This window comes from Macaca nemestrina, chromosome 11, assembly GCF_043159975.1.
Source record: "Macaca nemestrina isolate mMacNem1 chromosome 11, mMacNem.hap1, whole genome shotgun sequence".
Taxonomy (NCBI): Eukaryota; Metazoa; Chordata; class Mammalia; order Primates; family Cercopithecidae; genus Macaca; species Macaca nemestrina.
In genome coordinates, this window is record NC_092135.1 from 1906452 (window position 1) to 1978540 (window position 72089).

The window sequence follows — 72089 nt, forward strand, 5'->3', positions numbered from 1 at the left end:
GGGGTTTACATGTATGTATGCACGTGCTTTAAGAAAATAGGACAGCTGCATCAATTCAAGCCCACTACGAAGAAAGAGAGCCCATTCTGCAAAGCTGTTTTGTGTCATCCAGTGCTAAATATTCCTTGTAGGGTTTGTTCCTCTTTTCCTCCCTGGTTTGCACTTGTACACTGAGGTAAGCTGACCCAGGGAGGGGACATTCCCCTGCACCCGGGGATTCCCTTGGCAGGGTCAGAGCATGAAGTGAACAGCACCTCAGGCATTTTTACTGCATTGTCAGTATTTGGGGGAAGTATCTACATTCTGCATTTCTTGAGCAAACTCACAGTTTTCAAGTAAGAATACTGGACATGGAAGTCCCAAGATGTGGTCCTTGCTCTGTTTACATATTAGTGACCATGATCCTACTTAGAGTAACAAAACTACCACCCTTCTTTGAATCAGGAACAAACTATTACTTGGAGGCACTGTCTTTCCAGCCAGGCAGCCTTGTGTAATGGAATGCGTTTGTTCCTGGGGTGTAGACAGACGTTGCACTTGAAGTTAGTCCCCTCACTACCTGCCTTTCAATCTTTCCAAGGGGCTGGCGTCTTCAGCCTGTTGTCCTCCATCTGTTACTTGGGAAGTGGTGCCTGTCTCATGAGGCTACTCTGAGGATTCTCTTGGCAATGTTGGGTGGTAGCTGGACTCTGATGCAAGTGCCTGTACTCTTTTCTACCACAGAACAGGCAGCTTGGAAACCAGGGTGTGAATACTGAAGCTCAGAGTCCCTCCAAACTGCAGAGGCTGACACCCAGGTAAAAATCTTTACCTCTGCCTGAATTTTTCAGGGCACCAACTCTTACCCATCACACCAGGAAGAACAAACGCATTTCATTTTTATCATCAGATTGAAAAGAAGACTTCTCAATCCAAGCTCTAGCTTTTTGCGGGAAGTCAGGGACCCCAATTGAAGACACCGGCTGAAGCTGAGGCAGAAGAACATAAATTGTGAAGATTTCATGGACATTTATTAGTTCCCCAAATTAATACTTTTATAATTTTTTATGCCTGTCTTTACTACAATCTCTGAACATAAATTGTGAAGATTTCATGGACACTTATTACTTCCCCCATCAATACTCATGAGTTCCTATACCTGTCTTTACTTTAATCTCTTAATCCCATCATCTTCATAAGCTGAGGATGAATGTCACCTCAGGACCCTGTGATGATTGCATTAACTGCACAAATTGTTTGTAGAGCATGAGTATTTGAACAATATGAAATCTGGGCACCTTAAGAACAGGATAACAGCGATTTTCAGGGAACAAAATAGATGACCTTAAAGTCTGGCTGCCTGTGGGCCAGGAGGAACAGAGCCATATTTCTCTTCTTTCAAAAGCAAATAGGAGAAATATCACTGAGTTCTTTTTCTCAGCAAGGAACATCTCTGAGAAAGAGAATGCGTTCCTAAGGGGAGGCCTCTGAAATGACTGCTTTGGGAATGTCTGTCTTTTAACGTTGCAGATAAGGGATGAAATAAGCCCCAGTCTCCTGTAGCGCTCCCAGGCCTATTAGGATGAGGAAATTCTTGCCTAATACATTTTGGTCAGACCAGTTGTCTGCTCTCAAACCCTATCTCCTGATAAGATGTTACCAATGACAATGAGTGCCCGAAACTTCATTAGCAATTTTAATTTTGCCCCGGTCCTGTGATCTTGCCCTGCCTCCATTTGCCTTGTGATATTTGATTACCTTGTGAAGCATGTGATCTCTGTGACCCACACCCTATTCATACACTCCCTCCCCTTTTGAAAATCACTAATAAAAACTTGCTGGTTTTGTGGCTTGGGGGGCATCACAGAACCTGCCGACATGTGATGTCTCCCTTGGACCCCCAGTTTTAAAATTTCTCTCTTTTGTACTCTTTCCCTTTATTTCTCAAATTGGCTGACACTTAGGGAAAAAGAATAATGTACGTGAAATATTGGGGACTGGTTTCCCCCAGTACTAACTCAGCAGGAAAGGATGCTGTGGTTGATTAGGATGTCTGCCCTGGTCAAGTGAGGGGTGAAATGGACACCTGTGCTACACTTAACCTATCTGAGAATGCTATGGTGATCGCCTCAAAAGTGAGCACATGTGTTAGCAATATTGGTGCTGTGTCTTCAGTTCCCAGCACAAGGCAAGGCATGGCCAATATATCATGCATGACTATGAAAGAATGAAACCATTTGGGATTTGATGAGTTTTGCTCTAATAAGATAGTAACAGGTGTCTGGCATGACAGCCTACACTTGCCAGTGGGGGTTATTCTCAGGGCCAAGAAAAGACTGAAAATCAGAGAGAAATTCTCTGGTGGAAGGAAAAAGTGATAGCAGTAATGTGAGTAAAATCCTTTGGGGTGACAGCTAATTAACATTAAATTAGGGTAGAGTGGGAAAATTAATTAATGTCCAAACTGTGTGGCAGGTATCCAGAGGTCTCTGGTTTATGAAGATTGATGGGAACACAAGTGTGGTTTGTCGAAACATGTGAACACAGGTCTATGGTCTACAGAAACAGATGTGGGTGCAAGTCTGTCATGCTACTATTGTCTGTGGAAACAGAAGAGGGCACAGGTTTACAGTCCATGGAAACAGATGTAGACACAGGTCTAAAACCTACACACACACAAAAAAAATTTAAGCACAAGTCTACAAAAATAGATATGGGCAAAGGTCTACAATTGATGAAAATGGGTGTGGGCACAAGTCTATGGTCTATGGAAACAGATGTGGGCACAGGTCCATAGTCTCTAAAACATACATGAGCATGGGTCTATGGTCTGTGGAATTAGATGTAGGCACAAGACTATGATTTCTGAAAAAGACATGGGCATGGGTCTATGATCTCTGAAACAGATTTCGGCATGGGTCTATAGTCTATGGGATCAGATGTAGGCACGAGACTATAATCTCTGAAACAGACTCGGGCATGGGTCTGTAGTCTATGGAATCAGATGTAGGCACGAGACTATAATCTCTGAAACAGACTTGGCCATGGGTCTATGGTCTCTGAAACAGACTTGGCCATGGGTCTATGGTCTCTGAAACAGACTTGGCCATGGGTCTATGGTCTCTAAACAGACTTGGACATGGGTCTATGGTCTGTGGAAACAGACTTGGGCATGGGTCTATGCTCTGTGGAAACAGACTTGGACATGGGTCTATGGTCTCTGAAACAGACTTGGGCATGGGTCTGTGGTCTCTAAATAGACTTGGACATGGGTCTGTGGAAACAGACTTGGACATGGGTCTATGGTCTGTGGAAACAGACTTGGGCATGGATCTATGCTCTGTGGAAACAGACTTGGTCATGGGTCTATGGTCTCTAAATAGACTTGGACATGGGTCTGTGGAAACAGACTTGGACATGGGTCTATGGTCTGTGGAAACAGACTTGGGCATGGATCTATGCTCTGTGGAAACAGACTTGGGCATGGGTCTATGGTCTCTAAATAGACTTGGACATGGGTCTGTGGAAACAGACTTGGACATAGGTCTATGGTCTGTGGAAACAGACTTGGGCATGGATCTATGCTCTGTGGAAACAGACTTGGACATGGGTCTATGGTCTCTAAACAGACTTGGACATGGGTCTATGGTCTGTGGAAACAGACTTGGGCATGGATCTATGCTCTGTGGAAACAGACTTGGACATGGGTCTATGGTCTCTGAAACAGACTTGGGCATGGGTCTATGGTCTGTGGAAACAGACTTGGGCATGGGTCTATGGTCTCTGAAACAGACATGGACAGAGGTCTATGGTCTGTGAATGCAGACATGGGCATGGATCAATGCTCTGTGGCATCAGACATAAGTGTGGGACTATGATTTCTAAAACAGACATGGGCATGGGTCTATAGTCTGTGGAAACAGATGTGGGCACAGGCCTATGATCTCTGAAACAGACGTGGGTGGTCATAGGTCTTTGACCTCTGAAAGAAATGTGGGAATGGGTTTATGGTCTGTGGAATCAGACACGGGCACAGGTCTATGGTCTCTGAAACAGATGTGGGCATGGGTCTATAGTCTCTGAAATAGACATGAGCACAGGTCTATGGTCTCTGAAACAGACATGGGCATAGGTCTATGGTCTCTGAAATAGACATGAGCACACATGTATGGTCTCAGAAACAGACGTGGGCACAGGTCTATAGTCTGTGGGAAAAGGTAAGAGTGAAGGTAAGAGAAGTGTAAGAATGGTTTACTAAGCTGGGCAGTGTTCAGAACTCTTCAGTACAGGGCACTGAAACTGGGTCAGGTGCCCCTACCATGCAGTAATAGCACCTTACTTGTGTCTCTGCATCACTGCCCATTAGAGTGCACTGGACCTCCTGGTTATCGGTCAGCCTCCCTGTCTGAACCGTAAGCCCCTGTAGGATAGAGTTTTCTTTTTCTTCATGTCTGTGTTCTCAGAACCAGCACAGAGTAGCAGGTTTGGGTGTTTAAGGAATACTCTGTTGATGAATGGGTGGATGGATGCTCTAGACATTGGAGAATTATGCCTTGTCCAGCTTCCTAGAGATGCAGGATGGCCTTCTCCATGGACATCAGGGCCTCAGGGAGATGCTAAGGAGACCCTTCCACTACAGAACCTTAATCAGGACTAGGGCTGGATGGGCGCCTGGCCGTCCAGTGGGCACTCAGGATGGAGATGGCCACTGGGGCCGTTGAAGGTAAGGTTATTGGACACTGAAAAATCCATTTAATTTCAACTCCCACTGGCACTCTGGGTGGGCCCAAGAGATACTGGCCCATATTGCTTCTAGCAAACCAAGGTAAGGGAGTAGCACAATCTGCAAGCACGTGGGAATAACAATAAAAAGAAAAGTTATCAAAATGAGAACCTGCCATATACAAGCAGATTTCATAATTAGAACACCTGAAATAAAGCTAGGACGGAGGAAGGAAAGCACACTTGTGACACCCCACCCACTGCGTGGTAGCCCTCACTCTGGCTATTGTCTGGCCCACTAGACCAACTGCCTCCACTTTTTCAGGACTGAGATCCTGATCTGGTCCCTCCTGGTCAGGACAGTAAGACCATGATGCAGAACAGGAAATGGTCTGAGTTTAAACCGCAGCTTGACCGTCAATGAATTGTGGAGGTGTGGTTGCGCATGAGCTTTCTGTGTATTGATTTCTCCACCTGTAGACTGTGAATGATATTATCTCATGACTCAGTGTAAGAATCAACAGAAGTAACATATACCAAATGCCTTGGATGCAGCAGGTTCTCAATACATGGTAGTTGTCTTTAATGCCACCATAATACTACCTCAACACCACTGAGCACAGCATGAGATTCCTATGAGCCTAGGCAACCTTGTCCATAAAAGAGGTCCCTAGACTCCCTCTCTACAATCACTACAGTGTCCCAAGGAGTAATTATAAGTGAAAACATGCATCATTGGCCTGTCAGGTGATACAGTAGCCTCCCCATCACTATCTAGGTTACCTTCGATAGACCCTGTGTTTATCTGAACTGATGAAGAGACTCACACACAAACAGCAGCTTGTGTGCCTGAATTTTATAATTAAATGATCACAATTTAGGACTGAAGGGATGTTTAGAGCTCAACTACTTTGTACTTCTTTTTTTTTTTTTTTTTTTTTTTGAGGCGGAGTCTCGCTCTGTCGCCCAGGCTGGAGTGCAGTGGCGCAATCTCGGCTCACTGCAAGCTCCGCCTCCCGGGTTCCCGCCATTCTCCTGCCTCAGCCTCCTGAGTAGCTGGGACTACAGGCGCCCGCTACCGCGCCCGGCTAATTTTTTGTATTTTTAGTAGAGACGGGGTTTCACTGTGGTCTCGATCTCCTGACCTTGTGATCCGCCCGCCTCGGCCTCCCAAAGTGCTGGGATTACAGGCTTGAGCCACCGCGCCCGGCCTACTTTGTACTTCTTTATGGATAGCACATCTGGCAAATAATAAGCACCAAACGGATTTATTGACTAGCTGGTAATGAGATCTGTAATTGTTAATAGACTGCATACACCTTTTATTTTATTTACAATTAGGCATTTTAAAACAAAGAATATAGAGATTAAGCCTTCCACTATAATTATCACTTCTAAAGAATGAGAAAACAATAAATAAAACATGTGAGATGCACAAAACATACTCCAAGAGGAACCCCATGCTTAGCCATAAAGCAAGTCTGAACATATTTAGAAAAACTGACATTGCACCAGCCACACAGTCAGACTACAGTGGAACAAAAATAAAAATCAATACCAAGAATATCTCCCCAAACCACACAGTTATTTAAAAATTAAACAACTTGTTCCTGAATGACTTTTAGGTAAACAAATTAAGGCAAAAATGAAAATCTCCTTTGAAATAAATAAAAACAGGCAGAACATATGAAAATCTCAGGGATGCAGCAAAAGCAATATTAAGAGAAAAATTTATAGTGCTAAATGCTTACTCAAAAAATTTAAAACACTTCAAATTAATGATCTAACATCACACCAATAACTAGAAAAATAAGGACAAACAAACCCAAAAGCTAACAGACGAAAAGAAATAACTAAAATCAGAATGGAACTGAATGAAATTGAGACCCCAAAAATCCATGCAAAAAAAAAAAAATCAAGGCCAGGCGCAGTGGCTCAAGCCTGTAATCTCAGCACTTTGGGAGTCCGAGGCGGGCGGATCACAAGGTCAGGAGATCGAGACCACAGTGAAACCCCGTCTCTACTAAAAAAAATACAAAAAATTAGCCGGGCGCGGTGGCGGGCGCCTGTAGTCCCAGCTACTCAGGAGGCTGAGGCAGGAGAATGGCGGGAACCCGGGAGGCGGAGCTTGCAGTGAGCCGAGATCGCGCCACTGCACTCCAGCCTGGGCAACAGTGTGAGACTCCGTCTCAAAAAAAAAAAAAAAAAAAAAAAAAAAAAAAATCAATGAAACCAAAAGTTGGTTCTCATAAAGGATTATCAATATTAATTGGTTGCTAGCTAGATTAATAAAGAAAAAAAGAGAGAAGGTCTGAGTAAACACAAACAGAAATGAGAAAAGTGATGTTATAACTGATCCCACAGAAACAGAAAGATCCTCAAAGACTACTATGAGCACATCTATGCACACAAACTAGAAAATGCGAGGAAAAGGATAAATTCCTGGAAGCACACAACCTCCTAGGATTGAATCAGGAAGAAATTGAAACTCTGAACCAACCCATATCAAGTTCCAAAGTTGAATCAGCAATAGAAAATCTACCAACCATAAAAAGCCTCAGACTAGATGAATTCACAGCCAAATTCTACTAGACATACAAAGAACTAATACCAATTCTACCAGACATACAAAGAAGAACTAATACCATTTCCACAAAATCGAGCAGATCCTAACTCATTCTACAAAGCCAGTATTACCATGATAGCAAAACCTGGAGGTGACACAACAAAAAAAAAGAAAACTTCAAGCCAAAATCTCTGATTAATATAGATGCAAAAATCCTCAATATAGTATTAGAAAGCCCAATCAAGCAGCATATCAATAAGTTAGTTCATGGCCAGGCATGGTGACTCATGCCTGTAATACCAGCACTTTGGGAGGCTGAGCCAGGTGGATCATTTGAGGTCAGGAGTTCAAGACCAGCCTGGCCAACATGGTGAAACCCATCTCTACTAAAAACACAAAAATTAGCTGGGCGGTAGTGGCGTGTGTCTGTAACCCCAGCTACTCCAGAGGCTGAGGCAGCAGAATCACTTGAGCCTGGACGGTGGAGGTTGTGGTGAGCCAAGATCATGCCACTGCACTCCAGTCTGGGCAATACAGTGAGACCCTGTCACAAAAAAGAAAAACATAGTTAATTCACCATGATCAAGTAAGCTTCGTCCTGGGATGCAAGGTCGGTTCAACATATGCAAATCAATAAAAATGACTAGGCCACATAGAATTAAAAGTAAAATACATATAATTTCAACTGGCATAGAAAAAAAAGCCTTCAATAAACCCAACATCTCCTTATGATAAAAACTCTCCCCAAACTAGGCACTGAAAGAACATACCTTAAAATAATAAAACTGATCTATGACGAGCCCACAGCCAACATTATACTGAACAGGCAAAAGCTTGAATCATTCCCCTAGAGAACTGGAGCAAGACAAGGATGCTCACTCTCACCACTCCTATTCAACGTAGTACTAGAAGTCCTGGACAGAGCAATTAGGCAAGAGAAAGAAATAAAGATCAGGTATATAGGAATAAATGAAGTCAAACTATCTCTCTTCACTGATGATACGATTTTATACCTAGAAAACCCTACAGATTCCACCAAAGTGTTCCTGGAACTGATAAATGACTTCAGTGAACTTTCAGGATATAAAATCAAGGTACAAAAATCAGTAGTATTTCTATACACCAATAATGTTTAAGCTGAGAGTCAAATTAAGAGTGTAATCCCATTCACAATTACCATACACAAAAAAAATAAAATACCTAGGAATCTAACCAAGGAGGTAAAGGATGTCTGCCAGGAGCACTACAAAACACTAATGGAAGAAATCATAGATGACAGAAACAAATGGAAAAACATTCCATACTCATGGATTGGAAGAATCAATGTCATTAAAATGATCATACTTCCCAAAGCAATCTACAGATCCCACAATATTGCTATCAAACTACCAATGTCATTTCTCACAGAATTCAATAAAACTATTCTAAAATTCATATGGAACCAAAGAAGAGCCTGAATAGTCAAAACAATCCTAAGCCAAAAGAATAAAGACAGAAGCATCACACTATCTGACTTCAAACTATACTATAAGGCTACAGTAACCAAAAGAGCATGGTAATGGTAAAACAAGCAAACAAACAAACAAAAAACAGACACATAGACTAATGGAACAGAATAAGGAACCCAGACATAAAGCCTTACACCTATAGCTATCTGATATTTGACAAAATGGACAAAAATAAGAACTGGAGAATGGACTGTCTATTCAATAAATGATGCTGAGATAACTGCTTAGCTATATATAAAAAAATAAAACTGGACCCCCTACATTTTACCACATACAAAAATTAACTCAAGATGAATTAAAGATTTAAATGTAGGACCTTAAACTAGAAGAATTTCAGAAGAAAACCTAGGAAACACCATTATGGACATTGGCTTTAGGGAAATAATTTATGATTAAGTTATCAAAGGCAATTGCAACAAAGAAAACTGATAGGTGGTATCTAATTAAACTAAAGAGCATTTGCACAGCAAAAGAAAATATCAACAGGGTAAGTAACCTACAAAATGGGGGAAAATATTCACAAACGATGCATCTGACAAAGGCCTACTATTCAGAATCTATAAGAAACTTAATTCAACAAGCAAAAAACAATCCATTAAAAAATGGGCAAAGGACATTAATAGATACTTCTCAAACAAAGACATACAAGCAGCCAACAAGTATTTAAAAAATGTGCAATGTCGCTAATCATCAGGGAAATACAAATCAAGACCACAATGAAATATCATCTCACACCAATCAGAATGGTGATTATTAAAAAGTCAAAAAACAACAGATGCTGATGAGGCTGAGGCAGGAGAATCTCTTGAGCTGAAGAGTTGAAGGCTGCAGTAAGCTGTGGTCTGATCATGCCACTGCACTCCAGCCTGGGTCACAGAGAAAGACCCTGTCTCTACAAAAAGAAAAAGAAAACAAAGTTGGCTATATCTTGATATGTTAAAGCAGGGATGAGAATCCTTACGATTCTCTCTACTTTTAAATTTATTTCAAATGTTTCATAATAAAATTTCAAACATGAGACCGTGTTCTATAATGAGAGGGGCCATGTTCAGCCCCACCCTCATTACATCCTTATTGTCTTCTGTTAGGCAGACGAGCTCCTGAATAGAAAAGGATATGGGATCTGCAGCATTAAGGCTTCCCAAGGAAGCACTAGCAGGCAACTGGGCAGCAGCAGACATGCTGCCAGCAACTTGCACTGCTTATAAACAAGACGTTTCACACCTGGAAAGTTCTCATATGTTCTTTGAAATCAAAACAGTTTGGCAAAATCTAAAGACAATTTTCTATAGGAGGTTCTTTGGAATTATCTGGTTATTTCCTTATCAAGATATGGGGAGGTAGTTTTTCAATCCTCACCCTATTACCTGGGTGACAAAATAATTTGTACCCCAAACCCCCGTGTATCAGTCAGTTTTCATGCTGCTGATAAATACATACCTGAGACTGGGCAATTTACAAAAGAAAGAGGTTTATTGGACTTACAGTTCCACATGGCTGTGGAGGCCTCACAATCATGGTGGAAGGGGAAAGGCATGTCCTACACAGTAACAGACAAGAGAGAGAAGGAGCTTATTTAGGGAAACTCTTCATTTTAAAACTGTCAGATCTCATGAGACTTACTCACTATCATGAGACCAGCATGGGAAAGACCTGCCTGCCCCTTGATTCAGCTGCCTGCCACTGGGTCCCTCCCACAACACATGGGAATTCAAGACGAGATTTGGGTGGGGACACTCAAACCATATCTTTCTACCCCTGGCCCCTCCCAAATCTCATGTCCTCAAATTACAAAACCAATCAGGCCTTCCCATCAGTGCCCCCAAAGTCCTAACTCATTTCAGCATTAACTCAAAAGTCCACAGACCAAAAGTCTCATCTAAGACAAGGCAAGTCCCTTCCGCCTATCATCAGTCTGTAAAATCAAAAGCAAGTTAATTAGTTCCTAAATACAATGGGGTACAGGCATTGAGTAAATACAGCTGTTCCAAATGGGATAAATTGGGCTGGTGTTGAGTGTCTGTGGCTTTTCCAGGTTCACAGTGCAAGCTGTTGGTGGATCTACCATTCTGGGGTTTGGAGGATGGTGGCCTTCTTCTAACAGCTCCACTAGCCTCTGTGTTGGGGCTCTGACCCCCTTCTGCACTGCCCTAGCAGAGGTTCTCCATGAGGGCCCTACTCCTGCAACAAACTTCTGCCTGGGCATCCAGGCATATCCCTACATCCTCTGAAATCTAGGTGGAGGTTCCCAAACCTCAACTCTTGACTTCTGTACACCCACAGATTCAACACCATGTAGAAGCTGCTGAGGTTTGGGGTTTCCACCCTCTGAAGCAACAGCCCAAGCTGTACTTTAGCCCCTTTTAACCATGGCTGGAGAGACTGGAACATAGGGTACCAAGTCCTCAGGCTGCACAGACCAGGGAGGCCCAGGGCACAGCCCAAGAAACCATGTTTTCCTCCTAGGCCTCTGGGCCTGTGATGGGAGGAACTGCCATGAAGACCTCTGACGTTCCCTGAAGACATTTTCCCCATTGTCTTGGTGATTAACACTTGGCTCCTCGTTACTTTTGCAAATTTCTGCAACTGGCTTGAATTTCTCCTCAGAAAACTGGATTTTCTTTTCTATTGCATTGTCAGGCTGTGAAGTTTCTGAACTTTTATGCTCTGCTTCCCTTATAAAACTGAATGGCCTTAACATCACCTCTTGAATGCTTTGCTGCTTAGAAATTTCTTCCACCAGATACCCTAAAACATGTCTCTCAAGTTCACACTTCCACAAAACTCTAAGGCAGGGACAAAATGCCCCCAGTCTCTTTGTTAAACATAACAAGAGTCACCTTTGCTCCAGTTCCCAACAAGTTCCTCTTCTCCATCTGAGACCACGTCAGCCTGGATTTCATTGTCCATGTCACCATCAGCAGTTTGGTCAAAGCCACTCAACAAGTCTCTAGTGACTCCCCAACTTTCCCACATTTTCCTGTCTTCTGAGCCCTCCAAACTCTTCAAACCTCTACCTGTTACCCAATTCCAAAGTTCCTTCCACGTTTTCAGGTATCTTTTCAGCAGTGTCCAGCTCCACTGGTACCAATTTACTGTATTAGGCCATTTTCGCACTGATGATAAAGACAAACCCGAGATTGGACAAATTACCAAAGAAAGAGGTTTAATAGACTCACAGTTCCACGTGGCTGTGGAGGCCTCACAGTCATGGCAGAAGGGGAAAGGCACATCCCACATGGTAACAGACAAGAGGGAGAGGGAGCTTGTGCAGGGAAACTCCTCCTTTTAAAACCATCAGATCTTGTGAGATTTACCCACTATTATGAGAACCGCACAAGAAAAACCTGCCCCTATGATTCAATTACTTCCCACCAGGTCCCTCCCACAACAGGTGGGAATTCAAGATGAGATTTGGGTGGACAACCAGTCAAACCATATCACCCCACAACACACAATTTACCTACGTGACCAAGCAGCACTTGTACCCCTGAAACTAAAATAAAATTATGAAAATAAAAACTATAAAAATAATCTCAAACCTAAAAAAAAAGGTAAAAAGAAATGGGGAGGAAGTCAAGTGCTGAGACCTTATTCACCATGACTTTTGAGGGCTATAAATTAATCAGGCCAGTGGAGACATCTACCTGACTCCACTGTTCTGTCTTCCCTCATTTTGCCCTTAAGCAAGTTTAATAACTATATGTGCTTATTTCACACACAGAAGGTAAAGCTAGCACTGCCTTCTAAGGATGTACACCCAAGGCCAGCAGGGGAGACTGTGACCAGGTGACATCCGCATCACATCACCAATTGTGTGTGTGTTAATGCATCCTCTTACTCTGGGGCCCTTGCAAGAAGTCTTTTCTTGTTGGAAATACGGTTTATTTGATTGGCAGATGGCTTTGTGAAAGAGCAAAATAAGAATTGAAGGTGGGAAATGTCAGGGGCCCACTGACTCCTGCTTTAGGGATGGAGCCCTTCCTTGAGCTGGAATGTCTGGCCTTTGCCTAGATTCCTTGTGCCACCCAGATCCCTGCCCCTCCATGGTTTCTACTGTGAAAACTAGAGAGTCACTTCTGGTCTGTAGTTGGCTGTGACTTTAAATCAGAGCTTCAGAAGGAAGACTTGAACATAAACAGTAGTTAATGAGATGTGCTGGGCAGTCACCTGGTTCACTAAGGTGCTGGGTGACACGGAAGGGCTTATGGGGCAGGAGGCTCCCCTTTCTCTCTGCCGACTCTCCCTGCTCTCCCCTCCCTCCCCCGACCCTGTAAAATACGCCTCCTGTGGCTCTCAATATTTCCTTATTCACTCCCTTTCTTTTTCTCTTTTTTGTTTTGTTTTCCCTTATTCATTTTTCTTCTTTCCCTTTTTCTTCCTTGTATTAATTTTTATTGATTTATGTAATTTTTTTTGAGACAGAGTCTCACTGTGTCATCCAGGCTGAAGTGCTGTGGTGCTATCTTGGCTCATTGCAACATCTGCCCCCTGGGTTCAAGCAATTCTCCTGCCTTAGCCTCCCTACTAGCTGGGATAACAGGCACGCACTACCATGTCCAGCTAATTTTTGTACTCTCAGTGGACATGGGGTCTTGCCATGTTGGCCAGGCTGGTCTCAAACTCCTGACTTCATGTGATTCATCCACCTCGGCCTCCCAAAATGCTAGGATTACAGGCATGAGCCACTGCATCCGGCCTAATGTTTAATTTAAAAACAATGTAATACTCATTTTTTAAAAAGTCAAGCAATTCCAACATAGAATAAAGGGCATGCATGACCTGTCCCACCACCCAGGCCCCTTTCCTGCCTATAGGGATGTGTTCTCAAGTAATGAGTGGAGATTCCTTTACAATAAGAACACATCCATGAACACTCATGGACATGCCCCTGCTCCACCAACTATTCATAACAAGAAATCAAAGTCTAATTTAATAAGGCAATTGCCTTGTTTGTTAGATAAAATTTGCTTGAATTATTTCAGGACCATTTCAAATTTCTCTTATAGATTCTCAATAATGCTTAAGTAAATTAATTTGAGATATATGTTTTAGTTTTTGCCTTATGGGCCTAAGATTAGGTTTTCTGCATCGATGACCGTCAATAAAAAGTGGTTTCGCCACCACTGGGTTGAGTCGGGGCCACAGGGCTGCCTGTCTCCTTTCTGCTTGGGAATTTGGTTGTAGTTGGATAGGCAGGGCAAAGTGCATCCACATGCTAAGCATTTAGCGCCTCTTCTCTCAGACTCAGTCCCTGCAGGGAAGGAAACTGATATAACTAGGGTCGGGAATAGATCCTGAGATCCGAGTTCCACGATCCAGGCAGCTGCATTGATCCTGGGATCTGAGCTCCATGATCCAGGCAACTGCAGCAGGGGGCGAGCCCAGAGTCCAACATTGGTCCTGAGTGGTGAGCCTTGCTTGCCGACAGAGCAGAGGAGGCAAAAGCAGGTTCCGTGTCAGGAGCCCCTCATCTCCTCTTAGGTGAGGCTCCCTAACTCAGGGCTCCAGAGCCAGCCACGTGTGCTCCTTCCTTGGGGATAAAATTGGGGGATGGGATCTGGCCCAGCTGGGGTAGGCCCACAGGTTTCTATTTCACTTGGAAATTAGCTGAGTGGGAGATCCCCCACTCTCGAATCAGGGAAGTGCCAAGTAGTTGAGGGGCCCAGGAGCCCTGGACATTTCGAAGCCTGAGGTCAGAGGTGACTGTCATGGTCAGGGCCAGAGCCAGAGAATCAGAGAGAGGTGATGGGGGTAAAATCAAGAGACTGTGGAGAAAGTGAAAGGCATGGCAGAGGTGACAGCTGGTGCATTGACCCTGGGGTCATCTAGGGCTGATAGATTAGAGGGCAGAGCTGCACACAAAAGAGCGGATTGTTTCTCCTGAGTTGTGCCTTGGACCATGAGGGAATCCAGCATCGGACAGCTTAGGGGTGGGACTGCTCCAGGCCCAGCTTCCCTTGCCTCCTTTGTCCATGAAGAAAGCAACAATCAACACCAGGATTACGGGGCATTAGGGCCAAGGGTTGCTCGAGGCCAAACCCAAGGACTCTGTTCTGGGGTGAGAGCCAAAGTGGTCGGTAGCCTCATCCACCTGGGACTGGGGCCCACTGTGCATGGTCACTGTCCATCGGGGTAAGCCAGGCTGCATTAGTAACCTTAGCATGAGCTGCTGCAAGCCAAGAACTCTAAAATCTCAGTGCGCCATACAATAGAAATTTGTTTTTTGCTCATGTAAAGTACCGTTAATAAGGGAGTGGGCATGGAGGGGAGGCTCTGCTTCACCCAGTTATCTGGGGACCTGGCTGAAAGAAGTTCCCGAGGTCGTCACCCTGGGTGTCACCCTCTGCAGGGCAGGCTAAGGAAGACAGAATAGAGAACACAGCAGGTGTCTATGGGCCGAGGGTTAAAGCAGGGCACGTTCACTTCCACTCCATGCCATTGGCCAGACTCAGTCCCCTGGCTACATCTAATTGTGAGGGCTATGGGAAGAGTCATCCAGCTGAATGTGGGCCTAAGAGGAGGGAGAGAGCAGGGATTCAGCGGTGGCCTGGCTCCTGCCATACCCACTGTCTGCATGCCTCAGTCCCAACCCAAAGCACACAATTACACTGGGAGGTCAATGACTATAAACTTATCAATGTAGATGGCTTTTCTCATTCACTGTCTACATCCATACCAGAGGAAAAAAAATGCTGGTGGCCAGTGGGCCATATCTGATCTGTCCAATGGTTTTACTTAGTACATATGGTGTGTAAAAATATATTTGTAAGGCAAACCACACAAAAGCAACTTGGTTTTTCCTTTGACATTAGAAAGTCCAGAAGCTTCACAGGTAAGGCAGGTGTCCTATCTCTTGAGTCACTGAAGGGTTCGCCTTCCCGTTCAGCAGCATGATGAAGCAGATGGTTACAGCTCCTTGGCATGGGCTCTCCACCCTGCCACAGTCTCCACCACTCTCTATTGTCCCCCAGAACCAGTTCACTGGTTCTACATGAAACACCCATGCTGTTTGTGTGCACGTGAGGGGTGTCCGCCAGACCACACTGCTGTATCCATCTACTCAGGGAGAGACTGCTCCTGGGAATCAGAGGGTACTGGGCACTCTGGGGTAACACTCTCCACCTGCCAGAGATCTCATAAGAGATTCCTGAACAGAATGATGTCAGCACTGTGCTTTGAAGTCCATTGCTTAAAGAATGGTGGTGTTCTGTGGGGGCTGTTTATAGAAACCTAACACAGTGGAGATACCAGAAGGGCCATCTGGCAGGCAGTGCAGGACTGGGAGGGAAAAGGCAGGGTAAAGTAGTGGGAAATAATGCTAGGGAGGCAGGAGAGGCCAGACTTAGCAGGAGTCCAGCTAGATGAAGAGCTTGACTTACCTTCCAGGGCAATGGGAAGGCTGTGAAGCATTTTTAAAAGGGCAAGTTGTGACTGGATTTGCATTTTAGAAAGCTGATTTTCCTTGTTGTCAACTGAAGGATGCACAAAGTAAAAAATAGGAAGACATGGTGGAAAAGTACAGGTGCCAGGTGAGGATTGTTCGCTACCTGCTGGAAGGGGCATGAAAAGAGGGCCCATCTGACAGAATCAGGAAGCCCAGGGCACCTGGTCTATCTCACACAGCAGCACTTACAATTTCAGGCCCAGAGGAGCAAATGGCAACATCTTGTTCGGAAGTTTCCATTTGATCTGGGGCCCCAGGGACTGACTCAGAAGTCATCATCACGAAATGAGCTCCTGAGTGGAGCTTAATGCTTTCCAATGGATCACACACACTCGAGTGGTAATTAATGATTTGATTCATTGTGCTTTGGGGAGCCACTGTCCAACAGAATAATCCAAGTAATTTAAATCTGCAATAAAGTAGGAGTGCAACAACATTTCATGGCTGCACACAGAAATGATTTGCTAGAGAGGGGAAAAAAAAGCATTTTTATTAAAGCCACATCCAAACAGTCCACAGGAAAGCAATATTGAGTTCACAAGTGATTTGATTACGTTCCTCCACAGTAGTCCTCCAAGGCAGACCCAAGTCCAAATGCATTTCTGTGAATGTGCATAATACCAAAGGTTGAGTAAACCAACACATTTCATCAAAATTACTCTGTGCATGTCTGAGATAGAAAATGTTTGCAGAATGTTAACCACCTTTTTATTCAGAATAACTTTCTTCCACTATTAGCATCTGGCATCTGCAACTGGTAAGAGCTCAAATGCATCCCCTGTGGAGTTGGGTCTTCTTCTACAAGTGCCTCTCCATCATTGTCCCTGGCTGCTGGCACATGTACCCAAGCCTGCCTGTCCTACACACACCCACGGAGGGACTAAGCTCTGCTCTGTGCCAGGAGTGCCCAGAGGTCAAGGAGCATCTACGTAATAGAAGAGGCAGACTCACTCTGAAATGGGCAAATGCAAATGAAATTGTCAAAATGCAGGGCAGGAGGGCACCAAGAAGAACTCTCATGCTATGGGAATCCGCGAGGGCTCCCTAAAGGCAGCAAGACCTCAGAAGTCAGCTACGGGCAGACGTGGGGAGGGCTGACTGGGTATTTCAGGTGGCAGCTGGTATTCCAGGTGGTACAGAAAGCACACGCATTTCTTTAATAGAACACTGACCTCAAATGGGAAAACATAAAATCCCTAAATCAATAATCCATTATAGATTCAATGAGCCTTCAAAGCACAGAATCCCCAAAGGGGCATCTGTGGAGCCCTGCTTAGTTTATTTACTCCTTGGGTTCATGCATAGTGAGTGGCAGCTGTATTCCAGGCACTGTCTTAGGTGCTGAAGATGAAGGTGAGACCAGTCATTGTCTTTGAGGATTTCATATGTAAATGGGTACAAAGACAATTAGCTAATTATTGCAATAAGAGCCATGGAGGGAATTATCTTGAGGGGTGCTGACAGTGAGAACTTGGGAAGAGCCATCTTTGGATGGTGAGGTGTTCGAGTCAGGAAGACATACAATAACTGAGGTCAGAAGGGTGAGAAGGATCAAATTGGAGAGGAGACACAGCAGGCAGAGGAAACTATGAGCACTGAGGCTTGAGAGTGAAAGCCTGGGCATGTTCCAGGGCCGGTATGGCTGGAGCTGAATGAGTAAGCTGGGAGGGAGGAGGAAGAGGCGCATGGGATGAGGCCGGAACCTCGAACAGCACCTGGACTTCTGATATGATCTGTAGTCCTGGTCATTTCCCAAAGCTGTCATCCCTCAGGATGCCTTCCTTGACCATAAGCTGTGGTCATTAATGAAATGCCCTCTCTTCTTTCATTCACAAATATGTCCTGGTTTAGATTGTAAATTTTAGAGTCAACCTAGCTATGAACAGGACATAACTTTCAGGCCAACCCTATATAACCCACTCAGGTGACTTTTTTCCCTCTCTCATGAATATGAACACTATATAAAATCTGTAAACACCCAAATCATAGCCAGTTGGTCTTAATCATCAAGCCCTGGTCAAAAACAGTTTTAGGTGGGTGTTATATTTCACCATATCTAAAAAGATAAAATATTACCAGATTTGGAGATGACACACATGACATCGAGTTCAGCTTCCATTCATAAACATATTTTTAAGACTATAATAGACATCCCATGTTCATGGATTGAAAAATTAATAATGCTGTCTATACTATCCAAAGCAATATACGGATTCACTGCAATTCCTATAAAAATGCTGATTGCATTCTTTACAGAAGAAGAAATATCCTAAAATACTTCCGAAACCACAAAACCCTGAGGAGTCAAAGCAATACTGAGAAGATAAAACAAAGTTGAAAGCATTACACTTCCTCATTTAAGACTATATTAAAAAGCCATAGTAATCAAATAGTATGGAATTGGCATGAAAACAGAAATATAGACCAATGGAACAGACTAGAGAGCCCAGAAATAAGTCCAGATGTATACAGTCAACTAATTTTTGACAAGGGCACTAAGAGGACACAACAGGGAAAGGACTGCCTTTTCAATAAATGATGCTGAATGATGCTGGGAAAACTGAATTTTCACATGCAAAAGAATGAAATTCGACTCTTGTTATACACTATACACAAAAATAAACTTGAAATGAATAAAAGACCTAAATGTAAGATGTGAAACCATAAAACTCTGGCAAGAGAAAAATTGGGCAAACGTTCTTTGACACTGGTCTTTGCAATGAATTTTTTGGATATCACACCAAAAGCTCAGGCTACAAAAGTAAAAATAAATGAGAAAATATCAAACTGAAAAACTCCTACGCAGTAAAGAAATCAATAAGTGAAATGGTAAGGTAGCCTACTGACTAGGTATAAACATTTGCAAACCACATATCTGATAAGGGGTTAATACCCAAAATCTACAAAGAACTCTTATGAGTCAGTAGCAGAACAACAAGATTTTAAAAATGAGTAGAGGACCTGAAAAGATATATTTCCAAAGAAGACATAATAATGACCAACACATAGATGAAAATGTGTTCAATATCACTGATCAACAGGGAAATGCAAATTAAAACCACAAGGAGATATCACCTCATACACATTAGAATGGCTATTATCAAAAAGACAAGAGATAACAAGTGTTGGTAAGTATATAGAGAAAAGGGAACCTTAGCACACTGTTGATGAGAATGCAGGTTGGTACAACCGTTATGGGAAACAGTATGGAGGTTCCTCACCAAATTAAAAATAGAACTACCATGTGACCCAGCAATCCCATTTCTGGCTATATACCCCCAAAAGATGAAACCACCACATCAAGAATATATCTGCACTCCAGCATTACTCTCAATAGCCAAGATGGAAGACAACCTCAGTGTTTGTTGATGGACACATGGATAAAGAAAATGTTGTGAAGATATGCAATAGAATATTATTCAGGCTTATTTTTTAAAAAAGCAGATTCTGCCATTTGCCACATATGGATGAACCTGGATGACATTATGCTAAGTGAAATAGACCAGACCAGAAAGAAAAATACTGCATGATCTCACTTTTGTGTGTAAGTTTAAAAATCAAACACATAAAGATGGAGAATAAAGTAGTAGTTACGGGGTGCGAGGGGGGAGGGCGGGGCAGAGGGATAAGGGGTGGATATAGGTCAGAGAATACAAAGTAGCAGTTATGTAAGATGAACAAATCCAGAGACCTAATGAACAACATGAAGACTGTAGCAAATAAATGTTTATTGCATTAGGGATTTTTGTTAAATAAGTAGATTTTAGCTGTTCTTGTCACACACACACACACACCTTTGTGAGATGTTAGATATGTTAATCTTCCTCACTATAGTAACAATTTCACTATCTATGTATCCTTACAACATCATGTTGTAAACCTTAAGTATACACAATAGTGTGTGTGTGTGTTTTTTAAAGACTGTACTACACGTGCCAGGCACTGTTCAAAGGGATTCACATGAATGACTTCACTCTACCCCACAAGATCATGCTCCTTGTTTTACACTGAGGATTTGGGAATCATATCCGGGGCACAGGCTGATGACTTGAGCTGAGCCAGGGGCTCCAGGGATCATGCCCTTCCCCAGGTATTTGCAGCCCAGCCCTCTCTCCTGAGCTTCAGACTTCGTTTCCAGTTGAAACTGGCCATATCTACTGGGACACCTCACAGACATTTTAAATATAACTCATCCAAACTGGAACTCTCCTTTTTTTTTTCTCCCAGATCTTCTCCTTCTGTGTTCTTCAGCGGTAGATTGGTGGGGAGGGTGTAGACGCCCTCAAATCAATCTTCACCACTGCCCTTCTCTTTGATGCCATCCCACTGCCTGGACAGACTCCCAGCTGCATCCTGCTCTGCACTCCCGTGTCTGGCTCACTGCCCCAGCTCGGAAGCCCTCACCTCATTCCAGTCTGTGTATCCTTCTCAAACTCAGCTGCTCCCCTCCACCAGCCCCTCGTCCTGTGCCCCAGGCTCCTGGGCACTGCTCTCACTGACCGAACCCTGTCAGATCAGCCTTTGGAGTGACAGCACAGCAAACTAGAAAGAGTAATGGGAAGGGACTCCGCAGTCATACAAGGACCAGGGGAGTAAACCCCAAGTCGGCCACGGACTGGCACTGGGACCTTGCATGAAGAACTGGATCTTACTGGCCTTCAGCTTCCTCTTCTGCTCGTTGGTCCTTCACGGGATTTTAGTGAAATTAGCAACATGCCCGGTCAGTTGTTCAATAAGTAAAAGTTATCTCTAAACACAGTCCAAATATTCAATATCCCTCTCTCTCCTTCATTCTCTCTCTCTCTCTCCCATCCTTGTTCTCTCTCTCTCTCATCTTCTCTCTTCCTCATCTTCTCTCTCGTTTTGCTCTTGTTGCCCAGGCTGGAGTGCAATGGTGCAATCTCAGCTCACTGCAACCTCCACCTCCTGGGTTCAAGAGATTCTCCTGCCTCAGCCTCCCAAGTAGGGGGGATTACAGGCATGTGCCACCACACCCGGCTAATTTTGTATTTTTAATAGAGATGGGGTTTCTCCATGTTGGTCAGGCTGGTCTCAAACTCCCGATCTCAGGTGATCCACCCACCTTGGCCCCCTAAAGTGCTGGGATTACAGACATGAGCCATCAAGCTTCTCTCCTTTTCTCTCTCATCCTCTCTCTTTCTCACTTCTTCATCCTCCCTCTCTCCCTCCCTCCTCCCTCCCTGCCTCCTTCCCTCCCTCTCTCTCATCCTTGCTTCCTCTCTCATCTTCTCTCTCCTTTTCTCTCTCATCCTCTCTCTCTCTTCCTCATCCTCCCTCCCTCCCTTTCTCTCTCATCCTTGCTTCCTCTCTCATCTTCTCTCCTCTCTTCCTTATCCTCCCTCCCTCCCTACCTGCCTCCCTCCCTCCCTCTCTCTCTCTCATTTGTGCTTCCTCTCTCATCATCTCTCTCCTTTTCTCTCTCACCCTCTCTCTTTCTCTCTTTTCTCTCTCTCTCACACACTCTCTCTCTGATTAAACCAAGCACTAGTAAGTGGCAAGGGCTGCACTCTGCATTTTTCATGCTCCTCAACCTCACCCTCTGAGGAAGATACTACTCTCTCATTTTATAGACGGTTTGTGACTCACTGGCCTTATTTGACACCAAAACTCTAACAAAGCAACTGAGCCTACTTTTGTCTCGTAAGTCCACAAGCTGCACATGGCTCGAAGCATTGAATACAAGTAGGGGTAGTGCCAAGCAGAAAACCCAAAAACCTTCGCCCAGGTGCAGGGAGAATCATGGCAGCCGGCAGCCAGATGACCCAGCACACGGCCCTGCACACCCCAGAGCACAGGGAGTCTCAGGGAGGATAGAAGAGCCAGTCCCTACTCATCCCTTCCTGTGTGCATGCCGATGTGACAGCCACACCAGCACCTCTCTGCATTTACTCCTCAAAATAAAATTACAGGAAACAGCAGCAATTCGTGAGGTAGCCGGGATATCTTTGAGCTAAGTACTCGGACAAATGAAGAAACAAAGACTCAACAAGCTTTGGTGCCCTGGCCAGGCTTCCACGGCTAATACTGCAAGAGCAATATTGTCAGTTCAGCCCAGCCCTGGGGACATACTCCATCCCTGGGACATACTTGTATGTTTGATGTGACATTGTCTGAAAAAAGAATGCCTCAATTCAGAGAGAAACTGTGCACCTCTGCTGCCACACTGTGACACGGGCTCCGTCACCTTCTCACACACCGGGAGAGTGGGATGCTGCAAAGGAGACTCAACCCCTCTGCAGCCTCCTTAGGTGAAATTAGTGGGAGGAGAAAATAAATGAGAATTTGGACCAGTTTTTGAAGGGACCTCCCTCCTCTCAATCCATTTGTCAGGTGACTGTCGCCCACCCTCCCTACCCTCCTGTTGTAAGGACAGTGGGCTGCCTGGACAGACAGGCTGGGCAGAGCCCTGGAGACCTGTCCTGACCCCATCACTGCCTGTGTAAGCAGAGCCAGGTGTAACCTTGGAGTCCACATGCCTGGTGGAGTTTCAACTGAATGACCTCGAGGCAGCATCCGACGCTGAACGCTGCAACGCCACCAACCAGAGCTGCGGGAGGGGCTCCCCTCTTTGTGGAACACTGCCCGGTTGCTCTCTCCAAAAGCCTGTGGGTCACTCTCCATCCCGCTCTTGCCCTTGCTTTCTACGTTCTGTCACTTAGCAAGGCTGTGGGCTTTGCCTCCACTGTACAGCTGGCCAACAGCCACTCATGTTCCAAGTGGGCCACCTGCAGTATCCCCAGGCCACTGAGTCCTGCCACAGGCAGCTCTCCCAGAGGGCATTATTCACCCAGCAGCCAGTCAACATTTTGAAAGGTAAGTCAGATTGTGTCTTCTCCACTCAGTACTTCCGGCGATGGTTTTCCCTCCCGCATAGAGCGCAACTCAGCTCTGCCATAAAGCCCTGCTGAGTATGAAGCCACAGCCTGCGCCACTCTCCGCTTCCTTGCCGGCCTCCAGTGAGAGCTTTGCCCCAATCCCAGCCCCACATGGCCCTCTCATATTTCACAGAACTCAGAGCTGTGTTGCTCATTTGCCTATCACTCATGTTCCTCACAAATCAGCCTCCAAAGGACAGAAACGTCCTCCGTCTGCTTCCGAGTGGGGTCGAATGCCTGCAGAGTGACCAGGGGCAGTTGGTGCTTTGGGCCTTGCATCCTGGGCGAGGAAGAGGGGGACCCCTGGGAGAGGTGCCAGGACCCAGTGGCAGGTGGAAGGGCAAACCCCCATGGTCACCAGCATGCAGGGTGCTCTGTGCTGCCTCTTCTGGACTTCTCCTAGTTCCCCCATCCCCTGTCACAGCTCACACTGAGCACTTGCTGAATGCCTGACCGTCTTCCAAGACCAACCTGGACACTGCCTCCAGGCTCCCCTGACTCCCAGGCGGGGGCATCTCCTTGCTGCTCCTGCACTCACTAACATGCCGCCCTATCTCGCACAGCACCTGTTCCTGCATCTCGGCGCTGCTGGACACCCTTCTTGAGGGGAGCTCCTGAGGGCAAGAGCATATGTCCCGGCATTAATACAGAACTGGCACATGACAGGGGCTCCACGCTGTGTGCTGAGTCCCCAGATCAAGCAAGAGTGTGAAGGGGACAGCAGGCAGTTCCAGTTTCAGGCCAGGGAGCGTTTTCTGTCCTGTTTCCTTGGCTGGGTCTCCCCCTCTGCCCCACCTGTAATGCTGGGGCATCATGGGCCTGGGCCTCAACCTCCTTCCTTTCTCTTCCCTCAGTCCTTCCCTAAGAAATCTCTTCTTCCAATGGATGACTCCCAATCTTCACCCGTCTCCTGAGTTCCAGAGACCTCCATGAGATGGCTGCCAGGCCTTGCAGGTTGAATCTGCCCAAGCCTGAGCTCCTGACTCCTGTGCCCTCACCTGCGTCCCAAGCCTGAGCTCCTGACCCCCTTGCCCTCACCTGTGTCCCAAGCCTGAGCTCCTGACCCCTGTGCCCTCACCTGCGTCCCAAGCCTGAGCTCCTGACCCCTGTGCCCTCACCTGTGTCCCAAGTCTGAGCTCCTGACCCCTGTGGCCTCACCTGCGTCCCAAGCCTGAGCTCCTGACCCCTGTGCCCTCACCTGCGTCCCAAGCCTGAGCTCCTGACCCCCTTGCCCTCACCTGCATCCCAAGCCTGAGCTCCTGGCATCCCGAGCCTGAGCTCCCAATCCCTGTACCCTCACCGGCGTCCACCGTGGTGGTCCCCAAATTGTTCTTGGCTCCTCTTTTTCTCGGGTGCTGCAGGAGGTCCCTCTGGCACTATTTGGAGTCCTCCTCCCCACCTGCCCCACTCTTGCAGAGGCCGACTGGCCACTCTCGTTTTTTGTGCTGTTGGCCCCTCACACTGTTCCAGGACAGGAGCCTGCGGTTAAGTCAGACCCTATCATTCCTCTGCTCAAAACCTCAACTTTTCCCATCTCTCTCCAAATTAGCAGTCCTGGCCTACTGCACAGCCACGGGGCCGTGCCTCACACCCTCGCTCCCTCACCCCGGGCTCTGCCCCCATTCTCCCTGTGCCTGCCCCCGGCCTGCCTCTCCCTGGAGGACCTGCACCTGCCTGGGCGCCCTCTCCAGGGCCACGCCTCCCCTCGATCACACTCTGCCGAGCGTCCCCCAGCAGAGGGGCTCCCATCTGACCTCCCTTTTAAGATCAATCCCACCCCAGTTACTCTCCCTCCCCCCATTTGCATGTCTTCTGCCTGGCAACCCTGGCTGGCACTGGCACACCACACAGGTACATCCTTATTGCATCTCCAAGGGGCAGGGCAGAGGCTCACCTGGGCACAGCCATGCCCCACCTTGCACCTGGCACACAGGAGAATGGGCTTGCCTGTGGAATAAAGGAGGGCACACAGCTCTGACATCGCCTCTAAGACAGTTCTCTTGGCTAAACCGCATAAATACCTCAAGTGTTAGAACTCAAGTCTATTTGCATGATTCAGATTCTATCTCAAGAGGAACACGGTCTGCCTGATGCTAATCCTGTCCTATTTTCAAAAGGACTTCCCTTATCACAAGGTGCCCAGTAGCCTGACTGTCTTGTCCTCCCCGGGCTCCCACGGGGCCAGGCCCACAGCTGGTGCAGAGCAGGGGGTGCAACTGCTGGCTGGATAATGTCAGGGAGGGGACTCCAATCCTCAACCCCCACAAACTGGACTGGTAGAAGGGTTTTGTGTTGTTGCCTCCATTTATATTTTTAAATTTGCATTTGTATTGTCTGCCCACAATAGGCTAGACTTGTGTGATTCATACAAAAATTAGTAATAGGGAGTCCCTGTCTCCAAGGACTTCATAACCACAGAGACAGAGTGAGGTGGCAAATCCTTAGGAAACCACATGATAAAAGCTGCTAGAGGTATCAGAGGTGGCAGGACACAGTTCAGCTGGGAGAGACGGGGCTGGACGGAGATGATCTCCTGCAGGGGTGGGGCATTCTGGGGCTGAGACTCAGTGGGGGGTGCTGAGGGAGCTGGGTAGAGAGCAGGCAGATAGTCAGCAGGAGCAGGAGCGTGGTGGGGCTGAGAGCAGTGGCAGAAGTGTGTTCAGGGAGTGATGTGCAGGTCACGGCATGCATCTCAGGGTGCTCACGCCTCAGGTGACGTCCTTTGCACAGACATCCGATAGGGGAAAAGACTAATTAAATCTGCCTTTGGCTTTGCCCTCACAGTCTCTGGGCCACTTGCAATGTTCTTCTAGGGTTTGCTTCACTGTGGTTTTCAATAGAAGCATGACAACATTGAGGAGATTCCTTCCATTTGGCTCTTGAGATGCTTCTGTGCAGGTACCTGCAGCCCTCGATGCCCTGGCCACTCATCTCTCCCTTCCTCCCGAATTTTTAGCTCAGCCCCCTTTTCTTTTTTTTCTAGAAAAAGAACACGTTGCTAATAGGTAACATCAATTTTATCTCGCTGGAGTAGAGCTTGAAACATTAAAGACTTCAATACATACGAAATAAACAAGTTTTGAGCTTAGTTAACTCTAAGTCGAAGCTACATAAGGTGATTTGCCCCAGGAGACTTGTTTTTGACAAACCAGGTCTGAACGCGTGGAAACTGGAGACCCTGGCCCTGTAGCCATGAGTTCTTCACCTCTACAAGGCTGAGCCAGGGGCTGTGTCCCACCAAATCTGACCTTCCAGGCTCATGGGGAGAAGCCACTTGGCAAGCCCGTTTTAAGCCCTTTTAAGGTTGGATGGAAATGTGTTTTAGCTGCGCTCTGATAAGCCTGCCTCCTGGCTGGTGCTGAGCTGAATCAGAAACAGGTGATTCAGACCACCAAGCCTTAGCTAAGGACTCGGCCGAGCTGGGTTTATTCCATAAATGTTGTTCTTTTTAAGGTGGTCCAACCCCACCAGCTTTAGCTATCAAAAAACAACAAAAGCAAACAAAAGATATTGATGGATAGGCTGTGGAGATCAATCTCAAAGGAATCGGTGAGGGGTTAAAGTTCTGCCATTCTGGGTATGTGTGTAGAAGGAGCCACGGATTATTAATCTTCTGCTTTAATAACGGTGATGGGAGATGGCACGATTTCCAGCCAACTTGAAGCCATGGCCTTCCTCTCCTGAAGTGGGAGCCTGGGCACAGCAGAGCTCCCGTGCGTCTGTAGATGCGGGACAATCTCACATTTGAGGAACTCTCGCGTACAGATTTGAACATAACACTGAGCAGTTGGTCCTGCATCTCTGTCCTGCCCTGGGAGGAGACAGTCCAGGGAAGTTTCTGGCTATTGAAGCTGGACCATTCGATATTGGCACTATTTGACCATTTCCACCTGCAAGACCTGCAACTTTATGTGGTTCAACCTAATATTAAGTCCAGGCTCAGTGGGAAGCAGGTCTTTATTATTGCTTAGTCATTTTCTCAGAACTAGATCACACATAATATTGTAAGAGTACTAAATTTTATTCTAAAAGAACGTAGAGTATTCATGATCACATTGAGCACCATTAATACGCTCCATCCACAGCAAGGTGTGTCCACCTCTGCCTGAGCCTCTTGGTGTGCTGCACCTATTGCACTGTCAGGCAGAAAGCGGCACTTAATGTGGGTTTACAAATTAATAATTGAATAAATGAAACAAGCAATCACCACTACTTTCCTTTTTTTTTTTTTTTTTTTTTTTATGAGACAGAGTTTAGCTCTTTTGCCCAGGCTGGAGTGCAGTGGTGCGATCTCGGCTCACTGCAAGCTCCGCCTCCCAGTGTGTCCTGAGTTTGTTCCTGCTCGTGGGTTCATGGTCTCCCTAACTTCAAGAATGCAGTCCGGCCGGGCGCGGTGGCTCAAGCCTGTAATCCCAGCACTTTGGGAGGCCAAGACGGGCGGATCACGAAGTCAGGAGATCGAGACCATCCTGGCTAACACGGTGAAACCCCGTCTCTACTAAAAAAAATACAAAAAACTAGCCGGGCGAGGTGGCGGGCGCCTGTAGTCCCAGCTACTCGGGAGGCTGAGGCAGGAGAATGGCGTAAAAACCCGGGAGGCGGAGCTTGCAGTGAGCTGAGATCCGGCCACTGCACTCCAGCCTGGGCGACAGAGCAAGACTCCGTCTCAAAAAAAAAAAAAAAAAAAAAGAATGCAGAACGCGGATTTTCGCAGTGAGCATTACAGCTCTTAAAGTTGGCAGAGACCCAAAGAGTGAGCAGCAGCAAGATTTAGTGCAAAGAGCACAAGAACAAAGTTCCCATAGGGCAGAAGGGAACCCCACTGGTGTTGCCCCTGCTGGCTGGGGTGGCCAGCTTTTATTTCCTCTTTTGTTCCCGCCCATGTCCCGCTGATTGGTCCATTTTACAAACCTCTAGCTAGCTACAGAGTGCTGTTTGGTGGGTTTTTACAGAGCGCTGGTTGGTGCATTTTACAAACCTCAAGCTAGCTACAGAGCACTGATTGGTGCATTTTACAGTCCTAGCTACAGCGTGCTGATTGGTGCATTTTGCAATCCCCTTGTAAGACAGAAAAGTTCTCCGAGTCACCACTCAACCCAGGAAGTCCAGCTGGCTTCACCTCTCACCGGGTTCAAGTGATTCTCCTGCCTCAGCCTCCTGAGTAGCTGGGATTCATGCCTGGCTAATTTTTGTATTTTCAGTAGAGACGGGGGTTTCACCATGTTGGTCAGGCTGTTCTCGAGTTCCTGACCTCCTGATCTGTCTGCCTCAGCCTCCCAAAGTGCTGGGATTACAGGCATGAGCCACTGCACCTGGCCCAGCTGCTTTCCTCTTAAGTGACATAGTGTGTAGAAACATTATCTCAAGTACAGCTCCATCTACGAGTTAGGATTTCGGCACGTCTCCTGACCTTGTGGACTTTCCTACTCAATGGAGAAAGAAAGATGTGATTTCAGTTAGTTCCTCAGTCCCATCTTCTACCAAGTCATGTTCCTTGGGAAGAAACCACATAACCAGATGACACTGCTTTCTACTCAGGCCTGGCCTCCTGTCCTTCTCACCACCTCCCACAGTTTGGACGACAAGAAAGAAGACACATGTCACTGGGACCTTTGTAAGCGCCTCAGTGCAATGACCACCAGTAGGGTCTTCAGACACTTCGTGCTGGGGCCTCCAAACTGCAGCTCCTTCACCTCCTGCCTTATTTAACACCCTTTGCAGCTGCTGCTCCTAATGGTCAGCCCTGCAGGCCCCTCACCTGGGCTGCATCCTAGGTGGGGCACTCCAAGACCTCTGAGTCTGCCCACCTTCCACAGCAGCTACAGGCCTCACGGGGAACTCTCACATTCTTGCTGTCCAAGCAGGTGGGACGCACCTGGCTCCACAGCAGCCCAGTGCCCTCGCCCCCTGCTGTTGGATGCTCAGCCAGCCTGCCCCCTCCAGACTCCTGGTGAGAAAAGTCCCCAGACACCCTATCCACACATGCCACCCCCACAACTCCAGGGCCTGCCACCAGGTGGACTGCATTCTGATTTGATATTAAAAGCCTGAATTAATCTACATGAAGCCTAAGCCTGCTTGAGCTCCATGGAAAGTCCCTGAGATGGTGACCACCAGGTGCAACAGAGAGAGGAGCTGTTTGGGTAGGTAATGCTGTATAGGTGACCATGGCTGCCACTCTGAGCCCTGGTTTCCCTCTCTGTGAAATGGGTGTCACAGTGGCCTCCTTGAGTAGTTGGTGGGAGGATATGGAATAAGTGAGTCAAGCCTGGGCGCTCAGGTTCTCAGTGAAAGATCATTTGCTGCTCAAGTTATTCTGTGAAAGAGGATTATACAAACACAGGGCAATAAAAATTCGTGGTCTGTTCATATAGCAGAAATGGCCAAGGACCTTGTTAAACACCTGCCTGCCTGTTAAACACCTGTCTCCTCATATAGATTGAGAGCTTGTGAGGCCTGAGATTTTATCATCGTCTTTTCCAGGGTCTGGTGTGCTGCCTGTCCCTGAGGAGATGCTGGATGAATGGATGGACACACGAGTGAAGGAAGCTTCAGGGATCCCCACCCACCCTTCCGCCTGCACGGGCTCTGGAAGCCACAAGACCACTTTATTTGGTGAGGAAGGGGAAGAGGCACAGAGTGGAATGTGGACTACAGGACATTTTAGTAGAAAGTACTTTAACTCTTCTAAGGCTGTGTCTGGCAAGAGTCCAGACATCGCACATATCCTAACTCTGACCAAAGTCTGACAGGCAGACGGGAAGGTTTTATATGGTCGCCTGTGGGCTCTTTAGTGTGGGGAAGGGGGAACTCATCATCAGCACCAAGATGCAAGTGCTTTATAGCTGCCTTTCTGGAGGTTTTGTACAGGGAAGATTAAACTGGTATGATCATTCTGGAAATCAGTTCAAAAACATGCATCAAAACCTCACAAATATCGCTCATCTCTGCAACAGTAATTTTCACCTCTAGGAGTCTACACCAAGGAAAACATCAGTGGTGCAGGTGGAGGTGGATGCACGTAGATGTCCCTGGCAGCATCATTTACAGTACTGACAACCATTATGTGACCTGGACATCCAACATGGGAACTACTAAATAAATAATGGCAAAAAATTATGACTAAAAATAGCCTCTGGGCTGGGCACAGTGGTTCACACCTATAATCCCAGCACTTTGGGAGGCCAAGGCAGGGAGATCATGAGGTCAGGAGTTCAAAACCAGCCTAGCCAACATGGTGAAACCCCGTCTCTACTAAAAATACAAAAATTAGCCAGGCATGATGGTGCGCACCTGTAGACCAGCTCCTCAGAAGGCTGAGGCAGGAGAATCGCTTGAACCTGGGAGGCGGAGTTTGTGGTGAGCCGAGATGGCGCCACTGCGCTCCAGCCTAGGCTGCGAACAAGACTCCATCTCAAAAAAAAGAAAAAAAAAAAAAAAAAAGCCTCTGATATGGAGGACTGGAATACTGTTGATTAAAAAAAGAAAGTAGGCCAAAAAATTTTTCTTATTGAATCATTCTTGATGTGAAAAACACAACATATACATTTGAGAAAGCCTAAACAATTCAAAATGCCAGTAGCAGTTACATGAGACGTGAAATAATGAATGTCTTTTACTATTTTTTTTATACCTTTGGGATTTAGATATTTGCTATGTCCATTACTTATATCCTAAAATATAAATTTTTCTAAAGCAAAAGAAATGAGCTTTGTGTAGTGAGATATTGAAAACAGAATTTTTCATAAACTGAAACTGCATTTGTCATATTTTATCTCCGTGAGCTTTGAGTTGTTAATGTATCATTTAGGAGGACTAAGACTGAGTTTTAGAAAAGGCAAAAATAGTCTTTTTGGATGTCTTGCAAAAGGGTCCTAATCATAATGGCAATTTTTACATAATGAAGGTCAGATTACTGTCACATATTATCTTAGGTGCTCTGTGCTGCCATAATGAAGTATCATAGATTGGGTGGCTTATAAACAACAGGAATTTATTTCTCACAGTTCTGGAGGCTGGAAGTTCAGATCAGGGTGCTGGCAGGGTTGGGTTCTGGTGAGGAACTTTTCCACGGTGCAGACAACCGACTCTTCCTGTGTCTCACATGCAGAAAGAGGACGGGAGGGCTCGCTGGGGTCCCTTGTATAGACAGTCATCCCATTTGTGAGGGTGGAGCCCCCTCCTGAATGGGGGGCCCCACCTTCATGACCTGATCACCTACTGAAGACCCCGCTTCCTAATAACATCAAATTGGGGATTAGGATTTCAACAAAGGACTCTTGGGAGATGCAGATATTCGGTCCATTGCGCTTAGTTTAGAAAAACTTAAGAGTTAAATATTAAAACGATAAAAGATAAATTGAATATGCTGTATTACTTTTGCCATTACAGCATTTGTTAGTCAGTAAGGGGTACTTGCCCCTGTGATTTGGGATACTAGAATAATGTTAGCAAACATAGCAAAGCCTCAATATTCCTATTTTGGCTTACTTTTTTGAGATAACTAAACATTTGCACATTGGTGAGTGAGCTTGGCCTCATGCCCTTTCCTCCAAAAAGTAAGAAATATGTGATCATGTTTCCATGTCAGAAACATGACAGCAATTCTGTTTCCCTTTGCGTTATCTGTCATAGAAGATACCAGCGACTTACACCCTGCACTCCATAGAATGGACAGATTCTAAGAAAAGAGTAAGAGCATGGACTAGACAGGGCACGTAGCAGAGACATTTCAACACTCAGAAGGTGTAGATATCGGCAAGCCACTTGTTAGAAAGAAGATACTCAGTCTCTAAAGGTCTACCCAGCACTACGCTCTAGGCTGGTCACAGAGCTGACCTCGGGGAGCCTAATGTCAGCTACCGCAGCATCCATCGTAAGGATAGGGAAGGAGTGAGGAGTTGAGTAAAGCCAAGGGGAGAGGGTTATGGTGTTGAGGGTATGGGTGTCTTTGACCTGCAGGAGGATGGGCTTTGCCCCTCTATTTATCCTCCAGTCCTCTGCCAGGATGTGCCAGGATGTGCCAGGTCCTTGCAGGCCACTGTGTCAACTGGCTGTGTGTCAGTCCTCCTGCCCTGCCATCACCCTGCTCCTACAGGCACTTTGTTTTATGAAACACTGAGCTTTCTAGGGGTTTGCCTGCATATTCAGAGTCAATTCTTGTTTTTTCTGTTACTGGTTTAGGAAGCTGCTTTCTTGGATTTGCTTAGTTCACGCTCATTTCTTTGCTGTCTTGCTTTGAAATGGATTTAGTAAATAATCCCATTTTGGACACTGAGACCTCATTGCAACATTACCCTTTATCCCACACAGTATCCAGAATCCTGCCAGCCAGGTCTCCATGTTCCAGGTCACAGACCAGAGTACATTTCTCTAGAGAATCTGGCCAGCCCAAGAGAAAGACTTAAAGATAGTGACATCAGGGCATCTTCAAGGAAGTGGCCTACTTCTTTCACAATGAACTTCATCAAAGAGCCTCATGCATGTTCCGGTGCCTTCCAGCAGCCTCTCAGTGCCTCATTTTAAATGTCATCAGAAAACCGAAGACCATCAGAAGCTTGAGGAATGTGATTAACACGAAAATTAAAGACCAAAGCTAAGATAGACTTAAAACAAAAGTTAAAGGAAAGAGTAACCATGCAGGGTAACAGCCCCACCACTAAACAGAAACCGTCATAAATATTCTCTGAGATATAATAGAAGGTATCATATTTAGGGAGAAAATGTAGGATACTATAAAAATGGAATATGCAGGGAAGAAAAAATAACTCTTAGAAGCTAAAAATAAGATAGTAGAAATAAAAATACAATAGAAGTTTCCTCAGATAAAGTTAAAGAACTCTCCAAGGAGGAAAGCAAAAGACAGAATGGCAAATACAAAGGAGATGGGAAGTCGGGAGAGCCCAGCATATCCAGTGTATGAAAGCGAGAACTGCAAGGAAAGAGAAGAGAAAATGCAGAGGAGGAAATTATCAAAGAAATAATTCAAGAAAATTCCCTCAGGCTGACAGAGGCAAATGTTGAGTTTGAAAAGGCCCATGGAGTAGCCCACACGGTACTAAAATCAGACACTCTCCAGGGCACATCGCCGTGAAATTTCAGAACATGGACGACAAAGAAAAGATTCCGTAAGATTCTAGGCAGAAAAACAAGGTGAAACATGAAGAATCAAGGAGGAGAATGTCATCTGAGTTTTCAAAAGCCACCCTAAAAGACAGGAGACAACCAAAAAATGCCTTTAAATTCTGAAAAAAAAAATTTAAAACTACAACTCAGATATAAAGGTAACATAAATATAAGGGTAAAATAAGTAATTTTTTCTATAGTTAGTAATCTTTATAGTATTTAAAAATTTTTTTTATTTCCATAGTTTATTAAGGAACAGGTGGTGTTTGGTTACCTGAGTAAGTTCTTCAGTGGTGATTTTTTAGATTTTGGTGCACCTGTCACCTTAGCAGTATACATTGCACCCAATTTGTAGTCTTTTTTCACTCATCCCCTTCCCACCCTTTTTCCTTGAGTCCCCAAAGACCATTGTGTCATTCTTATGCCTTTGCATCCTCATAGCTTAGCTCCTACTTATGAGTGAGAACATATGATGTTTGTTTTTCCATTCCTGAGTCACTTCACTTAGAATAATGGTCTCCAATTCCATCCAGGTTGCTGTGAATGCCATTAATTCATTCCTTTTTACGGCTGAGTAGTATTCCATCACATATGCATACCACAGTTTCTTTATCCACTCATTGACTGGTGGGCATTTGGGTGGGTTCCACACTTTTGCAATTGCAAATTGCGCTGCCACAAACAAGTGTGTGCAAGTATCTTTTTCATATAATGACTTCTTTTCCTCTGGGTAGATACCCAGTAGTGGGATTGCTGGATCAAATGGTAGATCTACTTCTAGTTCTTTAAGTAATCTCCACACTGTTTTTCACAGTGGCTGTACTAGTTCACATTCCCACCAGCCACGTAGAGGTGTTCCCTGTTCACCACATCCATGCCAACTCAGGGTAATTTTTTCGTGAGACATAGTCTCAAAAAATTATCTCCCAAGCACTTTTTGTCAGGAAGCTACTGGAAGATCTGTTCTATAAAGAAGAGTAAAGTAAGAAAGAAGAATATTGGAGTGCTTGAAAGAGTGGAGCCCAACAGTAGAGAGAAAGACACCCCCAGGATCAGAGGAAAGGAGGACCACAGGAGTGACAGCCAGCACCAGACCTGGAGTCAGCTACACACACAGGGAGCCATCAGAGCTCTGGGCCAGGCTTCCTCACCAGGATAAGATCAACAGACAACAGATTTGTCTGAACATTTCAAGGGAATTTTTGGTCAAATTTGTGATAAATTCATTGAAAATAGAGATAGAGGGAAAAAAAGAGAAGGAGGGAAATATATACTCCAAGGAAAAGAAAAAAAATAGTGTAACTAGAGGAAAAAAGGCAATCCATGGTTTAGCTGGCAATGGCAATGGCATGATTACTACCATACCACTTGGGTCGGGGTGGAAGGGAAAGGTGTGGAGTAGAAGTGAAGAAAGAGATCAATAACAGAGTAAGATCCATTACTAGAGATCAATAAGAGAGATCTTCACCTAATAGAGTGAATGGTCAATCCTCAACACCTAAAATTGAACAGGCAAGAGGCAACGCTGCAGGCGTTTTATTTAGAGATGGGGGTGAACATCGACATTAAAACAGAAGCAGGACAGCTAAAATACAGTAAATCAGTTGCATCTGGGGAAGAGGAAGTTGGAGAAATGAGGGGAGAGGCCATACTCTTTTCTGAATAAACATTATAGGACAAATTGACTTTTAAAATATTATAATGAAAATTTTGAAAGGCGATGTTTGAATTGCCAAATTGAGTGACAAAGATGAGTTAGTTAAAAGCTTCTTTCTTAATCATACAGGAAAAATTCCTTGGGGCAAGTTTATTGCTTTTCTCTACATCCTCCTAAAAGCCCTACAAATTTCCCTAGCCTTCCAGAGCATAAGACACATGAAATCAACCCTTCAAAGTAGCCTTGCCTTATTTCACTTATAGATTTGTTCATCCACCTCACATTCATGTTCTTTCCAGGCACCAGACGTGGGCTAGGCCCAAGAAATTTAGACCCAGATATAGAGAGGGTGGCAGAGACAGGTAGAAAGATGATAGATAGATACATAGATAGATAGATAGATAGATAATAGACAGATAGATAGATACATAGATACATAGATACATAGATACGTAGACAGACACAAATAGATAAATAGCATAGATAGATGATAGATAGATAGGTAGGTACATAGATAGATAGATAGATAGATAGATAGATAGATAGATAGATAGATAGATAGATAGAGATTCTGTCTGTGATCAGTTGAGGCAGATTCTGACTATGATCCACCCATGTTCCTCTGACTTTAGCAGTTTTAGTGAACTCTAGCTTCCAGGATCTTCATTTCTGTGCCTAGCAGCATTTTCCAGAATTATATAAGGTCACACTGCCCCCAATGAGAAGAGCTCTACACACACACACACACACATGCCCTCATCCAGTGAGTGTCAGGAGTTGATAGTGTGTTAGGATTCTCCAGAGGAGCAGAACTACTAGGGTATATGTATATAGGAAAGGGAGTGTATTAGGGAGAACTGGCTCACACTATCACAAGGCAAAGTTCCACGATAGGCAAGTCGTGACGCCAGTAGTGGCTCAGTCCAGGCCTCAAAGCCTCAAAAGCAGGGAAGCCAACAGTGCAGCCTTCAGTTTGTGGCCAAAGGCTGAAGAACCTGGAGTCTGATGTCCAAGGGCAGGAAGCATCCAGCACAGGAGAAAGATGAAAGGCAGAAGACTCAGCAAGCCAGGACCCACCCTCTTCCATCTGCTTTGTTCTAGCCATGCTGGCATCTGATGAGATGGTGCCCGCTCACATTGACGGTGGGTCTTCCTCTTCCCGTCCATTGAATCAAATGTCAGTCTCCTCTGGCAACACCTTCACAGACACACCCAGAAACCACACTTTACCACTATCTGGGCATCCTTGAATCCAATCAAGTCGACACCTAATATTAACCATCACAGTATATAAATATTTCAGTTCCCTCATCTCTTAGCTGGGAAAACTCCGAGTATATGGCATTGGCCAAGTTTCATTGTCCAGTGTTGTCTGACTTAATAACACGTATTGATTGGCTATCTTTCCTTCCTGGCATCCCTATACTTCCCAAATAAACAACTAGCTCTCAAATCCTGAGCTCGGGGTCTGTGTCTGGGGGAATGTGCGGCACAACATAAGGACAATAATGGAGATACACTGTGTATCCAGGGAACTCAGAAGAGGGCATTGAACTCAGGCTGGGAGTGAGAAGGGTGAGTGTAAATGCAGGAATGAGGAAGGCTCCTGGGGGTCCTGAGCTTTCTGGCTAAGGTCCGTGGCTGCTGAGCCAGAAGTTATCATGTGCTTAGCATCCGGGCTGGGTTCACAGAGTCGGAAGTGTGTAGACATGGCCCCAGTTATGGAGGGCTGGGAGGAAGACAAGCAAGCAGATCCACCACAAGATGAGAAGTCATCAGAGGGGCCACACTGTGAGTCAGGGGAGCAGAAGGAGCCAAGCAACAGGGGAGTCCCCGCTGACCTGGGTCTCTTCATCCTCCAGGCACTCTCTTCCTGCATGTCATTCGCCATTCTCCCAACACCTCCTCCTTCCTCCTGAGCTCCTGTGCCTCTGCCTGTACTCAGCTGTTCGTCCTCCTGAGGGCTCTGTCCCCAGCCAGCTCGCATCTCACTTGCAGATTCCATCCAGTTGATTCTGCCTCTTCCCATTCCTTCCATCTATAAGCCGAAGGCTGCTCACCTGCATCTTCAGCCCAGAGGTAACCTTTGCACTCCTAGCACAGATGTCCAACAGTACATGTCTCTAAGAAACTCCACTAGCACCCTGCTTTACAAACAACAGGAATGTTAAAGAAGTGGTTATTGGATGGAGGTGGACCTCACTATGTTCCTGGTGTACGGCTTCCTTTTAATTCCAGCATGTTCCCACCTATGGATGGTTGCATATTCTTTCCCTTTCTAGAAAAGCCCTCATCCTGTGCCTCAGAGTCACTGGACTGCATTACTCCAGGGAGCACTGTTGATAGAATACCGTGTCCATCAATGGTCCCAGACTTGCAATGCCTAGATGATCCCTGCTTCCGTAAGCAACTGAAATCCCTTTTGTATAAAAGCTTACCCCAACCTTTCAACACCAATAAGATCTTCTTATTCCCTTTGAGCTTTATTCTCAAGGAAACCATCACACTTTATAACTAGACATTTATTTGTGTGAGGACACAAGACCATGTCTATCTTGTTTGCTGTTCCAGATGGCATGCTTACCTGGTGTCTTTCATGCAGTGCAAGCTCAATAAGGATGTGCGGAATGAATTAGCTGAATTGAACTCAACCCTCCGGGCATCCAACTTTCACTCCTCACCTGACACACTCCATATACAGAACTGGAGGGTGGGAAATGAAGATGGATATGAAGAGTCCCTGTCCCCAGGGAACTCACAGTGATGTACAGTGTGGAAAACTCCAGTAATGTGAGTACGAAAAAAAAAAAAGAAAAAAAAGAAAACAGAGACAGCAGAGGAAGGAATGAGAAAAAGAGTAGGATAGTTGTGGGTGCTCCAGACACAAGCCAGCCTGACTCACTGCAACACCTCTGGAGGCCTAGGCAGCCCCCACCTCTGCACAGTACATAACATAGCACTAAATAAAGCTGAGTTTCTACGATTCTGCAGTGTTAATGATGACATAAAGATTTTATGGGCAATGTGGGCTGTGACCAAAATCTCTCTACAAGAAAATCAATAGAAAGAGAATTGCGGTGGCGAGGGTGAGTGTCTTGTCACTGCAGTGTGATGGTGCTGGCACCGGTAGCTGCCAAAGAAGAGCGCACTCAGAAGTGCAAGGGAGGAATCCTCGTTTCCTTCTATGGGAGATTTTATCATGGAGAACGGCCGAACCCCAGTGGCAGAGTCATGGTTGAATATAAAACAGTGGGAGTTTATGTATCAAATACCTTTATTTCTGTTGATAGCATGGGGAATTAAAGTCACCTTTGAAGGTTTCTGACATGTTAGGGTAAAGCCACAAACTGACGGCGACAAGAGTCAACACCTTGAACAAATGCCTAAGAACCGTCGTCTCAGTTAGCTTTTGGAGCATAACAAACCACCCTAAAACTTAGTAACTTAAAGTAATGGATATTTATTGTTACTCAATGATTCTGTGGTCAGCTGGGAGCTCTGCTGGTCTGGCTGGACTGAATGGTCTCACTCGCCTATTCCTGTCAGTTGAGGCAACGGGAACAAGGGGTCCCTGTGTCTCTCACTATCCATTAGACTAGCCAGGCTCGCATGGTGGTGGTCACAGGTTTCTAACAGTAGCAAGAAAGAGCCCCAATATGCGAGGCATTTTTCAAATCTCTGCTTATGGAGCCAGATGTGATTGACCCCGTGGCTAGCAAGTTATAGGCTTAGCCTAGTGTTGTTACAGGATGGAACAGCATAAGGGTGGATAAAGGGAGGGAAACCCTTATGACCATTTTTGCAAACACCTTGCCATGAATATGAAGAAAGCACATATGCAGTGAACGTTACTATGATAGAAGGCTTGGGGTCCATGTGTGTGATCTCAGAAAAATTCTCACTCAAGCCCCTACGGTTCTTGTGGTCCTATATACAGAGCTGGATCTCATCTTCTGGCACAATGACCAATGCAGAGTGGGTGCTCAGTCATTTTGCTAACTAAAGGAAGCTGAGATTTCCAGGAATTCGACGCAGAACACCCCCTTTTATTCCCAAATAAATTCAGAACCAACTGAAAGATAGTGATCAGAGGAAGAGGAGAATATGGTGGAGGTTAGTTAGCCAGGTGTGCTTGCTAGCGTGCCCACCAACATGGGTCTCTCTGAGGGCCTGCCCCTGTGGAATCTCCAGTGGTGTGGAGGAAGAGAGACTGCCATTCTTTTTTTTTTTTTTTTTTTTTTTTTTGAGAGAAAGGAAGGGTTGAGTCGAGCATGTGCAGCTGCTTCTCCCAAGCTTGCAGAGAAGCCAGTCAAATCCCCACCACCCAGCAGGCCTTGCTTTCATATCATTCTCCTGACTCACAACTCCCACCCCTCAATAACTGCCAGATTTTTTATTTCTTAACATAATGGTCATAACCATCAATCATATCATCAATCCAGCATGGGGCCTTCAAGGCAGTCCTGATCGTCATACATGAGGCCAACTCTCCTTTGTGGACTCCTCCTAGGGTTGCTGGTGGCTACTGTGGATTTTGTCCCCAGAAGGCTCTAGAATGGAAGTGGACTCCAAGGACACTCTGTTCTCAAGGTTAAAAATGAATTTGCTTCTCTGTTTCCCATTCCAAATTATGTCCAGCCACACTGTCCAATACAGCTCATCAAAATTTTCCAACAATATTAAAAACATAAGATATTCCATCACAAAATGCCAACAACATATTGATAGCTGCTCCAAATGTAAATATAAAATCTCTCCCATTATGAAGTCCCCAGCAGAAATTAAAGTTCAGACAAGATACAACTACATCAACCTCTAAAATCCAATTTTGTTCTGAAATTAAGGTTCACAGAATTTTTTAATTAAAAATGTTTAGACATAATTGTAGGTTCACATGCAGTAATATAGAAAGATCTAGTGCATTTTCACATAGTTCATCTTAATAATCTAATTTTGCAAAATGATGGTGTAATATCACCACCAGGATATTGACATTGATGCAGTCAAAATAAAGAATGTTTCCATAACCACAAGGACCTCTCAGGTTGCCCTTCCACGTCCTCATCCACCTTCTTCCCAGTTTCATCCCCTCTTTGACTTGGGAAACTATTAATCTGTCTTTACGTTTTATAATCATTTCAAGAATATTATATTAATGTAGTATATGACATTTTGGAAGAAGGATGTTTCAGCATAATTTTCTAGAGCTTCATCCAGGTGGTTGCATGTGTCCCCACGATGCCTCCATTCCTGAGCAGTAGCCCATGGTATGCATGTACTACAGTTTCTTTAGCCATTCACCCATTGAAGAAAAATTGAGTTGTTTCCAGTTCTTGGCTATCACCAATAAAATAATACACAGAAACATTCATGTACAGGTTTTAGTGTGAACATCAGTCTTCATTTCTCTGGATAAATGTCCAGGAGTTCAGTACCAGGTTGTGTGATAGTTGTATGTTTAGTATTTCAAGAAACTTTCAAGCTGTTTTGAGAGTGTTTGTACCATTTTACTTTCCCACCAACAATGTAAGAATGATCAAGTTTCTCAAAATACTGGACAGCATTTGACATTGTCACTATTTTCTATTTTAGATATTTTGATAGGTAAGTAGTGGTATCTTATTGTGCTTTGAGCTTGCATCTCCCTAATTGCTAATGATGTTAACCATCCTCATCTATATTTCTTATGGTGAAATCTGTCTTCATGGTTTTTGTCCATTTTATAATTAGATTGTTTTGTTGTACTTTTTACTGTTGAGTTTTGACTGCTATCTAAATATTCTAGTTACTAGTTGTTTTATGGTTTACAAATATTTTCTCTCACTTTGAAGGTTGTCTTTTCATCTTCTTGACAGGTTATTTTTTTTAACAGAGCAAAAGTTTCTAACCTTGATGAATCCAAATTTATCAGTTTTTCCCAGAAATTTACATTTTGTAAACTTAAAGAGTTCGAGCCCTAAATCCTAAAGATTTTCTTGTTTTTTTTTTCTCAAGCTTTATAATTTTACATTTTACATGTACACCTATGATTCATTTTGCATTAATTTTTGCAAAAGATGTGAGATTTTGGTTGAAGTTCATTTTTTGACCTATGAATGCCTAATTGCTCCAACATTATAAGGCTATAATTTCCCCCACTGAATTGCTCTCGCACCTTTGTGAGAAATCTCTTTGGCATATCTGTGTAAGCCTACGTTGGGTTCTCTATTGTGTCCCATTGATCTATGCGTCTATTCTCCTTCCAAGTGTCTATCCCTCCTCCAAGACCGCATAGTCTATATAAGAAGTCTTGCAATCAGCTACGCTGATACCTCCACTTTACCTCTTTTCATAATTGTTTTAGCTATTTTTAGTTCCATTGCCTTTCAATATACATTTTAGAATAAACCTTGCCTGTATTCACAAAAAAGTATTGCTGGGATTTTGATAAGAATGGCATTGAACCTCTGTATCAATTTGAGAAGAATTGCTATCTTTACTGGGTTGAATCTTCTAATAAGTGAATGCCTTCTTTCATCTTTGATTTCTTTGATTAGTCCTTTGTAGTTTTTAGCATGTAAGTCAGGTAGATTTGTGAATGACTTTTAGTATGTAGTCAGGTATATTTACTTCGTTAGATTTATAGGTAATTATTTCATTTCTTTGTTAGATGTGTAGTTTGAAAGGATTGTGTTTGTCATTTTGGTCCCCATGTGTTCCTTGCTAGTATGTATAAATACAATTGATTTCGTCTGTGATTTTGCTTATTAGTTACTGTGAATTTGCTTACTAGTTCTAGGTGTTTATTTGTAAATTCCTTACGATTTTCTAGAGAAAATCATGTCACCTGCATAAAGGGACAATTTTATTTCTTTCTTTCCAATCTGCTTGGTTTTTAATTCATTTTCTTGCCGGATTGCACTGGCTAGAACATCCAGCATAAGATGTCACAAATATGAGTGGTGAGAGCAGTCTTCCCTTTTCCCCAATCTTAGACATAAAACCTTTAATCTTTCACTACTAAGAATAAATGTCAGCCATAGGACTTCTGAAGATGTTCTTTATTAATTTCAGGAAGTTCCCTTCTATTTTTAGTTTGCTGAAAGCTTTTTTCAAGAATGAGTGTTGAATTTTGGCAAGTGCTTCTTCTGCATTGATTGATATTATCATATAATTTTTCTCCTTTAGTTTGTTGATATGATGGATTGCATGGCTTGACTTTCAAATACCGACTAGCCCGTCATCCCTGGAATAAACCTCACTTTGTCACAGTATGATTATTTCTATATTGCTGACTTCTATCTGTTAATATTTTGCTAAGTATATTTGCATCTATAGCCATGAGAAATATCAGTATGTAGTCTGGGTTTTGCTGTGTTTGTTTTACTGTCTTTGCCTGGTTTGGGTATCAGGGTGACAATAGCTTCATAGGATGAACTGAGGAATGTTTCTTTCTCTTTTATCATCTGTACAGTTTGTGTAGAATTAGAATTAATTCTCCTATAAATGTTTGGTAGAATTTTCCAGTAAAACAATTTGAGCCTGGGGATTTGCAGCAAACAGGAGGCAGTTTTTAAATGATAAATTCAATTGCTCTAATAGTTATAGAACTATTAAAACTATCTACTTTGTATCTGGTGGATTGTGGTGATTTGTGTTTCTGAGGCACTGGTCCAGTGTAAGTTGTATACTTATGTGTGTAGACTTGTTTGTAACATTCCATTGCTATTCCTTTGATAATATCCCATTTCATTCTTGATATTAGTAACTTGTGTCTTCTCTTTTTTTGTCAGTCTGGCTACATATTTGTCCATTTCTTTTATCTTATAATGATCCTATTCTTTGTTTTATTTTTTATTGTTTTTGTTTAAAATTTTATTGATTTCTATTTTAGGCTTATTTCCTTCCTTCTGCTTAATTTGGACTCATTTTGTTCTCCTTTTTCTAGATTCTTAAGACCAGAGATTATTAATTTTTACCTTTTCCTCTTTATATTTCCCATTCAACATTACTTTAGCTGTGTCCCACAAATTGGATATGTTGTATTTTTATTTTCTTTCAATTTAGTGTGCTATTTTAAAAATTCTTTGGAGACTTTCTCTTGACCATGAATTATTTAGAAGAGCGTTGTTTAGTTTTCAGTCTGCCAATCTTTTACTTTTAATTGGTGTATTTAGACCACTTACATTCAGTGTAATTACTGATTTGTTGGGGCTTAAATCTGTCATTTTATTTTGTTTCTGTGTCTGTTGAGATTTCCACAAGACACATGAAGTAAAAAAGAAAATCCTTACAACTTGAATGTGTTGTTTCTCAATGCTGAGGTGCCTGGCCAGTCTGCCTTCTTCTCCCACCTTTCTAAGTCCTCCTGAAATGTTCTTTTCTATCTAATGTCCAGGATTTTTCATTTTACTTATCTAGAGAAATAGGGAAAAATCCCTTTCACAACTCCCTAGAAGCAGAACTTCCTACGAATTTTATGGCATTTCCCTACTTCCAATTCTCGTCAGATTTATAGCACATATTTTTTTATCACCCTGACAATTTATTAGAGCCTGGAGAGTGCTGATGTTCTTCAGCAACTGTAACATGATCTGTCTTCAACCAGAAATGATATCTGGTTGGTTCCTTCATCATGCCCAAAGCCAAAGGAATTCAGCCCATAACCTCTGGATGCATTTTTATGAATATGACCACTAAATAGAACATATGCAAATATCAAAATATTGGCCTTATACTCACAAAATGAAAGAAAAAAGATATTCCCCAGTGCTTAGAATGTTAACCCAAATATATCTGCCCCTAGGGAAAAATGTACTGTCCCCAGCTCCCAAATGACATGTGCCCAAAAACTCAACAGAATGTGAGGGAAGGCGGGGTAGGGATGCAATTCCTCTCTGTTGCAGGACTCTCCTAGGCAGCCGTCCCTCTGCAGTGGTGCCTGGGACCCATGACCTGTGCACCTAAACACACTTTAGATGAGACGGATGAGTGTGGAGCACAGTGAGCATGGGTGTAATGAAAAAGGAGAGGGACTGGATTGGAAGGATGGGGACCTTGGGGTGTGGGAGGAAGAAGCAGGCGAGGGATGTCGGGGAGATGCAAGAGGGCTGAATCTGAATCTCACACAAAGCAGCAGCAACAAATAATGCATGAGACAGATGCACACAGAAGCAGTAGTGCCAGCCTCTATTGCAGAATATGACTATAAGTGCAAGAAGAAAGCCAAAAATGTTGGAATGGGTGCTTGGAAGGGATGCAGTGGAATCTGCGTTTTATCTCATGATCTTTTCAGTGTTGTTTTGTCTAGTAACTATGTGCTTGCATTACAAAACTAAATATAAAATTAATGGGCTGATTCCTGCAGTTTCCCCTCTGCCTATCTCAGCTCAAGTACAACCCCCAACCCCACTTCATACCATCCGCCTCTTTTTCTGCTGCTGACTTAGCTCATGCCACATCCCAACAGCAGTGACCGATAGCCAGAGCTCAGGTCATGACTGGGCAGATTTTCCCAGGCTGCCTGGTTCTGATCTTGGCCTTGAAGCCAACATTCAAGTCAAGTCAAATCAAAGCATATCAAATCAAATCAGCAAACGCTCACTGTGCACCCACTGTGAGGTGTGCAGAGGAGTGTAAGCCATGTTTGATGCACAAGGAGATACAGCTATGACGGAACTGGGCACACCTTCAAAAGATAGATTAAGAGAGAAGGGTTCGGCTGGGCATGGTGGCTCAAGCCTGTAATCCCAGCACTTTGGGAGGCCGAGACGGGCAGATCACGAGGTCAGGAGATCAAGACCATCCTGGCTAACACGGTGAAACCCCGTCTCTACTAAAAAATACAAAAAACCTAGCCGGGCGCGGTAGCGGGCGCCTGTAGTCCCATCTACTCGGGAGGCTGAGGCAGGAGAATGGCGTAAACCCGGGAGGCAGAGCTTGCAGTGAGCTGAGATCCGGCCACTGCACTCCAGCCTGGGCTACAGAGCGAGACTCCGTCTCGAAAAAAAAAAAAGAGAGAGAAGGGTTCACGAGTCTCCACAAGGCCTTCAAAGTGCACACTCGTCATGGGAACAGCCAACTGCACAGCCAGGCAGACATTAAACAGAATTGGTCCTTCCTCTTCATTTGACAAAGGAGGAAAGCGAGGCCCAGGCAGGACTGTGCCCTGCACCCAGCCTGTTCCAGCTCTCAGGGCTGAGGTGAGTTGCAGAGAAGTGAACCCGGAATCTCTCACATAGTTCAGAGGCAGGAGCAGTCACCAAGGGTTGTGGTGGCTGCAGAGGGTTCCTGGATGGAGAGGGCCTGAGTTAGGCCTTAGAAAATGGATAGTGGAAGAAAGGAAACTTGACCTTGACAAACAGCAGTGCTTTGTTCCAGTAAGACATTCTGCCTGGTATGAATGTTTCACCACAACTACGCAGAGGGCAGAGCTGGTATTCTGGGTACCAGAACTGAGTGAGCAGATTCTGTCCCTGCCTGAGAGCTGCTCAAAAGGGCAGCCAAGAACCCTGCACCAGCCAAGGTTCTGTCTGTACATACAGGAACTGTGGCTTTACCTCCCGAACATACTAATCTCTCCTTTGTTCTTCACTGCCACCACCACGTCCACCTGGTCCAAGCCACCTTCCTTCATTCCTGGACTGTGGCAGCAGGTCTTTAAACCGGTCTCCTCAAGCCCTCTCTGACCTCTTCCAACTGCAGGCAGGCAGCATGATGTGTAAAAGAAGCACACACACGGGATAATGCCAGCGAACATGTGGTGCCTCTTTAACGTGTTTAACATCATTCAACACTTGCATGGATAAAGATAGTTAAAGATTTTTTTTAAAGCAGACAAAGCAACCTCATGAACAGAGTATACAGGTTCTGTCTGGTCCCTCACTTCCCTCCCGCACCTCCATAGCCTCCTGGGCACCATCTCTCTCTCTGTTCCACCCACACACCATCTTTGAGTCTTTCCTAAGCACCCGCTCCCACCTGCCAAAGGACCTTTGCACATGCTGTTCCCTCTGGAATGCTTCTTTCCCCTCTTCACTTAATCAAGTCAGACATCAGCTGAACAGTCACGCTCTTCGCAAATATTTCCTTGATCCCCGAATAGGCCAGACACCTGGTGAGTCTTGTTCTATTGTACACTTAAGTATCTTCTGTAATTATTGGCTGTCTCTGCCAGGCTGTGTCCTACAAGAAAGTATCATGGCTTTTTTACATGACAATTTTAACAACAACGTTCAGTTTACTGTCAATTTCTTAGCTAATTACCTAAGTTAATATTTTATGAATGAATGAATGAACCTGAGACAAATTTGGTTTTTACTACTGAACAAGCCATTAATGGGAACGCCCACCCTGTGTCCAGCCCTTTGCTAAATAGTGTGCGTGCAGATAAAGAGGAGAAGACACAGTTTTGTTTCATGACTCGTTGTCAAAATGAGAAAGACAGAAGTGCACGTTTCTATCTGTCAAGATCAGCACATGCACCTCTGAGTAAAATCACCCATCACCCCCGCTTCCCCCATCCTGGAACAGCAAGGCTCTCACTGTGAAAGGCAGATTCTCCCTGGCTTGACCCTCAGGCTTTGATTCAGCCCCTTACTCCTTCAGCTGGTAACTTATTCTAGAAGTTGGATGGCCTGTGCTTCAGCAGCCTCTGGGGTTGTCTCTTAATTAAAGGGGGGTCAACAAGAGCCGTGAGTTTTTCAGAGAGACTCGCAGTCAGGGCTCTGCGGTGATCTTTGTGAAGGCTGGATGGAAAACCAAAAGGATCTCATGGGTCAGGCTTCCTAAGGAGACCAGAAACCCCCCACAGAGACCCATCCCTGCACCTGCAGCTGTTGAGCCTAGAGAGCTCCTCACCTTACAGTAGGAGGGCGCGGTGCAGCAAGAGAGTCACAAACGACAGCTCAGGGTTAAAGGCTCGGACACACCTGGGCACACGCCTTTGCCAATTTTGTGAGCTGGGATGTGTTTTTACCAGTCTGAGCCTGAGTCTTTTCACACTTAAAATCGATGTGAAAATAGGCCTGCCATGGCTGGTTAATGAGATTGTTACATAACATGCTCAAGGAAGCACCTTGCACAGAGCAGCCCTGGGTCTGTCTAAAACCCGCAGGCGGGGTGCAGGCTGGGCTTCCAGGGCAGGCTGGGTCGCCTCCTAACTGTGACCTTGAGCAAGACGCTGGGTGTAATTGTGCCGTGAGGATTCACAGCATTCTAGCAGTGGAGGGGAGGTAGCCCAGTTCAATTTCACTGGAAGGTCAATAATAAAAGCTCCTGTGGACGCAGCTCCCTCTCCAAGCCGAGCACCTCAGACGCTCTGTATGTGGTCTTTCTGTTCTCTCTCAAGGTAGGGAAAGGTCCCTAGGCAGGAAGCTCTCACAAAGACAGTCGTGTTCATACTTGAATCTGGGTTATTTTCCTGTTTTTAACAAAAGAGAGTCCTGAGAAAGCCACCAGCTGCTCAGCCAAGGTCGCGAGGGGAGGATAGTCCTCCGGCAGGAGGAACAGTTCAAGACAGATCCCGCTGCTCTGGGGCAATCCGGTGACCGTGCCTGCCTTGGGGCCTCCATCTCTTCACGTCACCGCCCCATGGTCTATTAATCTCCCCGTTTCCTGCACACATCGCAAGAGAGGTAGGCAACGTGGAAGTGTGTGTGCTCCTGCCTCCTGTCTGGGTTCAGCTCTCAGGCTAGGACGTACTCAGAGCCAGATGAGCACAGCGGCCTCCCTGCCTGGCAGGAGCTACTGGAAGCATAAAAAGTGGGTCGGTGCATCAGAGTCATTTGTCCCTAGGGAATGCACAGCCAAGCAGGAGAAAAATATGTTAATTTGGCCGGAACCAAAAGTATGTCTCTCAATGAGTCATGGTTGCAAGAGAGTTTGAATTGAGCCCCTGATGTATTCAGGCACGCATTCCGTCCTTCATTCGTTCATTTAACACCTTCTTAGAAAGGGTCAGACCCTGTGCAGGATGCTGGAAGTATCAGACCAAAAGGGAGGTCCTTGTAAAAACAAAACAAAACAAACAAAACAAACAAACAAACAAACAAAAAAACCACATAATGCGGAAGAAGAAAGTTCACTGGGCTTTGTCCCCATACTGAGTAGCTATGAATTTGTATTCTGCCATTCACTTACTGAGTAGCCTGGAATTCAGCCACTTAACATATTTGAGACTTATTTTTTTTTTTTTTCGTCTGTGAAATGAGAACGGCAACCACTACTGTCTAGGGTACTATGTAATATAAACGTGTCTACTTAGCACCCTGTGTTCGAGAAATATAAACTGCTATTATTATTGCCATTATCATCAGTATTATTGCTACTAATCTAAAGAGATAACAGGTCGTCCTTCAGAAAACAACAAAACGAGGCAGAGCCAGCATGGGCTTCTACTTCACAAAAGTCTCACTTTCTGGGATGAAAAAGAGGAATGTAAAAGTTGGGAGACCTTCCCAGGACAGAAATGCAGTGGCTTTAGTACCATTCATGGGTTATTCTTCCTCCTAGAATTTCCATCATTCATGTTCACAATACGAGGACTCTCAGAACAAGGCCACTATTGATGACAGGGGACAGAACACCTGTGTTTGATTCTCTGTGCGTTTTAGTCTTATGTATCCACTCCATACAGAGCAGCAAATAAGAAGCATTACGTTCCCATTTTACAAGTGAGGAACTGGGCTCCAAGGAGCAGGTGCCTTCCAAATATCACACAAGGCAACGGGGGCTCTGACCAGGACTCTCACCCCCGCCGCCGGTGCCAGTGCCCTCAAAGGTCTGCCAGGATGCTAGGGTGCTAGGATAGGGTAGCTTCCTTACCACACTCCATGAGTCCGTCAGCAGCCTCATCATCAACATACGACCATTTATTACTGGGTTTTGTGAACCCAAGCAATAAAATATAGTAGGCCTCTAGGGAATCTCTCCTGCACCCAGGCAGGGCGCTGGAAAGCAGTTAGAATAGAATGACAGCACTCCACAAGCTGAGCACAAGGCAGCAAAGTGAGTCTGTGCACACAAAGGCAAGGCGTGCCCAGGGATGCAGAAATGAGACCGCAGCTTCCCCTGTCTCTGGGCCGCTTCTTCACACAAGAACACGTTTAAAATAATGTCACTGATACACCAAAGAAGTCAGAGCACCTTTGGGTGCTCGCTGTGTGTCAGGTGTTAGGCCCAAATGTTTAATCCATTGTATTATGTAACACTCACAGCAGGCCTGGGAGTCGTTTTCAGCCTCATTTGATAATTGAGGGCACAGAGGATCGGGGATGCTAAGCAACCTTCTCAAAGTCACACAGCTGGTGAAGCCAGTGTTTGATCATGGAGCTTCTGACTTCAAAGCAGGGTCTTCCCACTGAAACAGCTGCTTCCGCACTGGGGATTCTTCCATGGATGGCCATTCTGTTTCACGGAGGGAGCAACAGGGGAATACGCTTAGGACCTTATATATGGAAAAGGCACCTCCTGACTCAAAGACAGAGCTGGCCCCTCTTACATGCAGTAATTGTATGATTCTGAACGTAGGCGCTGCTGGTGTGCAGTGTTTGTTTGGGCTTAGAAAAATGCCCAACAAAGAGCTGTCGTCATCTGACGTCTGTAAGAAGGGTCTGAAAGAAGGGCTCATCCTGGTTGTTGCCTGGAAGTTGCTCTGTCATGAATTTTTTTTAAATTCACTAAAAAGGATGAATTCTGAATCTTACTTGAAAGTGTTTAAAATTCATGCCAGCCATATGCTACTGCCTGGAATAAATGGGCTACCTTCCAAGTTCAATGTGTGAGCCAGTATTGTGTGGCAAAAAGGAATGTCCTCATGCTAGATCCGATTTAACTTGTGCAAAAATGCCGTGGGGCAGGACTCCAAGCCCATTTTACAGATGAGGACATTGGGGCTCACAGAGGTTGAGCATCTTCCAGAAGACTTCACATTTAATTAAATAATGAATTTGAATTTGAACCTGGGACAAACTGACTCTTTCCACAACCTCACAGCCTGCCTTCATACATACCTATTTTTCCATTATCAGGCATTCCTAATATAGAGCCAGGGCCGTGATAATTTGTAAGTATCATTAAACTTGACCCAACTCAGATTTCTAAATTTTGCCTAGCCACGATGATGATGACCCATCTGGCCACACCTACTGAGAAACCTTTGGAGAGACCTGAGTGGGGGGAGGAGTCCACTTCATCTCTTAAACCCTGTAGAATCATGAATGATGACAACCTTGCTTTTGCTGAGTGGGCAGGGAGCAGCATGGTTTCCTGGGCTGCAGGCTGGAGGCCGTGACACCCCTCATGGCAAGCCTGTCTCTTCTTTGCATCCCCGGCAGCGGCTTCAAGAACTTACGACCCGAGGAGAGCAGACTTTCAACCTCACAATTTCTCTCCTCCTGCTTTCATTCTGGCTGAGTGTGGGGCAGGGTCTGGCTGAGGCCACCTTGATTATCCGGGGTGCTGACTGTCACCACTCCTTCGCGCCTCTGGGGTGTGGACTGATGCAGACACGCCAGTTCGCATTTTTATGAGGCAGCAGAGGCTTTGTTGAGGCATGAGTCCTGGAAATCTTCTCCTCCAGGGATTTATTTCCTAGAGTCGCTCAAGGAGACTATGCACCTGGGTGGGGCAGTGCCTTCCTCGCCACAGGGACTCCACACGCTCCCTTCCATGGCAGGCTCTTCTTCCCCTCCATGGTACAGGGCTGTCCTGGGAGACTCGGTTTTATGGATTGAGTCCACACGGCAGTCCTAGGAATCAGTGACCAGCGACTCGCCAGATTGGTGCCCTTAGGGAAGAGGGTTTCTTGTAGAGTGAGAGGAAAGCAAACTCAGGGAGGGAAGTCACTTTGTAGCCAGGACAGCAGGTGGAGAAATGAGGGCAGCTGGCAGGTTCCAGCTCTCATATGCCAGGAAGGCAGTCCCAGAGGAGAACAGGCTGGAGTCTGAGCCGCACACCACCAGTATCTCATTCTTCCCCCACCTTCCCCTCCCCGGCAGGCACAGACCCGCTTTCTGCACTCAGGCAGGGGCTTCTTCTCTCTCCCCTCATCCCTGGACTTCACTCCCATCTTTTATAAAGGAGATTATTTTTTAAGTAAAACAAATCTGTTTGTTTTTCTGCCCTTTCTCTCAAAAACAACCACCTCCTAATCAGTTGCTCTGCCAGGACGTGAGCTCACAGGCACTAAAAACCGTGTGCTGTTGGGAATGTGCAGGCTTCCCCGGAGCTGGGGCTCATCAGCACTAGTTCAGCGCCCACTGCATGTCAGGCCTCTGCCTGGCCCTGGAGACCAGCAGCAGACACAACCTCAGCCCAAGGGAACGCAGGGTCCTAGGTGGGCGTCATCGCCAGCTCATATCGAGGTAACAAAATACCACAGTCTGGTGCTTTAAACAACAGACATTTATTTTCTCCCGCTTCTGAAGGCTGCAAGTCTACAATCAAGGTACCAGCCTGGTCTTGTTCTGGTGAAGGCCCTCCTCCTGGCTTGTAGATGGCTGACTTCTCATTGTATCCTCACATGGCAGAGAGAAAGTGAGAGAGAGAGAGAGAGAGAGAGAGAGAGAGAGAGAGAGAGAGAACTCTCTGGAGCCTCCTCTTGGAAGAGCACTGAACCCATCACGAAGGCCCTACCCGACCTGATCTAACCCTAATTACCTACTGAAGACTGCATCTCTAAATAGCATCACATTGAGGGTTGGGGGCTTCAACATGAGAATTTTGCGAGGAACGCAAACACTTAGTCCATAACATTTCACTGTGGTCCTCCACATCCATGTCCTTCTCACAGGTAAACACATTCGTACCGTCCCAGCAGCCCCAAAGGTCTAAACTTGCGCCGGCATGAGCTCTGAAGCCGAATGCCAGAGCCTCGTCCACACGGCGCCTAAGTCAGGAGTGCGTAGGGCTCAAGGCACCGTTCATCCTCAGGCAAAGTTCCTGGCCAGCTGTGAACCATGAAGTCAAACAAGTTATGTGCTTCCAAAATCCAAAGGCGGGGCAGGCCCAGGAATGACACTCCTATTCCAAGAGAGGAGTAGGGAAGGAGGAAAGGGCAACAGGTTCCAAGCAAGTTCAAAACCCAGCAAGGCAAAGGCCATCAGATTGTAGGGCTCTGCAGTAGTCCTCTTTGGCTCTGTGTCCTGTCCCTCAGTCCTCCAGGATAAACACAAAACTGCAATAACTCAAGTTGAAAGAATAAAAATAGACGAGACCCCTTTCTAGAAACTCAGTGATTGAGGGCTTGGGGCATCAGTGGTTTGTCTTTCTCTATCGACAGTTGTCCCTATCCTGTCCAACATCTGCACATTAAAAATCACCAATGACATCAATTTATCCACCAGACAAAGGAAAACCCGACCTATCACCAGAAGTCTGCAAGCACCACAGAGGAGGGACGGCAGACTGCCCCCTGGAGCATGGCTGTATAAACGCAGACCCACTCAGGAAGCCGCAGGGCATTAAGTAAGAGGGAGAGAAGGAAGGTACAGGAGGAGGTCCTGACCCCGATGTCCGCAGCAGGCTCTGTGCCATTTCTGTTAGAACTGCACTTCTCTGTATCCTTCATTCCCATGACTAACCGCACCTGGGGCTCACGGAAGACTGGGACAGTGTCTTAGTCACCCCCAGAACCACACAGCCTGGGCCATCCTCACAGAGACCCTCTGAGTTGGGAGATGCCATTAGCACACTCTGTGATTAAGGAACTGCAGACCAGCAAGGTTAACACGTAGTTCAAAGTCACACAGACAGGACAATAAAGGGTTCAGTCAAATTTTTCTTAGTCTGAAGCCAGAAACTTCCAAAATATACCTCCTCGTATACTCCGCGTCCTGTGAGAATGGGTTTATTGTCATGGATTTGAGAAACATGTTTTCCTGAGTCTCTTTCCCTTAGGGCTTTAAGAGGGTCAGCACAGAAAAGACTCAAGCAGGTCTTGCAATAAAGAAGTCCTTCACCTTTGTTTAATCCAGAACGGCTCAACCCCAAATGACCGGAGGCTGTTTTTTTTTTTTTTGTTTTGTGGGTTTTTTTTTGTTTTGTGTGTGTGTGTGTGTGTTTTTTGTTTGTTTGTTTTGTTTTTTTTTTTTGAGACAGAGTCTCCCTCTGCCGCCCAGGCTGGAGTGCAGTGACCCGATCTCAGCTCACTGCAAGCTCCACCCCCCCGGGTTCACGCCATTCTCCTGCCTCAGCCTCCCGAGTAGCTGGGACTGCAGGCACCGCCACCACGCCTGGCTAATTTTTTGTATTTTTAGTAGAGACGGAGTTTCACCGTGTTAACCATGATGGTCTCCATCTCCTGACCTTGTGATCCGCCTGCCTCGGCCTCCCAAAGTGCTGGGATTACAGGCTTGAGCCACTGCACCTGGCTCACCGGAGAGTTTTAACGCATCAAATATGCCTTGAAAGACCCCGAAGCAATATCCTGCTGCCTCCTGCTGCCTCCCCATTACAAGGATGTTTCTCTGGCCACAAGCCTGGGAAAAGCCACACAAGCGCCAACTGAGCCGCAGCCAAGCAGCCCCAGCAGGGCCGAGTGCCCAGACCCCGAGGCAGCGGCTCAGGACGCCACCGGCAACCACAGACAGGTGTTCACGTCTACATTTAAATTCATTAAAATTTAATAAAATAAAACTCTTTGGTCGCCCCACCCAGGTTTCAAGTTTATGAAAGCCATATGCAGCCAGTGGTTCCTGACAAAGGCTCTCTCCCAGACCAAACTCTACTCCAGCTACCCGAGCTCTTTTCCAGCAAGGCCTGATTTTCAGATCCCCGTTCATCTCAGCATTGTCCAGTTTTAGCAGGAACCCTCCCAGGTCCGTTTAGCTAGAATCCCCCCCTCCAACAGCTAATCATCTGAGCACCCCCCCTGCCTAATCTGGCACCTCATCCCCTCCCCACTCCTGCCACTGATGCTTGATCTCCCTGGCCTGACTTCACCAAAAGTCCTGTTAGGTTGGTTTAGCCAGAATCCCCCTCATTCCTGAGGTTTCCAACTAGTCACGTTCCACCCACGGGCCCTTCCACCCTGCTCTGTGGCTATACCTGACCATGTGTCCTTGCCGTTTTCAGAGTCCAGCCCAGTCTCTCCCCGCCCTCACCGAGAAGCTCATCACAATGGTCCCTGCTCCTAGACAGGCAATGGCTTCCCTTGAATAAAGTCAGCCTGACTGTGCTTTCACAAGCATCCTTGAATACTTTTTTCTTTAACGATGCTGGAGTGGACAGCTGAGATGTAGGACCTTCCCATGATGGCTTAATTTCCTATTGGACAAGCCAGTAAAGGAAGCAGAGACCACTAGGCAGAATCAGCCCCACTGACCTGAAGCTATGAGGATTCTGGGCTCTGTCCTCTTTGGCTATCTACAGCCATGGGAGGTGATTAAACACTGGCTTATTTTCCCACCAGAAAATGGGATTATTGCTTGCATTCTCTCATCTCTTACCTGTAAAGGGAATAAAATATGGTCACATATGCAGAAGCAATTTAGAGCCATATAATATCTTTCTGACCAAAACTCAAAAGTATCATTATGTTCCTCCAGACACTATGCTTCCTCCATATTTAGAAACATAAGTATGCATATATCCATACAATCCCTTTTGAATGAAGACCTACATTTATAGGTAATGACTTTAAAAAATCCTACTGCACTTTCCTGGCTCCATTATCAAAATGATGCTCTTATAGCTATCTTGCCTACCACCACCAAGCAAATGTTCCTAAGACATCCATTTTCCCACGCCCACCCCCGCTCAACAGCCACCAGGGGCTCCCTACTGCGTATAATTCCCAGTCCTCCTCGCTCGGGCCCCACAGCCATCCACGGCGAGGCCCCTCCCACACCTCTGCTCCACTCCCCACCCTCACCTCACACGGCTCCCATCAACCAGCCTCTTCAAGAGCCAGCCCTGTGGGGCACGGAGCTGTGCTGTCTGCTCTTGGAGGGACACCAGTGAACAGGAACTAGGACCTCAGTGCAGAACGGGAAACTAAGGCCACGTTCCCACTGCTGTGCCCTCGCTCTTCTGCTGCCCATTCACATCTCACCCAGGTGGCATCGTCCAAATGCCTCAAGCTGCACAGAGTGTGAGTCCGGGAGCTAGAAAGTGTGAAAGCAAGAAGGCTGTGTTGTCTTGGACTCTTTCTGCGAGTGTCTTATATAATGTGCAGTGTGCCTGGGCACCAGCCTTCCCCACTGCCGGGGTGAGGCATGTCCTCCTAAATCTGTGCTTCATGTCACCCTCAGATCAATACCCAGAGCCTCCTTTGGGTCACGATCTTTTCTTGAATTTGCTGTGTCAGTGAATTCTCTTTTCCTACTGGATAAGCCCCAGGTCCTTGGCCTGGCATTCAAGGGCCTTTGTGGGGTCTCCTCAGGACCACTTCCTCTACTTCTACTGCAAAGCAAGGGACTGATCCACGGTCCTCTGGTGCTCACAGTCCCTAGGACGTCTACTCTTCCTCCAAAGGCTGCTGAGCCCTCTCCTCCTTTTCTTTACCTGCAGCTTCTAGATCTGCATTGACTTTCTTTTATACACAGAGTGAAAACCAAACGCCTTGGTAAGGCCCGCCCCTAAAGCCCACGTGCCTGGGTCTCTGCTGCCTCCCCAGTTTCAGGCTGGGCTGCTCACCAGCCCTTAGGTATGAGGCTCCAGCCACACAGACCCCTTTGTCCTGACTGAACTAAGCTGGGTAAGACCTCAGGGCTTTGGCACTTCCTGCCCCAGTTCCTCCCATTCACAGCACTCCTCCGTGCTGCACTGACACCAGGCATCACTGCTTGACGTCTTTCCCTTACTGTTCTAGTTGTTCACTGAGTGCACGTCAGCCCCAAGTAAAACTTACAAGAGACCTGGGCTGGGACATGGTGAGGTTTGTGTATCTCCGGGGCATGGACAGGGGAAGACACCCAGTGGGTGTGTAATAAAGATGTGTGCAATAAGTGCACGGGGCTGCCTCAGAGGGAGTACTGCTCATTGTTTATTTCATGCATTCGTGTTACATAGTACCCAAGGCTCCTGTGCTTACACTAGCTATAGCCATCATCACACTACTTATTTACCTGTAGTCCCCAGACCATCCCCCATTAAGGGTGAGGGAGTACCCTGGTCACACCTGTTCCCTTTGGCTGCACAGTGCCTGATACAGAAGACACACACAACGTCAGAAAGCATGTGCACAAAAGCATGTCAAAACACCAAAAGCACAATCAGGTGTTGAAAAAAGAGACATACTTCTGGCGAGGGTGAGGAGGGAAAAATATGCTAAATAAATATATCTAATGCAATAAAAGTGTAAAACTTAATGTAATCATATATTATGACTATTTTTAAAATATGGAAGTATTGGTGAACAAAGCAAATTCTACAAAAGATGCACACTGCATGGGTCCCCTTCATGTCAAGTTTAGAAATAGGCAAAATTGATCAATAATTACAGTCAGGATATCCATGAACTTGGAAGGTGCTTCCACCTCGAGAGGGCGTAGTGAGAGGGCTTCTGTGGCGCTGATTGTGTTAGTCTTCTCCATCAGGGTCCTGGCCACCGAGGGGTATTAACCCTGTGAAAATTCATCAATTTATATGCTTAGTATACCCCAATAAAATGCAAAACAACATGCAGGTAAAATGAAAAAGTTTTCAGATTGACAAAATTGAAAGACTATCTTCCCAGCATGCCTACACTACAGAAGTATAGTGCTCTACAGACAGAAGAAAAACATCCCAAGGTGGAAGTTCAGAGTATTGATTACCTTTTCTGCATAACAAAGGTAATATCTCAGTGACTACAACCACAAATATTTATTACACATCAGCAGTGATGGGATTTGAAGACATAGCCCTCAGCACAACATACTCATTCTTCTGGAAGGGGTAAAAAATAAAATGCGGAATTGGCTTATAAATTTGTGGGGACTGCTTGGCCCGTCCAAAATCCGCAGGGAAGGCAATCGGAATAGTAAGCACGTGGCAGGTCTGAGGCTCTCATCCACAGCTGATATGTCTTTCCTCTCCTGGGGAAACCTTGGCCCTGCTTTTAAAGCCTTGCAACAGATTCCATCAAACCTGCCTGGATTATTCAGGATAGCCTCTCTTACTTACTGTCAACTACATCTGCAAAATTCCTTCACAGCAACAACTAGATTAGCATTTGATTGAATCACTGGACATCACAACCTAGCCAAGGTGACACATTAATAAAGCCTACACAAAGGACCAAATCGGTAAGGAATTATTCACAGATTGGAAGATGCAAATAGCAATTTTCCTCAAATATAGGTCCAATAAAATCTTCATCAATCTACTTGGAGGATTGTTGGAGAATTGCAAGTTGATTCTGAAATGTATATGGAACTTAAAAGGCCATGAATAGCTAAGACAATCTTGAAAAAGAACAAATTGGAGGACAAAAGCTTCTAAATTACACAGATTAACAGACTGATGAAACAGAACAGTCAAGGATAGACTGGCCCACGGTGACTGATGGATGACAAAGGTGTCAAATTTGTTGATGTAGAACAAAGAATCCTGGGAAAATGGTAAAATGTCAATAAATTGTGATAGATCAGTTGGATATTTATACTTCTACTTTATACTGTACACAGGTATATTATAAATCTAAATGTACAATGTAAATAATAATAACACCACTCTCAAATATAACTAAAGAAAATAGTTCCATGACTTTTGGGTATGCAAAGAATTTCTAAATATGTTTCAAAATTATTAATCATAATGGAAAAGACTGAGAAAATTGATTTCATTAAGACCATGAAATATGAGTCATCAAAAGAAACCAAGAAGAGAGTAAAAACTCAAGTCACAAAACAGGAGAAGATATTTTCAACACATATAACCAAAAATGGCCTCTATACAAGATAGGTAAAGAATTCTTACACTTTTGAAAAGACAAATGGGCAATAAACTTAAGTCGACAATTTTCTAAAAAGAATGAGATAAAAGCTGTAAAGAACATGAAAAATGCTTGATATCATTTGTTCTCAAATTAAAACCATCCTGAAATAGCAATACACACCTATGAGAAAGGCTGCCATTAGCATAATCTACTAATATCGGAATGGATGGGTTTGCTCTTGCTGCCGATGTCATTTTATTTTATTTTTATTTTTTGAGCGCGATCTCCACTCATGGTCCTCTGGTGATCACAGTCCCCATTACGTCTGTTCTGCCTCACTGCAACCTCCACCTCCTGGGTTCAAGTGATTCTCCTGCCTCCGCCTCCTGAGTAGCTGGGATTACAGGTGCATGACACTTTGCCCATATAACTTTTGTATTTTTAGTAGAGATGGGGTTTCACCATATTGGCCAGGCTGGTCTCAAACTCCTGACCTCAGGTGATCAGCCTGCCTTGGCCTCCCAAAATGCTGGGATTACAAGTGTGAGCCACCGCCCCTGGCCTCGTTGCTGGTGTCTTTTTCGGAATCTTTATAGAGTAGAGAGTAAAAGCTGGAAGCCAGGAAGGCAAAGCTGGCCTTTCAGCACTGCTTGGGTCTGTCTTGTTCTTCCCTAAAACTGCAAGACAGTAGTCACACTTAGCGGCAAACGGCTAAATGTGAGAATACCCCAATACTCTGATGTACGTTTCTCTGTAAGTTGTGATGGACTCTCCTCTTCAGTCGAGGCTTTTTATGAAACAGCATTCTGTACGGAACAGATAGAAGGAAATCTCTCCCTAGTCCTCATACCTCGTCATAAGTAACATCGGCAGGAATTGATGACTTACTGTGTGAATAACACCGTGTTGTGCGTTGGACACAGCCTGATCCTGGTGAAGTCTCTCAGAAGGCAGGATGGGCCCAGGTCTCGGTCCTGAGGGCTCCGCTGTAGGCACCGGAAGAAGAGGGGACACCATCAGGCCAGGCGGCTTCAGGGAGAGGCTGGGCTTTGGCTGGATGCAGCTCCCGCCCCTTGCTTTCGGACCCACTTGTTTTGTTTTCGGGCTGTATTTAGAAAGACAAATGCACATATTTAAAAATTAAAAACTTAAATAAAATTGTAAAATAGAGTCTGTCAATCAAGAGTTCAGAAAGAAGCTGTAGTTCAGTTTTTGAAATATCTCCACGGCAGACGCACACACATACACCCAATTTAGATACTGTGTATAATGTGAACATGCTTACTTAAACTGTTATAAAGAATTTTCAGTTGTCATAAAATGCTTTCAGTAGCATCTGTGCCAAATTGATTCTCACAGAGAAAGATCTGAGCTAAAGGCTTGCATTTGGAATTGATGGACCCAGCTTCAAAACCCAGCCTGCCACTTGATAATCTCATGCTCCTGGGTAAATCACACCGTATCACTGTGCCTCAGTTTCCTCCGTTATAAAATAGAACAATAAACATGGTTGTCAACTTCATGAAGTGTGTGGGGATAGAATTAGCTGATGCAGGTGCAATCTCAGTGATCATTCAGCCTGTGGCCCCCGTGCGCAGGTTTCCAATGCCATTGTCCTGTTCACTTGGACATATGCTCACCTCATTTTTGAGGAGGACAGAGAGAGCATGATGATATGAGTTCTGAAGGCCAGGTTGCTCTCTCCTCTAGCATTAATGAAGATGCTTCTATGTCTCTATAAAAATGGAGCGGGGACACGCCAGGTGCCCTGATGCATACACGGCAATGCTGGGAGTCATCTAGCGTGAACGGAGAAGGAGAAAATAGAAGTGAGACATTTCCAAACATATTTTTTTGCGAAGGAAGAAATCATAAAGCCTGGCTGACAGCCATTGACCTTCTTATCACAGGCAGTAGATCTTCTCTGCTCAATTCTATTATAAATGTTATGAATCCAACCCAAATGGAGATGTACCAGGGATGGTCTAGCAGGAAAATTGTCCATTCAGTTTCTGTGACTCCTTTTATCACCGGGGCGGTGAGGAGTGCTCTATTACCTTCAGACGGTCCCACACTGCAGGGCAGGTGAAGGAAGGAACCGCTGGGAGTCCTGCGAGCGGCGCACTCATTCCACAAGGGTGCGGGCTGTCCCAGCAGTCATTTGACAAAGCAGTTTGTGTGGCTCCCTGGTGTGCTGCGGGGAAACCAGTAGCTGCCTCTGGGAGCTTGGACAATGAATCATGATTTTCCACCGCCCCTGTGTTACTGTCCTTTAGGGCCCTGCTCTCAGCTGCACCCTGTCATTTTATAGGAGTCCTTTACAGTTCATTAGATAGCTCTGACAGCAAATCCTACACAGTGCTGCCTAAGGCCCAGGTGCCTTTTATCTTGGGGAGGCAACGGAGAGCAGAGATAAACAGACCAGAGGAAGGCGCTGCACCTGGCCACACAGAGGCCCTGGTGGCAGGCAGGGAGGAGGGATGGTAAGCATGTGAGGCCAAAACTCCACTGGGTTTGGATAAAGCCAAATAAGTTGGCGAAAGAAGTGTACTGAGCGCAGGAAACGGAACCCCCAAAACGCCCGAGATCAGCGCTCCCCTTTACCCACAGCCATTTTCCCTCCACTTGAGGCATCTCCTTCTGTCACCCTGGCAGCCCGTCAGTGGATCTACCATGTGCCCAGCCAGAGTCCAGGAACTTCAAGGTCCTTCCCAGGTCATTTACTATTGGTGAAATATAATATTTTGCCAAGCTTGTCAGGATGGAGATGACTATTATTACATCCATTTCCCCTCCCTATACACCAGGTAGGACTACAAATATTTCAGTGCAAGTGTGGCCCAGTGACATGGCCACGGAGGTCCAGGGGTGCCCCAGTGAATGACTTAGGGAGAGGATTTTGTCCTTTATAGGGGCAGGTCTGGTAAATGAAAGGCTCTGGAGAGATCAGGGCATGAAAAGCCTGGAGAATCATTCAAAGGGAAGACAGAGCTCTGGCCGGTGTTGAGTTTCACTCCCCTGAATACGCTTGAGGAGGTGCTGGAAAGGACAGTTTGCGTTTGCTTTGGTTTAAATGTTGAGCTTCTCAAATGTTTTCTGTGCAAAAGGACACTGGCTGCTGAGAGAAGCAACTCCCTTGGTTACGTCCAGGGAGGGAGGGAGGATTTAGGGCCCTCTCTGAGATCACAGCACCAGCCTGGGCTGGAGAGCACCTCTTGCTGGGAGTTGAGGAGTCTCTGGAATGAGCAGGCATCTAAAATGGCTAGGGTGGGGGGAAAAGGTAGGAAGGAAACCACAGAGCTGAGAGGGGGCTGTGTTCCCATGGGCAGAGCCCCCTGAAAGCACCTTGGCACGGGCCTCCTGCAACAAGAAGTGGGAATAGCGGGTGCTTCATGCAGGAGCAGCAAAGTGGAAGATGCCTGAGGTGGGGAGAGGGTCCCGCAGGCCCCAAAAGAAGGACAAATGCTCCCCACACCGAGGGACCCAATGGCCAGACAGTGGCAGGCAGAGAAACAGTAGAGCCCACACTTTGCCAGGCAGCGGGCATGGGAGGGAGAGTCAGGACCACTGGCCTCTGTCCTCCCTGCCTCTGTGAGATGATGGGGGCTGGTGCCCAAGAGCACCCCATTCCCCACCCTCAGCCTGTCCACTCAAGACCAGAGCCAGGCATCCAGCCTGCGCTCAGCAGAGGGGAAAGAAGGTTTCACGACGCTTAGGCTCTAACAGGAACATGATTGAATTTTTTTTTTTTTTTTTTTGAGACGGAGTCTCACTCTGTCGCCCAGGCTGGAGTGCAGTGGCGCAATCTCGGCTCACTGCAAGCTCCGCCTCCCGGGTTCACGCCATTCTCCTGCCTCAGCCTCCCGAGTAGCTGGGACTACAGGCGCCCGCCCCTGCGCCCGGCTAATTTTTTCTATTTTTAGTAGAGACGGGGTTTCACCATGGTCTCGATCTCCTGACCTTGTGATCCGCCCACCTCGGCCTCCCAAAGTGCTGGGATTACAGGCGTGAGCCACCACGCCCGGCCACACTATTGAATTTTTAAAGAACTAACATGAGATTTTTATCAATTGAAATGGATCAGGAAGCCCTGGAAGCTTGATTTACTATTAGGGGGCTTCCTTCCAATGAGAAAAGGGGATTTTAACATGCACTCCCCATAAAACAGTAAAACCACCCTCTGTGTGGGAGCCAGAGATGGCGCTCTTGACTGCACCAGGGACATCTGTTCCCAAGTTTTCTCCCCAACTGGATTTTAATCTTTCTGAAGGCAAGGATAATGTCTGCATCAGCTCTCCGCCGCTTGCACAAGTCTGCCCAGAACGTGGTCCTGCAGACATCACAGGTGCCTGCTTATCTTACCTTGTGTGTCCCCCATGTGACCGTGAATTCCTCAAGAGCAGAGGCTGTTCTCACCTGCTCTGTGTCCCCCAGCTTCACCAATGGGATCTAGAACAGAGCAGATATTCAGTAAGCTCTAGCTGTGGAAATTATCAAATGACAGCTTAGTAGGCTGAACAACGGTCTCCCAAACCCCTCATCTGTGGAAGCTGGGACTGTGTTAATTTTTGTGGCTAAGGGGACTCTGTAGATGTGAGAACCTTGTGTTAAGAACCTTGAGACAGGGTGTTTTGGATTATCTAGGTGTGCCCAACATAATCACAAAGGTCTCATGAGGAGAAAAAAAGACCAATTCAGAAAAAGGAGAGATGAGTACAGAGCAGAGGTTGGAGTGATGTAGCCTGAAGGTGGAAGAAGGGGCCACAAGCTGGGGAATGCCTGTAGCTCTGATAGCTAGAGAAGGCAAGGAAAGAAATTCTCCCCTGGTGCCCGCAGAAGGAATGGGGTCCTGCCAGCATCTTGATTTTAGACTTCTTGCTTTCAGAACTGCATGACACTAAATTTGTGTCATTTTTAGCCACTATGTTTGTGGCAATTTGTTACAACGGTAATAGAAAACTAATACACGAACAGACCACCATAGACACTGCATACTGAAAGCTCAGAATAGGAATTGCCTGGCACATCCTGAACTTTCTCCCTTGTGCATCCCCTTGAATGGTAAATAAGAGGTCGGGCGCGATGGCTCATGCCTGTCATCCCAGCACTTTGGGAGGTCGAGGCAAGCGGATCACCTGAGGTCGAGAGTTCGAGACCAGCCTGGCCAACATGGCGAAACCCCCATCTCTACTAAAAATACAAAAATTTGCTGGGCGTGTAGTAAATTTTTACTTTAGTCCTGTAGTCTGTAGTCCCAGCCACTCAGAAGGCTGAGGCAGGAGAATCGCTTGAACCCAGGAGGTGGAGGTTGCAGTGAGCTGAGATTGTGCTACTGCACTCCAGCCTGGGCGACACAGCAAGACTCCGTCTCAAAAAAAAAAAAAAAAAAAAAAGGTGAATAAGAAATGAGAACTGGAACCCATCCAGCCCCATGGTCTGTCATTATCACACTTCCATTCCATGAAGACTCTAGCATATGAACTCTTTGGATGTCTATTTTCTCACTTAAATTTCTATGATATTCTCTTTATAGCTTTGTCACAGTGTTGTCTTCCCTTATGTCTCTGAGGATATTATTGACAGTTTCTTTTTCCCTCTCCCTATGTTTATTTCCTCTCTATGTGTTTCCTGCCTGCTTTGATCTCTGCCACATGACAGGCTCCGTCGGATGTCTGACCGCCCTTGGTTTTCAACTCATATTTAAGAGTACTGCGCTGAAAGCTGCCAGGAAGCTCTGGGCACTGCGGGACAGGGTTCTCGACCGTGACGCTGTTCATGCTTCGGAAGCCAGACAGCAGGGTAGAATGTCTAAGCATTGCTTTCGCTGCATCTTACAGGGTTTTGTACGTTGTGTTTTCATTTTCATGGATCTCAAAATGTTTTCTAATTTCCATTGTGATTTCTTCTTGGACTCATTGGTTGTTTAACGGTAGATTGTCTCATTTCCACATAGTTGTAAATTTTCCCTGATTTTCTTCTGAGGGTGATTTTTCATTGAATTCCATGGTTTCAGAGAACACACTCTGTATACTTTAAATATCTGTATTTTTTTAAATTGAGGCTTGTTTTATGGCCTAGCCTATAGTCTCTCCCAGATCGTGTTCCATGTGCACTGCAGAATGTAGGCTTTGCTCTTGTTGGGCAGTGCTCTGTAGATGTCAGCTGGGTTACAGCCATTCCAGTCACTGTTTCCTGATTGACCTTCTTCCTAGTCCTACTACCCATTATCAAAAGTGTCAAGTTGTCTAAACAGTCCTTCAATTCTGTGAGGTTTTGCTTCATGTATTTTGAGCTCCGAAGTTACGTGCATAGATGTTTCTAAGTGTTAACGTCTTTCTTACGGATTGATCTTTAGTCATTAGGACTAAAGATCTTTATATCTAGTAACTTTTTTATTTTAAAATTTCTTTCTTTCTCATTTTGGTATAGCCACTCCAACTCTTATGATTGCTATTTGTGTGGTATATATTTTTGTATATGAAGTATGTCTCCTGTAGAATAAAGCTGAACCTTGTTTCATTATACAGTCTGAAAATCTGTCTCTCACTTTCATTGTTTATTCACATGTAATGTTATTACTGCATGGATTTGCATTAGCCATTCTTCTTTTTGTTTCTACATGTCCCATGTCATTTTTTTCTCTCATCTTCCTTTACTGCTTTATTTTGATGAAGTCATTATTTTCTAGTGTGACATTTTAATCTAATAATTATATATTTTAATTATTATTTTAGTGGTCACTGTAAGGCTTAACATATATTAAATCTTACTTTATCAAGATTATATTTTATTTACACTAAATAAATACTAGTGTAATATAGCAATTTTACTTCTATGTAGTTCCATTCTCTTGCCCTTCTGTTTTGTACTATTATTATTAAACATTTTACATCTGCATATGGTGCAAACTCACCAATACATTGTTGTAACAATTGTTTTATGTAACTCTAGTCTTTTAAAGACTTTGAGAGAGAAAGGAGAGTGAGCATATATTTATAGTTTGTTATGTTATGCATCTTACTTAACATTTCTGTTAAGTTTAGGTTCTTCCTGTGGATTCAAGTTACCATCTGGTGTCCTTTCCTTACTCCAACACAGCTCTGTCCCCACCCACCTCCTTCGGACTATTATTTTTAATTATATGACATTTACATAAGGCATATGATCAACAATAAAATGATTATAATTATCATTATCATCATGTTATACTATCATAAATTAAGCAGTATTATTTTTGCAATTACCTTTTAATTCAATTAGAAGGATACAAATTTGCAACTATACTTTTTAAATAATTACTTATTTAATTACCCTTATCAATATTCTCTGTTTCCTTGTTATATGTGGATTCAAAATACTGTCTGGTCCCTCTTGTTTTCAGACTGAGGAACTCCTTTAATATCTATTCTAAGCCACATCTGCTCACAACGTGTTCCATCAGCTTTTGTCAGGAACTGCGTGAATTATGCTTTCATTATTGAAAAATTTTTGTTATTTTAGTTGGATACAAATATGGCCGACATTTTCATCTTATTTTCAGCAATTTGGGTATGTTATCCCATTGCCTTCTGGCCTCCACAGTTCTGATGAAAAGTCGGCCTATAGTGTAACCGGGGTTCTCTTGTTCATGAGGAGTCCTTTTTCTCTTACTGCTTTGAAACTTTTCTCATTACCTTTGGCTTACTACATGATGACTATACTGCATCCCTGCGTAGATCTCTTTGTGCCTGTCTTACCAGGAGTTTGCTGAATTTTTGGATGCGTGGGTTAAAATCTTCCACCAAAGTGGGGAAGTTGTCAGCCAATACTTCTTCAAATAATTTCTCTGCCTCTTTAGAGAAAGAGGTGGTTTCTCCTTCTGGCACTCCCATTACATCTATGTTGGTGCTTAAGGCTCCCTTACATTTCTAAAGCGCTATTCATTTTTCTTAGTTTTTTATCTCTGTTTTTTAGATTGCATCATCTCTGTCTTCAAGTTCATTGATTCTTTATTTGCCAGTGCAGTCCAGTACTAAGCCCTTCCAGTGATGTTTTCGTATTACATATTGCACTTTTCAACCCCAGAATTTTCATTTGGTTCTCTTTAAAATCTAATTTCTACATTCTGATTGTATTTTTTATGAGATGTTGTCTTTAAAATTTCCTTCAATTGTTTAGACATGATTGTTTTAATGCTTTTAACATAGTTATATCAGCTACATTGAAGTCCTTATTTGCTAAATTCAACACCTGGAACCCTTCAAAAACAGTTTCTATCGTTTGCATTGTTTCCTGTGCATGGGTCAGACTTACTCTTCTTTTGGATGCTTATAGGTTTGTGATGAAAACTGGACATTTTAGACAGTATGGCACCTCTGGACATTGATCACTCCCTTTCCTAAGGTAGATGTTGATATATGTCCAGTCGTTTATTTGTTTATGTCATGACATTGATGAATTAACAATGTAGTATGTATTTATCCTGCAGTGTGCAGCTTCTGATCTCTCTGGTTAGATTTTTTTAAAAATTTTATTATCTTTTAGTCTGGCAACCTAGGCTTGTTCTTGGTCAGAGGTTGTACTTAAGTCCCTTTGGCAAGATAGATTTTTACCCTTCACCGTTGGATATGTGTGTAAACAGTTCAGGGGAGGTTACATATTTATTTGTTTTTGTACATCATTTATCCAGAAACTATTTAACTAGATTATTTTTTCCCTAATCACGCCTGAGAGGGTGCCTCCTTGGGCATGCACATGGTCTTCCAGACTGAGGGTTGACTACAACACAGGTGTACTTTGATGATATTGTGGGTTAGATTCCAGACCACTGCAATAAAGCATATCGCAATAAAGTGAGTCATATGAATTTTTTGGTTTCCCAGTGCATGTAAAAGTTATTTGCATACTAGAATCTATTAAGTGTACATAGCATTATCTCTAAAAAACATACATATATTAATTTTAAAATACTTTATTGCTAAAAAAAAGTGCTAATAATCATATGAGCCTTCTGTGAGTCATAATCTTTTTATTAGGGAAGGATCTTGCCTTGATGTTAATGGCTGCTGACTGATCAGGGTCGTGGTTGCTGAAGGTTGGGGTGGCTGGGGCAATTTCTTAAAATAAAACAATAATAAAGTTTCTTAAAATAAGAAAATAATAGGTCAGTAATGAATTGACTCTTTCTTTCATGAAATATTTCTCTGTAGCATGAGATGCTGTTTTCTAGCATTTTACCCACAGTAGAACTTTTTTCAAAATAGGAGTCAATCCCCCCAAACCCTGACACTGCTTTATCAACTAAATTTATGTAATATTCTAAATCCTTGGTTTTCATTTCAACAATGTTCACAACATCTTTGCCAGAAGTGAATTCCATTTCAAGAAACCACTTTCTTTGCTCATTCATAAGAAGCAGCTCCCCATCGGTTCAAGTTTTATTACGAAACTGCAGCAATTCAGTCACATCTTCAGGCTCTACGTTAATCTAGTTCTCATGCTATTTCCAGCACATCTGCAGTTACATCCTCCACTGAAGTTTTAAACCCCTAAAATTCATCCATGAGACTTGGAATCAACTTATTCCAGACTCCTGTTAATGTTGCTATTTTTGCCTCTGCCCATGAGCCATGAATAGTCTTAATGACATCTAGAATGTGAATTCTTGCAAGAAGGCTTTCAATTTACTTTGCCCAGATCCAAGAGAAATCACGATCTATAGCAGTTATAGCATTGCAAAGTTGATTTATTGAATAATAAGACTTGAATGTCAAAATTGCTCCTGGATCTGTGGACTACAGAATGAATGTTGTATTAGAAGACATGCAAATGGCATTAGTTTCCTTGTACATCAGAGCTCTTGGTGACTAAGTGCATTGTCAATGAGCAGGAAAAAAATGTTGAAAGTAATCTTTTTTCTGAGCAGTAGGTCTCAGTAGTTGGCTGAAAATATTCAGTAAACCATGCTGTAAACAGATATGCTGTCATTCAGGGTTTGTTTTTACATTTATAGAGCACAGGCACAGTAAATTTAACACAATTCTTAAGGGCCCTAGGACTTTCAAAATGGAAAATGACTATTGGCTTCAACTTAAAGTCACCAGCTACATTAGTCTCTTACAAGAGAGTGAACCTGTCCTTTGAAGCTTTGAAGCTAGGCATTGATTTCTCCAGTTTAGCTATGAAAGTTCCTAGAAGACATCTTCTTCCAATATAAGGCTGTTTCATCTATATTGAAAACACGTTGTTTAGTGCAACCACCTTCATCAAATATCTTAGCTAGATCTTCTGGATAACTTGCTATAGCTTCACATTCTACTTTTATGTTATGGAGACGGCTTCTTTCCTTAAAAGTTGTGAACCAACCTTTTTAGCTTCCAACTTTTCTTCTGCAGCTTCCTCACCTCCTTCAGCCTTCATAGAATTGAACAGGGTTAGGACCTTTCTCTAACCCTGAAAGAGACTAATGATATGAGACTAAGGAGTAAGAGACTAATGCAGCTGGTAACTTTAAGTTGAAGCCAATAGTCATGTTCCATTTTGAAAGTCCTAGGGCCCTTAAGAATTACATTAAATTTACTGTGCCTGTGCTCTATAAATGTAAAAACAAAGCCTGAATAGCAGCATATCTGTTTACAGCATGGTTTACTGAGTATTTTAAGTCAACTGTTGAGACCTACTGCTCAGAAAAAAAAAAGATTACTTTCAACTTTTTTTCCTGCTCATTGACAGTGCACCTATTCTTTGTGTTAAGAGAATATTTTGATGTCTCGAGACCACTAAAATTCTCCATATCAGCAATAAGGCTGTTTCACTTATTTATTATCCTGTTTACTAGAATAGCATTTTTAATTTCCTTCAAGAGCTTTTCCTTTCCATTCACAGCTTGGCTAACTGTTTAGCTCAAGAAGCCTCACTTTCAGCCTACCTTGGCTTTCAACATAGCTTCCTCACTAAGTTTAATCATTTCTAGCTTTTGACTCAAAGTGAGAGATACGCACTCTTTCTTTCACTTGAACACTCACAGGACACTGATGGGTTATTAATTGGCCTAATTTCAATATTTTTGTGTCTCAGGCAACCAGAAGGCCCAAAGGGAGGGAGAGAAATGTAAGAATGGCCAGTCTGTGGAGCAATCAGAACACACACAATATTTATTGATTAAGTTTACTGCCTTATGTGGTGGGCATGTTTGTGGCACTCCAAATTACAGTAGTAACAAGAGATCACCATAACAGACGTAATGATAATGAAAATGTTTGAAATATTTTCAGGACTACCAAAATGCGACACAGAGATACAAAGTGAGCACATGCTATTAGAAAAAAAGTGGCATCAATAGACTTGTTAGATGCAGGGCTGCCACAAACCTTCTATTTGTAAAAAAAAATCCAGTGTCTGGGAAGCACAATAAAATGAAGTGTAATAAAATGAGGTGTGCCGGTACTATTTCAGCCTGACTTTCTAGGAGTCACTGTGCTTTAGAGTAGCTTATCGTTCAGCGAGTCTTTGGTCAGAGGCTGTGCTCAAGCCCCGAGTGCAAGTGATGTTGACTACCTTGTGTCAAGCTCTGGGAATATTTGCAAGTATTTCCCTCTGATTATTCCTGGTTGAGTGGATCCTACCCTTGAACACAACCTTCACAGGACCCAGGTTGTCCACAAATCTCAGAGGCCTCTTCTTGGTCTTGGCTGTCTCTTTCCCCAGTTCTATTAAACTGGCTTCTTTGTCACACAGCTTGTTACACAGATTATGGAGACGTAAATACTCTCTTAATTACTTCCACCAAGATCTCCCTTTGTGGGGGCAATACCCTTAGGTACAGAATTCTCCATTATCTCTTCCAGATAAAGTTGGTCCCCTGAGACAGACCAGTGTTGCCATTAGTCCTTATGCCTTGGCCCTCACCTTTGGCAGGAGTCCTGCACAACTGCATGGAGTCTGGAGTGGGAACTGTGGGCACTTCTCCTGGGTGACACCATTGCTCTCGGAATGAAAGTGATTAAACTGACCCATGGGCAATTTTTAAAAAAAATAATATGGAAATGGACACTTTGGTCTTAAAGCTTGAAACTATTTGTTTTATCTGAGTTTCTTCTTCAGGAAATGACCTTCAGGACTCCCAAAAGAAGTATCAAAGAACTGAAACTCACCAGATCACCACATTCAGACAATGGAATGCTGGACCCCTCATTCATCATGATTGCTTCCTTGCCCCTTCCTAGTTCCTGTTTTCCCACACATTGTTATGTTTCTTCCCTGCTGTATAAACTGATATGGTTAGGCTTTGTGTCCCCATCCAAATCTCCTCTTGAATTGTTATGCCCATGTGCACATGTACCCTAGAATTTAAAGTATAATAATAATAAAAAAAAAGGAAGGTGCCTTGCTTCCTCTTCACCTTCTGCCATGATTGTAAGTTTCCTGAGGCCTCTGCAGCCATGCAGGACTCTGAGTCAATTAAACCTCTTTCTTTTATAAATTACCAGTCTTGGGCAGTTCTTTAGAGCAGCATGAAAATGGACTAATGCAGTAAATCCCTAGTTACCTATATTTGGTAATAGTGACCAGAATGTGTGACATTTGAGCCACCAGCCCCTTTCCCTACAGCCCTCACAGCTCTCATGGAAGCTGCCCTGGGGACTCCAGTCCATTGGATGCAGTGAAAAATCGGGGCTCCTTCTGTCTCTATCCCCCAGCTGGGAATATGTCCGCACTGCAGGAGGAGTAGGCTGCCAATGCTTCTACTTGCCTCTGCCCCGTGTTGCAAAAGCTCTCTTCCAGGTAGGCACTGGCTCACTCTCCTGCCCAGCCTCTATTCGTAGGGTGGAAGTTTTAGTTGGTCAGGGAGATGGATTTGAGACTGAGTTCTCATCTCCTTGGCTGCAGCACCTAATTAAAGCCTTCTTTCTTGGCAATACTCAACATCTTAGTGATTGGTTTTCTGTGTGGTGAGCAACAGGACCCAAACTGAGCCCCTGGTGTTTCGCTAATAAGAACAAACACTGGAAGTGCGAGCCCCTAGTCTTCTTGTCTTTCCCCTCTAAGCACGGAACTTCCGCCTCATGAGGAGTGACATGGGGCAGAGGATCAGGGTCCCCATATTCTCAGCCTGATACACCTAGGTAGAGCTCCCACCTTATGAGTAGAGGCTGAGCAGGGGAGGGAGCCAGTGCCTGCCTGGGAGAGAGCTTTTGCAACATGGGGCAGAGGCAAATAGAAGCATTGGCGGCCTGCTCCTCCTGCAGTGTGGACATAGTCCCAGCTGGGAGATGGAGACAGAAGAAGTCCTGGTTTTCCACTGCATCCAATGGACTGAAATCCCCAGGGCAGCTTCCATGAGAACTGGGAAGGCTGCAGGGAAAGGGGCTGATGGTTCAAATGCTGCACATTCTGGTCATCATTACCAAGTATAGTAATTGTTTAATGAATATTTCTCCATTTGCAGTATATCCTTAGAACAGTTTCCACAGACTTTTAAAAAATCATTTTCTCCAGTGAAATCATTGCTTTGCTGCTGAGAGTTCTGCTGCACTCTTCACTCTTCCCATCTGGAACCCCGTTACAACAGATGAATGGATAAAGAAAACGTGGTGTACGGACCCAGTGGAATACCACACAGCCCTGGAGAAGGGAAGCCTGTCATTCACTACAACATGGATGGATCTGGAGGACATTATGCTAAGTGAAATCAGCCTGTCACAGGATGACAAATATTGCATGATTTCACTCACTCATGGAATCTTAAAAAAAATGACATTATAGAAGCAGGGAGTAAAATAGTGGTTACCAGACACTGGGAAGGGGAGGAGAGGGGGACGATGAGGAGAGGTTAATCAGCTCAGCTCTGGCTCTGGGAATCCTGTCTGCAGTGGCCAAGGGGGTCAAGGGGCAAGTGCCTGTGGGTGTGAGTTTGTGTGTGGCACCTAGCGGTTGGCTCCTGGGGCGTGTGTGGGTCCTTTGTGGGGAGTACAGGGGCTGGTTGGCTGGGGGCTGGTGCAAGACCTAGCAGTGTTTAGGTAATTCCTTACCTAAGTCCATGTTTGCCCAAGACTGGGGTGGGCAGAGGAAGCTTGTGTTACTGATATCTTAACCTCAGCCCGTGCTCATCAAGGCCACCCTGCAAGCTCCTATTTCCCAAATGTGTTCATCTATAAGGGCTGCGGTAGCAAAGCCCCATGGACAGAGAGGCTTCTTCTTAAACAAAAACTCTTCCTCACAGTTCTGGAGGCTGGAAGTCCAGGATCAAGGTGTCGGCAGGGTTGCATCCCCTGAGGCCTCTCTCCTTGGTTTACAAGTGACTATCTTCTCCCATGTCCTCCTGTGGTCTTCCCTCTGTGCCTGTCCATGTCCTTATCTCCTCTCATATGA

The 72089-nt window shown here is 44.9% G+C and overlaps 1 long non-coding RNA gene across 2 annotated transcripts; it reads right to left on the reverse strand.

Moving 5' to 3' along the window:
• Nucleotides 1-8715: 8715 nt before the first annotated feature.
• LOC139356945 (uncharacterized) lies at nt 8716-56439 on the reverse strand. 2 transcript variants are annotated; one of them, XR_011609485.1, is made up of 3 exons: nt 56323-56439; nt 10261-10315; nt 8716-9667 (listed from the first exon to the last, which is right to left on the reverse strand). It is a non-coding gene; the product is annotated as an uncharacterized lncRNA (long non-coding RNA). The 2 variants fall into 2 exon arrangements; XR_011609484.1 differs by having other exon boundaries at nt 55948-56439.
• Between the last annotated feature and the right edge of the window lie 15650 nt (nt 56440-72089).